Consider the following 71,873-nt stretch of genomic DNA (forward strand, 5'->3'; position numbering starts at 1 on the left):
AGATTGGGGCTGCTGCTGGGTGCCGGCAGCAGGTGCAAGCAATGGCTTCAGTGCCAGCAGTGTGTATGAGCAGGGATGGCACTGGCAGCAGGTGCACACGCCAGGTGAGACCACAGCATGCGGGAGCAAAGAGTTTTCAGTAATCACCAGAGGCTCACCCTGATGACAGCAACCAGAGCCCTACCTTGGTCTGGTGCCCACACTCAACTGCTCCACCATCACACCACAGCCAATGCCCGACATGTTCCCCACTCTACGGCCTGGTAATGAAGCCTGCCATGATTCATGTGCACCCCTGGTGGTCAGTGCACATCATACTGACCAGTTGTTCGGTTGTTCAGTTGTTCTGCCGTTCATTCTATTTGCATATTAGGGATATATATATATATATATATATATATATATATATATATATCCTATCTAATAATAGACAAACATGGTAATTGACTACACCTCCCATTGGCTAATCAGCATGATATGCAAATTAACTTCCAACAAAGATGGCGGTTAATTTGCATACATAGGCTCCAAGCAGTGGAGTGAAGCCATACGGCCCGGGGCTGGTGGATCAGCGAGGCCTGACATTTACGGGGCTGGCTCTGGCCAGAACTCGGCCAGAGCAAAGGCCTGGGACCTGGGTGCCTGAGGCAAACCGGTGCCAGCAGCCAGGGGAAAGGAAGGCCTATTGCATGAATCTCTTTCTGCAACAGGCCTCTAATATATATATAATATATATATTAATATCCTATCTAATAAAAGAGAAAAATGGTAATTGGCGTACAACGATACCCTTTTCATTGGCTAATCAGGGCTATATGCAAATTAACTGCCAACTATGATTGGCAGTTAACTGCCAACAAGATGGCGGCTAATTTGCATATGTAGGCACAATGCAGGGAGGCGAAAGGGAAAGCAGGAAGAAGCCCCCTGCCACTGACAGTGATCAGAAACCCAGGGGGGAGCTAAGAGCTGGGGGGCAGGGCAAAGGCGGCCCTGAGGCCGCCTTTGCCCTGCCCCCCAGCCATGATCGGAGAATCAGGCGCCTTTGCCGCCCTGGCCAGTGATAGCAGGAAGTAGGGGTGGAGCCAGCGATGGGAGCTGGGCACGGTCGAAGCTGGCAGTCCCAGGAGCTAGGGGTCCCTTGCCTGGGCCTAAAGCGGAGCCCACGATCGCGGGGCCGCTGCAGCTGCGGGTCCCCGCTGCCCGGGCTGGACACCTAGGCCAGAGGCGTTAGGCTTGGGCAGGGGCGGAGCCTGCAACCACGGGGAGCTGGGGGTCCCCTGCCCAGGCCTGACACCTCTGCCGGAGGCCTCAGGCCTGGTCAAGGGGCCGATCCGGTGATTGGTGATCAGAGGGTGATGAGGGTCAACTCTTCTGGCCGAGGCATCAGGCCTGGGTGGGGGGCGGAGCCGGGGATTGGGGGGATATGATGGGTCAGAGGCGTCAGGCTTGGGCGGGGGGTGGAGCAAGCGATCAGAGGGAGATGGGCGTCCCCTGCCCAGGCATGATTCCTGAGCCAGAGGCCTCAGGCCTGGGCAGGGGCCAGAGCCAGTGATCAGGGGGAGATGGGGGTCCCCTGTCCAAGCCTGACACCTCTGTCAGAGGCGTCAGGCCTGGGCAAGGGGCCGATCCTGCGATTGGAGGGTGATGGGTCTCAACGCCTGAGGGCTCCCAGTATGTGAGAGGGGGCAGGCTGGGCTGAGGGACACTCCCCTCCCCACACACACCCAGTGCACGAATTTCGTGCACCGGGCCCCTAGTATATCCTATCTAATAAAAGAGAAACATGGTAATTGGCGTACGACCAATACCCTTTTCATTGGCTAATCAGCGAGATATGCAAATTAACTGTCAGCCAAGATGGCGGCCGGCAGCCAGGCAGCTTGAAACTAACATGAGGCTTGGTTGCCTCAGTGACGGAGGAAACCAACGTTCCCGCCTGCCCCTGCCGCTGCCTCTGAGCTGGCAGTTTAAGAAACATTGTAACAAATACGCCCAACTTCAGCCAGCAGATTGGCAACATTGTAAGCAAAGGCCAGAAACCTACTTTCAGCCAGAGGCCTAAGAGCTGGAGCCAAGCCTCAAGCTAAAGCTGGCCCAGAATAAAAAAAGAAGAAAAAAAAAGGAAAAAAGGAGCGGTTGGGAGCTTCAGTCACCCCCAGCCTGAAAACAGCCCTCAGCCCCTCACCCAGACTGGCCAGGCACCCCAGTGGGGACCCCCACCCTGATCCAGGACACCCTTCAGGGCAAACCAGCCGGCCCCACCCATGCACCAGGCCTCTACCCAATATAGTAAAAGGGTAATATGCCTCCCGGCACTGGAATCAGCATGACAGGGGGCAGCGCCCAAACCCCCTGATTGCCCTGCGGCTCTGTGTGTGACAGGGGGCGGGGCCCCAACCTCCCTATCAGCCCTGCTCTGTGCCTGATAGGGGGGAGCTCCCCTCCCCCCACGGGCCCTGCTCTGTGGGTGACAGGGTGCGGCGCCCCAACCCCCCCGCCCCCGGCCCTGCTCTGTGTGTGATGGGGTAGAGCCATAACCTCCCCATCAGCCCTGCCCTGAGTGAGAGTGGCGGCGCCCCAACCCCCTGATCGGCCCTGCTCTGTGGGTGATAGAGGGCAGCACCCCAACCCCCTGATGGTCCCTGCTCTGTGCGTGACAGGGTACAGAGCCCCAACCCCACTGATGGGCCCTGCTCTCTGTGTGACAGGGGGTTGCTCCACAACCTCCCCATCGACCCTGCCTTGAGTGTGACAGGGGACGGCACCCCAACTCCCCAATCAGCCCTGCTCTGAGCCCGACCAGGGGCTGCACCTAGGGATTGGGCCTGCCCTCTGCCACCCGGGAGCAGGCCTAAGCCAGCAGGTCGTTATCTCCCGAGGGGTCCCAGACTGCGAGAGGGCACAGGCCAGGCTGAGGGACCCCCCCTCCCCCCCGAGTGCACAAATTTTTGTGCACCGGGCCTCTAGTATATAATATAATATAATATATATAGTGCTGAAAAGTCCTAGTCAGAGCAATAAGGAAAGAGAAAGAAAAGCCATCCAAATAGGGAAGGAAGAAGTCAACTGTCACTTTTTGCAGACAATATGATTCTGTATATAGAAAACCCTAAAGACTGCACACACACACACAAAAAAATAGAAACAATAAACAAAACTTCAGAAAAAGAATGAAAAAAAAGTCTTTTGCAATTGAAGCCAAAAGAATAAAATATATAGGAATAAACCTAACAAAGAATGTGAAAGACCTATATACTGAAAATTAAGCGTTATTAAGAGAGATTGAAAAAGACACAACAAAATGAAAAATATTCCATGTTCATGGATTGGAAGAATCAGCATAGCTAAAATGGCCACATTACCCAAAGCGATATAAAGATTTAGTGGAATACTCATCAAACTCCCAATGTCATTTTTTAAAGAAATAGAACAAGAAATCATCAGATGTGGAAGGAAGCACAAAAGACCCTGAATAGCCAAAGCAGTTCTGAGAAAAAATAACAAAGCTGAAAGTATCACTCAACCTGACTTCAAATTATACTACAGAGCTATGATAATCAAAACAGCATGGTATTGGCAGAGAAAGAGGCACACAGATCAATGGAATAGAATAGAGACCCCAGTTATAAAACCACATGTATATGGACAGATAGCTTTCCACAAAGGAGCCAGAAACACACAATGAAATAATTATAGTCTCTTCAATAAATGGTGCTGGGAAAACTGGAAAGCCACATGCAAATGAATGAAACTGGATTACAGTTTTCCCCCATGTATTAAAATTAATTCAACTTGGATAAAAGACCTACATATAAGACATGAAACAATAAGTTATATAGAAGAAAATATAGGCACCAAACATATGGAACTGGGTAGATTTTATTAACTTGATCCCAAAGGCAAGGGAAGTAAAGGCAAAAATAAGTGAATGGGATTATGTCAAACTAAAAAGCTTCTGCACAGCAAAAGAAACTGACAACAAAACAAAGAGGCAGCCAACCAGATATAATATATTTGCAAACAGTAGCTCCAACAAACGTTTAATTTCCAAAATATATAAAGAACTCATAAAACTCAACACCAAACAAAGAACACAATCAAAACATGAGCAGAGGACATGAAAATACACCTCTCCCAAGAAGACATAGGAACAGCCAATAGATATATGCAAAAATGTTCACCCTCGAAATGGAAATTAAAACTACAATGAGATACCACCTCACACCTATTAGAATGGCCATTATCAACAAGACAAGCAAGGACAACTATTGGAGATGTTGTGGAAAAAAAGGAACCCTCATTCACCGTTAGTGGGAATGTAGACTGATAAAACCACTGTAGAAAGCAGTCTGGCGATTCCTCAAAAAATGAAAAGAGCTACCATATGACCCATCAATTCCTCTCCTGTGTACATACCCAAAAACTTGAAATAATGTATTTGCAAAGATATATGCACCCCCACATTCATTGCAGCATTATTTATGGTGGCCAAGACATGGAAACAACCAAAGTGTCCTGTGATAGAGGACTGGATAAAGATGTGGTACCTATATGCTATGGAATACTACTCAGCCATAAGAAAAGATGAAATAGTGCCATTTGCAACAACATGGATGGACCTTGAGAACATTATGCTAAGTGAAATAAGTCAGTCAGAAAAAGCCAAGAACTATGTGATTTCACTCATATGTGGGATATAAAACTGAAATGCATGAACACAGACAGAATGGTGTGGTGATTGCCAGAGGGAAAGAGGGTGGGGGCACAAGGGGGTCCTAATACATGGTGACAGGAGATTTGACTTTGGGTGCTTGGCGTATGGTGCAATATACAGATCTCTTAATATAGAAACCCACACCTGATACCTATATACCTATATGTTCATGTTGACCAATGTAACCCCAATCAATTTAAAAAATTGAATAGTTACATATTCTTTTATATATATATTCAGATGGAGATGATAATGTCACAAAACATTCCAGGCTATCACTACATTAGGGCCTAATCCACCTAAGAATAAGCATTTATCATCAAATTAATTACTGAAAATTTCATGTGGCATTCATATATTCCATGCATTTTTAAATTAAGTAAATATATTAAAAGTCTCTGGAACTGAAATTAATGTATGGTTTTGATTTGTGTTGGGGGAACAATGGGAATCCTAACATAATTGTTCAGGCTCCCCCATGGTTGTCCATTTTTATGCTGCTTTATGCTGTGGTGAGTTGTACTTAAGTATCTTGGCTTCTTTGTATCATTTGAAACTATAGATATCTTCTTGCCTGGCTCCTAGCCATTGAAGTTTCTATCTCCTTCTGTGGTCATTCTGCTGGCTTCTGCTCCTCTTATATCCAAACTAGAGACTCAGTGCACAAAATTTGTGCATAGGTAGGGTCTCTTACAGCTGCCAGCTACTGGCTGGGGCCTCCCTTAGCACCTGCCTTGGCCTGGCGCTACCTGCTCACCTGCTCCACCATCCTGCTGTGGCCCTAGTCTTGCTTCCATTGGGGCCAGTAGCACTTCCATTGCTATCTGCTTCCAGTGCTGCATCGCCGACACACTTCCTATGTTCTGTGCTGCCCTCTGGTGGTCAGCACACGTCTAACTCCCTGTCTGTCAAAATCCCGCCTGTGGGGACAATTTGCTTATTAGGATTTTATTATATAGGACTAGAGGCCTGGTGCATGAAATTCGTCCACTGGTGGGGTGTCCCTCAGCCCAGACTGCACCCTCTCCAGTCTGGGACCCCTCGGGGGATGTCCGACTGCGGGTTTAGGCCTGATCCCGGTCGCCCCCAACTGCCTTCCCCTGCCAGGCCACAGGGATTGGGCCTAAACTGGCAATTGGATATCCATTTCACAATCCAGGACTGCTGGCTCCCAACCGCTTGCCTGCCTGCCTGCCTGATTGCCCCTAACCACTTCTGCCTGCCAGCCTAATCACCCCCTAACCACTCCCTTGCCAGCCCAATCGCCCCCAACTACCCTCCCCTGATGACCCAGTCAACCCCAACTGCCCTCCCCTGCACTCCTGGTTGCCCCTAAGTTCCCTCCCCTGTTGGCCTGATCACCCACAACTGGCCTCCCCTGCTGGCCATCTTGTGGCTGTGGGTGCCACCATCTTTGGGGGCGTGGAAGTAAATTAGCATATTCTCTCCTTATTTACTGTGGGCACCACCATCTTTGAGGGTGGGGCAGTCAATTAGCATATTCCCTCCTTATTGGCTGTGGGCGCCACCATCTTTGCAACAGCATGAGGGTCAATTAATTCCTCTTTATTAGATAGGATTTTGGTTCTTTTCCCATGGCAGGGCAAGTCATCACTCTTTTATCTTTATGTCTTTCTCAGCAATTATATTTTCTTATGTCACAGCTTCAACTACCCCTACTATTAACGGTATATCCTTCCTGCCCCCCTCCACAGATTATACATCTGTACTAGATCTTCTGTCTAATGTGGTCATTACTACATTGTCAAATCAACATATCATTGTTCAATGTCTCACTTGGGAAATCTCAGAAAAGGAAAATAGAATGCTGGTCCACTGAGTCACCAATCAACTAGACGGACAACCTTATCATATTGCTTCTAAGAGATGATGTGACACTAAGAAAATGCTGGGATGGTTATGTTTTGCTTAGGTTTTGATCATGAACTAGAACAAGACCTGTTATTATTCTTTTATCTGTATAGCCTAGGGGAAATTTTCCTCCATAAGTGTATATTGACATAGAGACCTCATGCACCTGAATTCATCAAATAGTCCATTTGATATCTTTTTCATGTTGCTAACGCAAGTGTTTCTCATGGATCCCAAGCCATAGTAAATATTCCTTGTTCTGTAGATAATTTTGAAGCTAATCCCACTTCCCACTAATTCATAATATGCACGTACTCCATTGTTTTGCCAGCATCTAAAAGAGAAAAGCAGAAGATTGGCTCTCTTTTATTGAGTGCTTTCTCTTGCACTAGGCACAATAACCCTGTGAGTGAATATTATTATTATCATCAAAATACAGATAGGAAAACCAATCTCCAGAGCTATCATGTAATTTCTCCAAAATTACACAGAAAGTGACAGAGTCAGTATTCAATCCCAGTTATAAATTCAAAATCTAATTTCCTCCCATAAGACTGTAAAATGCAATGAGTCTTTGTTGCTGTTTTGATAATCTGTTCATTAGAAATCTCTGTCTGTAGCATTGCTGCTTTTATTTCCTCATGTAGAAATTTTAAAATATACAACACTGGGTTTGATTCTCAGGTCTTATTACCTAGTCCCACAACTTTTTTCACAGTACTATAACTCTATAAGCCATTATTTTCTCCCTTGTAAATTGACATAATAATACCTAATTCACAGCATTGGAGTGAGAATTAAGTCAGAAAATTATGATAAAGAACTAAGCATAGTGCCTATACTATACTCCATGAAAGGCAATACTTGTAATTATTCTTGCCCACACTTGTCCCCCAGTATCATCAGCCCTGCCCCATTGTAGCAATATACTTGCATCTTTACTTACTCTCCTAAATCTCTCTAAAGGCAGGGGCTATATTATTAACCATTTTTCTCAAGCATCCAACCTACCTACTAACACTCAGTACATTTTGATACAATTTGCCTTTCAGATGTCATAAAACATTTTGAATGGATATGAATATTCTACCTCTATTTGTTCAGAATTTGAGGCTATATCTACACCTCCACTAATTTGTTGGTTTCTCAGTATTTTAGCTAATAGAACTTTTAGTGTTGTTAAATACATGCCTTCAACCAGTCTCTCATGACAGGGCTTTCCTGAACAGTTACAGCCCCTGAAACCCAGTACCGAATGATATGCCTCCCTATGGTACAAGACAATTGCTATATAACAAAATCCCCAATCAGAGAAGCTATAGAATGTGAGAAGTATGCAAAGATTGCAAATATTGGACACTATTGGGTACAGCTTCTAGAGCTGAATTTGGAAAGCTTAAATGGCATCAGGTTAAAATCTAATCTTGGAAGATTAAGGTCAAAACATATGGCTTGTCAAGCAAAATAAGCCACCTTCCTCTTTCAGGAACAGCACAAACATTTTCTGAAGCATCTACATTAATAAAAGAGAAACATGCAAATTGGTGGCATTCCGCTACGCCCACCAGCCAATCAGGATGAGTATGCAAATTAACCAAAAAAAAAGATGGCAGTAAATTTGCATATGCAGGCACGGAGTGAAGACTGAAGGCTCCGGCCCAAGCAAAGACTGAAGACGACTGAAGACTGAAGAGTCTTGGCTTCTCCACTGCGGCTGGAATGGAGAAGCCTCAAGGTTTGCCTTCTCCACTGCAGCCAGACCGGAGAAGCCTCCAGTCTTGGCTTCTCTGCTGCGGCCAGAGCAAAGGCCTGGGTCCCAGGTGCCGGAGGAAAACTGATGCTGGCAGCCAGGGGAATGAAGGCCTATTGCACGAATCTGTTCGTGCAATGTGCCTCTAGTATAAGATAATGTTTAAGGTCACTTCCAGGGAATATGAATGCTAATAAATGTATATGTGGCCCAGAGGAATTCATATGACTTGTGATAAGTAAAAATTACTCACAAAGCTATTTTTAAATGGCATCAGTAAATTAAACTATCATTTTTATTGTAAAAGTGAAGATTTTAATCAATCATGTGCTAACAATGAATTTAATGGTATTAGTATGTACTGATTTAAAGAACATTGAATCACAATGTTTAATTTTTCAAAGACCATCACCTGTAATATGACTCTTTGAGACCTGATTTGAGAAACATTTTTACTTTGTACAAATTTATCTACACCAATAAAAGAGAAACATGCAAATTGGTGTTACTCCGCTACACTCACCAGCCAATCGGATGAGTATGCAAATTAACCCAACAAAAATGGCGTTTAATTTGCATACATAGGCGCCCAGTGGCCTGGGTCCCAGGAACATCATTGGCACCCAGGTCACTCCGAGGTAGGCCCTGTGTGGGCCCTGAGCAGTGTAGGAAGGGCCTGAGCTAGGGGGATCCTGGGCAGGGGCAGAGCTGGCCATCGGAGCTACGGGGGGGGGGGGCCCTGACCAAGCCTAAAGCCCCAGGCAGAGGCATTAGGCCTGAGCAGGGAGTGGAGTCAGTGATTGCAGGTAGATGGGGGTCCCCTGCCCAGGCCTGATGCTTGGACCAGAGGCATCAGGCCTCAGCAGGGGGCAGAGCCAGCAATTGGAGAGAGATGGGGATCCCCTGCCCAGGCCTGATGCCTTGGCCAGAGGTGTCAGGCCTGGGAGAGGGGCCGATCCAGCAATTGAGGGTGATGGGGGTCAATGCCTCTAGCCGAGGCATCAGGCCTGGGCAGGGGGCCAAGCCAGGATCGGTGTGAACTATCTAGGAAACACCTTTTCTGCCCGTTCATTGGCTAAGCTCCCTGAATGCCACTGGTAATATTCTTAGTAACTTGGGTAATAATAATCCAAAAAGGTGATCTAGAGTTTTTCACCATACTCCTGGTGAAAAAAAACAAGATCCACTGCTGGAGGGCTAAGAAATGTCATATCCTGCCCTAGCCGTTTTGGCTCAGTGGATAATGCCTCAGCCTGCCGACCACAGGGTCTGGGTTCACTTCTGACCAAGGGCATGTACCTAGGTTTCAGGCTCCTCCCTGGATGGGGCCCAGGTCAGGGCTCATGCAGGAGGCAACCAACGTGTTTCTCTCACTTTGATGTTTCTCTCTGTCTTTCCCTTTGTCTTCCACATTCTCTAAAAATCAATGGACACATATCCTCAGGTGAGGATAAAAAAATAATAAAGAAATGTCATATCCTATGAAAGACACATCTGGAAAATGCCTAAAGAAAGTTGTCATTTTTTCATGGTGAAGGGACTGGAGTCCATGTTGATGAAAACACCTTGGTGGCTGCGGTGACTGGCAGTGGCTATAGCCGCGAAGTGATGGGACTGGTGCCTCCCCCTAATCAGCCCAGTAGCCTCCCACAAAGGGAGGCCAGACTGTGGCTTAGGCCTGCTCCCCAAGGGGAGCCGGGAGCAGGCCTAAGCTGTCAGTAGGACATGCCCTGAGGGCTCCCAGTATGTGAGAGGGGGCAGGCTTGGCTAGAGACCCCCCCCCTCAGCGCACAAATTTCATGCACCGGGCCCTTAGTATTTTATAAAGCGTGTGTCATCCATAGGTATTTTATAAGAAAACTAGAGCCTGGTGCATGAAATTCGTGCATGGGGAGGTGTCCCCTCAGCCCAGCCTGAACCCTCTCCAATCTGGGACCCATCGGGTGATGTCCCACTGCTGGTTTAGTCCCGATCCCTAAACCGGCACTTGAGGATCGGGCCTAAACCAGCAGTTGGACATCCCTCTCACAATCCAGGACCACTGGTTCCTAACTGGTCAACTGCCTGGCTGCCTGATTGTCCCTAACTGGCCTCCCTACCAGCCAGCCTGATCACCCCTAACCGCCTCTACCTGCTGACCTGATCACCCCTAACTTCCCTCCCTGTCGGCCTGTTTGCCCCCAACCGCCCCCCCCCACCAACCTGGTCTTCCGCAATGTCCCCTCACCAGCATGGTCACCCATTATGTCCCCCCTGCCAGCCTGGTTGCCCCCAACTGCCCCCCTCTGCCAGCCTGGTAACCCCCAACTGCCCCCCCAGCCAGCCTGGTCACCCCTCACTGGCCCCCCCAGCCAGCCTAGTTGCCCCTAACTGCCCCCTGCTAGCCTGGTCACCCCTTTCTTCCCCCCTGCCAGCCTGGTTGCTCCCAACTGTCCCCCTCTGCCAGCCTAGTTGCCCCCAACTGCCCCTCCACCAGCCTGGTCGCCCCTAACTGCCCCCCCCATAAGCCTGGTCACCACTCACTGTCCCCCCTGCCAGCCTGGTTGCCCCACACAGCGTGCTGTTCAGTTGTTTGGTCATCCTTCACTAACCCCCTGCCAGCCTGGTTGCCCGACGCTGCCTGCTGCTCAGACATTTCGTCTTCCCTCACTAACCCCCCTGCCAGCCTTGTTGCCCCACTCAGCCTGTTCGGTTGTCCATTCGGTTGTTTCGGATGTGACAGCCCCTGGATATATATATATATATATATATATATATATATATATATATATATACAATTTTATTCATCCAGTGATGATAAAAAATGATCTAATGAATTATGATTAAAAGAAGTAATACTAAAAAGTAGTTATCTGAAAATAATTATTTCTGAGTTTCTGAAAGATAGTGATGGTTGTGGTAGACAGACTCTAGGATGACCCCCAGTTATCTTATCACTTATCCTGATATTCATGTCCTTAATAAAATCGTCTTCCTTTGAGTTTAGGTGGAGTGTGTGAATTGTTTTTAACCAACAGAATATGGCAAAGATAATAGACCAGTGATGACAATCCTTTTGAGCTCGGCGTGTCAGCATTTTGTAAAAAATTAACTTAACTCTGGTGCTATGTCACATATAGAAATTTTTTGATATTTGCAACCATAGTAAAACAAAGACTTATATTTTTGATATTTATTTTATATATTTGAATGCCATTTAACAAAGAAAAATCAACCAAAAAGATGAGTTCGTGTGTCACCTCTGACACACGTGTCATAGGTTCACCATCACTGTAATAGACTATCACTTCCATGGTTATGTTACATAAGAGAATAGTTTTCATCTTGCAACCAAACTCTTTCCCTTACTAGCTTTAATGAAGACAGTTGCCATGTTGTGACTTGCCCCATAGAGATGTCTACATGGCAAGGAACTGAGTTCTATATCCAGCCAATATCTTAGAAGCAACTGAAGCTCAAGTCCAAAGCCCAAAAGCAACTGACTGAATCTTGCCTATGATTCCATAAGTGAGAACAAAAGTGAATCCTTCCCCAATTGAGCTTTAGATGAGACCCTGGCCCTGGGCAGTGTCTTAAATGCAGCCTCATGAGAAATTTTGAAGCAGAGGAACCACCTAAACTGTGCCAGGGTTTATGACCCACAGAAACTATGAGAGAGACAATAAATGAGTGTCTGTCATTTTGAGTTTCTAAGTTTGTGGTAATATTACATACACGGCATTAGATTAATAATAGTAAATAATTGCAATTCGATAAGTGACCATTAAACATCAAGCACTTGTCTATGTAATAATACAGCTAACTAGCAAGTTATTTATATGATTGGTAGGTAGATGATAGATAGATAGATAGATAGATAGATAGATAGATAGATAGATAATAGATAGATAATAGGTAGATAGATAGATAGATAGATAGATAGATGATAGATAGATAGATAGATAGATAGATAGATAGATAGATAATAGATAGATTCATTATTGCTAAATCCTGAAAATGACTCCATGAGCTAGAGACTATTTTTCCCATACAAATGAAAGACCTAGGGTACAGAAAATTTAATTTCTTATCTGAGATTACATAAGTGCTTTTGTTCAAAGTCCATACAGATGGTCTCTACTCTATGCTATATTAGTCAATATTTAGCATTAAAATAATAAATTGAATCAGTGTAAAAGCAATATAGAAGAGAATGAGCTAATTACTAAGTTGGAACAAATCCAACAATTCTGTAAATTAGAAAAAATTATATCAATTAATTTTCCTGTGCAGAATCTAATATTTCTTCATGTAGGTATTAGTCTTCATTACCTAATTTTAGTTTAATTTTCTTCACATTTCAAAAATAGTATTTATGAAAGTAACAGAAATAAAATCAATGAAGTTTAATACTATTTCTTTGGTGTAATATCATCTTCGAATATTTCCTAGTTGTATTTTTATTCCAACATCTCCATCACCCATTTTAAGTCTATACACCTGTAGTCTGAATTATTACAACATAATTTATTTTTTCAAAATTTCCTCTGACCAAACATGGTCAGAGAACACACAGATTGAAACATGGAGTGAAGAGATAAATTACAGAAATATTCATAAGAGACATAAGAAAAATGAAAACAAAATGAGAAAAAATGGGGAAAAAACAATATTTACAGGAATATTAGCAGATCATTTTGGAAGCCTAATGGACTACCTCAAACTATAACTAAGTATATTTCAATAACTCTACTGAAGAGCAAAGATAACAAGAAGAAAAAACTTAAAACAGATAAAGAATAAAGATACATGACCATCAAAGGAGGAACAATAAGATTGACAGCTAATGCCTCAACAAGAATGAAAACACCAGGGCAAATGGAATTATATTTTTATATTAGTGACCTGGTGCATGGATTCATGCACATTGAAAGGAAATTAATTAGAAGGTGGCTGGTGGGGAGGGACTGGGTGAGATGGGACAGACACACCCTGGAGCCAACCTCCTATGGTCCCACCCTGGCGTCTGTGGAATGAGTGGGGTCCCTCTGGCAGGTGGGGTACCTTTGCCTGGCCTGTGGGGATCGGGCTGAAACTGACTCTTCAACAGCTCCCCAGGGATCATGGAGTGCGAGAGGGCACTCTGCAAAGTTGCTGTCGTACAGGGAGTGGAACGCAAATGCAAGTGTGCAGTAAACCAGATTTGGGGCTGACAGTGCTCCAGCAACAACATAACCTAGGGCCAAAGGTAGAATTGTGTGGCCCCATGAGGAATCAGGCTCCCTCCTCTCTGGTTTCAGGGTGCATCACTTGAGAACCACCGCTGCCAAGTCAGTGCAGCACTGCAGCTCCTGCGTTGAGTGTCTTCCCCCTGGTGGTCATTGTGTGTCATAGCAACTGGTTGGACAGTCAGACACTTAGCATATTAGCCTTTTATATATATAGACTAGAGGCTTAGTGCATGAAATTCGTGCATGGGGAGGGGTCCCTCAGCCCAGCCTGCGCCCTCTCCAATCTGGGACCCCTCGGGGGATGTCTGACTGACAGTTTAGGCCCGATCCCTGTGTGGGAAACTGTTTATTGCCTTCACTATCTGATAAGCATAGACAGAGAACCCCCTGAAATCCCCCGAAGGCTGGGTGCCTTTGAAGCCCTAGCAAAGGTTGGAGCTAGGCGCCACCTTTCTTTGTCCAGACAGTGATAGGTGAAACTACTCCCCCATTTATTATTATGTAAATCCTTGCTGATGGGCTAGTCTGCTTGTTACTAGGTGGTCACCTGCCTAAGGACTATGCTATGGGTGCACCCCAGAATCAATAAAAGCTTGGTGAGGCCTGAGCATGGGAGGAAGTCCTTCTCCTTGAGTTGGACTTGCCCCCTGGTCCCCCAATATTTCAAATTATCTCTTGTCTTTTCATATTCATTTGTGTGCGGCTCTGCTTCCAGTTCCTGAACCCTGACCCACGCGGGACGTGGGAAGGAAACACACAACATCCCTGCTCGCCTGCCTGATCGCCCCTAACCCCTCTGTCTGCTGGCCTGATCACCCCTAACTGCTCCCCAGCTGGCCTGATCACTCCTAACTGTTCCTTTGCCTGCCTGATTGCCCCTAACTGCCTCTGCCTCAGCCCTGCACCCAGGATCTGGGCTTCCCTCCCTCTGGCCAGTCGCAGCCCCCTGGGACCTGGGCCAGCTTGGCCTGGGCAGGCCACAGGCACCCGGGACCCCCAACGGCTCAGCCTGGGCCAGCCACAGGAACCCAGGACCATGGGCGGCTTCGTCCGGGACCGCAGGCAGCTTCTCCCAGGCAGCTACAGCTGCAGGTGCCTGGGACTGTGGGTGGCTTCGCCAGGGGCTGGCTTTGTCAGGAAGGACATCCAGAAGACATCCGGTCTAATTAGCATATTGCCCTTTTAGTAGTATAGATTGCAAATGAAAATAACCACCAAATTAGAAATCTGTATTTAGTTAACATGTCCTTAAAAAGTAAAGATCAATTAAGAGCATATGCACACTAAAAAACTGAGAGGATTCAGATAAAAGAAAAAAGGGAGCTTTTCAAGAAAATAAAAATCATCTCAGTCAGAAATAAAAACATTGATTAAAATCTTACAAGCAATGGAAAATGCATGTAAATCTAAGTAAATATTGACAATATAAAACAATAAATTCCTGCGGATTTATAAAAGAGAAAGAATAAAAACTCATGAAAATAAAAGCACAAATGATGGAAAGGGATAAATTGTATGAAATGTTCACAGCAACATTATAATAACAAAAAAAGAGAGAAAAACCAAATCTCTAAAAACAAGAGAATGGATAACTAAATTATATTGAGGTCATCTAATAACCCAACATGTGAGAAAATACACATGTACAACTTTACATATCAGCATAACTAAATCATCCTATCTAATAAAAGAGTAATATGCAAATTAACCATCATTCCATGACAAAGATGGTGGCACCCATAGCGGGTGGGCAGGACCCTGGCAGCATCAACCTGGCAAGGTGAGCCCAGCAGGTAAGGAGGGCCACAGGCAGCACCCAGCAGGGCCTACTGGGTGGTCACTGTGGCGACCGGGGAGCAGGCATTCGGGGCCTGCTGGCAGCACCCAGCAGGGCCTGCTGGGCGGTGGCTGGCGGCAGCAACCCGCAGGCAGCACCCAGCAGGGCCTGCTGGGCGGCCGCCAAGGTGACCCACGAGCAGGCAAGGGCGGCCCACAGGCAGCACCCAGCAGGGACTGTTTGCCCATCCCTGTGGTGTGGAGCAGGCAGGCCCCACAGAGAGCAGAGAACCACAGGGAGTGGGCCCAAGCCAGAAGTAGCACATTCGCTGAGGGCTTCCGAATTGGAGAGGGTGCAGGTCAGGCTGAGGGACCTCCCCGCCCACCCTCCCTCCCCCATGCATGAATTTTGTGCACCGGGCCTCTAGTAGAAGCATAAGGTTGACAGGAAAAAGCAAAATGATGACCTCACTATAACTTCATTTTTATAAAGACTAAAAATGGAACTGTTTAATGATGTATATATAGTGACTAAAAGTATTTTTAAAAAGCAAGGGACACGTGGGTTATTTCCATATCTTGGCTATTGTATGTAATGCTGCAATAAACATAGAGATACATGTACCCTTTCAAATTATTGTTTTGGGCTTCTTCAGATAGATGAGTAAATTTTAAAAGTTTTGGTACAAATATACAATGGAATATTACTCAGCCATATAAAATATTGAAATCCTACCATTTACAACAACATGGATGGATCTAGAGGGTATTGTGCTAAATGAGATAAATCATACAGAGAAAGACAAATACTATAGGATTTCACTTATATGTGGCATCTAAAGAAGAAAATGAAGGAATGAACAAAATTGAAAGTTATAGACACAGGGAACAGTTTGATGGTTGCCAGAGGGGAGGGATGTTAGGGAACTAGGTGGAAAACGTGTAGAGATTTAGAAATACAAATTGATAATTACAAAATAATCATGGGGATATAAAGTACACCATAGGGAATAAAATGAATAATATTGTAATAACTGTTATTTTTTAAAATATATATTTTTATTGACTTCAGAGAGGAAGGGAAAGGGAGAGAAAGAAACATCAATGAGGAGAGAGAATCATTGATTGGCTGCCTCCTGCATCCCCCCCACTGGGGATTGAGCCCACAACCTGGGCATATGTCCTTGACCAGAATTGAACACAGGACCCTTCAGTCCACAGATCTACCTTCTATCCACTGAGGCAAACAGCTAGGGATATAATAACTTTGTATGGTGCCAGATGGGTTCTTGAAATATTGGTGAGACTAGTTTGTGAAGTATATGATTGTGTAACCACTATGTATACACCTGAAACTTCTACAAAATAATATTGAATGTCAACTGTAATTGAAAGGTAAAATTTTAAAAATAAATAAAATGATTGATTCAAAAAAAGCAAGGGAAGGATACAAATAAATTTGGGGGCCTGTTTAACACTTTGGGTGAGGCAATGGCATAGCATAGATGAGAGGAAAACAAAGGTAGTTGCAATGTTACTGGGAATCTTTTAATTACTAAATTAGTCGGTAAGTTCATAAGTGTTCATATTATTATTAGGCTTCCTATGTACATAAGTGTTATTCTTTGGTATGTACCACTTTTCTTTTAGATGGTGGAAACAAATATTTACTAAAAACAGTACTCAAATTTTGGGAAACATTTAAAAACTTAGATTTGTAAAATAATGCTTCTGTTTCAAACACCAGCCCTTAAGAAGACAACACAATTTGAATGCTACCACACACTTTTGTATGTTTGACCACATAACTTGTGTTCCCCATAATAAAAACAAATAACAATTTTATTCAAGTTTAACAAACTTGATGAAATGAAAATGTGTACTATTTGAAGAATCATAGCATTTTTCTAAGTACCTAAGTTTTGAAGATCTTGCATTAAAGGTAAAAAGAAAGAGGTTATGTATTTCATAATAATCATTATAGGTTTCTGTTTTTTTTCAATAAGCACAATTTTGATTCAAAGACATGGGAGCTGCAATATTTTTTTAAAAGGAAGTGAAAAACAAATTTCAGGGGATGAGGGGTAAAAGGCATCAGATAAAACAGCTTCAAAAGTAAAGAAAAGCACCCTGGCATGGTGGCTCAGTTGACTGGAACTACTTCTTGTACACCAAAAGATTGCATGTTCAATTCCCTGTTAGGGCACATATCTAGTTTGCAGGTTCATTCCCTGCTTAGGGGTGTACAGGAGGCAACCAATGGATTTTTCTCTCTCACATAGATGTTTTTCTCTCTCGCTCTCCTGCTCTCTCTAAAATAAATTTAAGAAATACATACCTTTAGGTGAGGATTTTTTCTTTAAGTTCAGGAAAGTTAAAATTAAATACAAAGTAAATAATAGAAATAAATATAAATCAACATAAAATAACCATAAATAAAAATTAAACTATACATAAGAAAAGAAAAAAAATAAATAAAATAGAAATTTTTAGTGTTTCAGCAAATAAGTTTCATTCCTTTAGAATCTTACAGCAAGTAATTCAGAAATTTCAATCAATACATTTATTTATTTTTGTCTCATTATACTGTTCTTGGGCTATTACTGTACTTGTTTCTTGTCATAATCCTTTATTAATCTTTTAATATGAGCCAGCTTTTTATAAAGATACTGATATCTATATCTTTCTGCAAAATAATTGGGATGAATCTGTCTCATTTTATGATATTCTAGTGACATTTTTTTAGTAATTTTATCATATTCTTTTGAGTCTGGAGGAAGGTGCTTCCTTTTTGAATCTAGGTTAGTAAATATGCTAGATACAGCCTGCATCTTGTCATACAAGGCCCGATACTCATCATATTCTGCTTTAAATTCCTGTTTATAATGCTGACGTTGCTCAGAGGAAACTATAGTGACGTAGTTAGTCAAATAGTCCTGTAGCCCAGATGCTGAACAAGTGTTCCCAGAGTCAGTGCTAACCTGTTCAACTTCTTCACAGGATTCTGGATTTGCACCTTCACTTTGTCTTTCAGAATCTGTCTTCTGTTTCTCCATCACCTCAATATGATACTCTTGGCTATTTACTTTGCGCTCCCTAATTTTATATTGAAACTTATTGGACATCAAATGTTTATTTTCCATGAGGTTCCGAAACTCTATTTGCATTGGAATAGGGGCTAATGTTTTCAAAGAAGTATGTTTATCACACCGATTTTTGCAGATCCTATTTTTACTAAAGCTGACAACATATGGATCTTGACTCTTCTGATCTTCTGCAGTATTGCAGGAATTGCTGTTGGAATGCACAGGCTGAGAAGAATTTGAAATAGGAAACTGGATTGCAGATAGTGCTGAAAGAATGGGATTGGCAGTAGCTTCAGAGGGTGTTGGGAGATCCACAGCAGATCCTTTACTGCTGTTATTCAAATAACCATTAGATGATGACTGTATTGCAGTTTTCATGTGAGCTATTCTAACTTTTTTTTTCCTAAGAGGATCAATAACAGCTGAATTGTAAAATTGTTCCTGAGAAGATGATGTTTCATCTGTACTAGAACTTATAGAAGAATCTGGGTAATTGGTGCCTGTGACATTCTGAAATAGACCTACTTTTTTGGAAAGCACCAACTCTAATGACTTCCTTTCTATTTCAGTGTACCCAGGCCAGTCTCTTTGGAGCTCTTTAAAAATATTATCCTTTAAGGTGTATGAAAAATCCTGTGTATTCAGATTGGCTACTTGGTGCAGAATTTTTCCAAGGGAGTTACTGTCTCTTTTTTGGATGCCATCTTTCTGAAGTCGAAGAAGGAGTTCAGGTTTCTTGTAGTCTTTCAATGCCAATAAGTGAATAACCCTGTCCCTAAATGGCTGCAGATAGACACTGTTGGTAACCCGTGATTTTCTAATTGTATATGCAGGGTTAAGGGGAGTTGTTCTTTTTCTCTCAGTCATTGAATCTGAAATCATTTGTGGTATTTTTTGAACTGGTTTTCTTTTCCCTACATGTGGTCTAATTTTTATCAATTTCTTGCAAAATTCTTCCTCTTTCTGGGCCCTTCTTACTTGTGTCATTGGATAGGAGTTGGCTGTTCCACACAGTATTTCATCTGGTATCAATTGTATGCAACTGAGCTCTGAAGGACTATAGCTTGAGTCAGTTTGTTGGTTATGGTCTTCCTGGTTTTTGTTATTCATATTTGAAAACTGAAAATTAAACTTGTATACATCAGTGGGTGAATTATTTGGGGGGATATTGGTAAGTCCCTGGACTCCTTGGGACTGAAGAGAAACTTGAAGGGGTACTGTGTTGTCATGGTTCTGATAATAGTCAATTGTCTGTATTGCAGACCTGGTAAGATCCATGTGCTGCACAGTGACATTATCTAGCCTTGGCTCTAAACTATCTACCTTCTCCACTGACACCTCTCCTTCCCAATATACTGCTTCTTGCATTGCTCTGATTCCAGAGGCTTCCATATAGTCAGATCTGTAAAGATAAAAGTTAAACAGTAAAAAAAAATTTAGAAAACAATGACTCTCCTTGGCAAAAATTGTATCTCATATTTCTACTTGTAACACTATAATCCTTAAAATTTTTTTTCCAATGGAGCAAAGGAAAAAATATATGCTTGATACAGAAACTGGGTGCTAAAGTATGTTGTAAGATCTAATCACTTTTCATTGTTTTTACTTTCACATTTTTAGTTTCTCTTCAGGAAGAACTGTTAACTCTAAGTGGAAAGTGCTAAACTATTCCCTGAGTTCAGTGCATAAATATCATCTCTTTGTAGATCCCACATCAAGTAAAGGTATTTGTTGAAAGGATTAACAGGTGTCACATGCTTATGGAAACTAGAGGAGAAGGCTTCCAGGTAACATGATTAGCACTAAGTCCTCATATTTATGCTAATATGCAAGTAAGCTGTTGAGTCCTTCTTAGGATTAGAGTCTGGCTTATCAACATGGGCTTTCATTTGGTAGCTGAACATATACTTTTGTAGTAATAGCGGGTAAAAGCCAACATCTTAGAGATGCTCATTTTTCTTTCTCAACGTTTGAACCATCACCAATGAGTGGAAGGAATTTTCATCTTCTTAGCTAGCCACTTACATCTATTATTCTGCTGCTTTGCACTCCTCCTTCAGTAGAAACTCAGAAAATCACAGATTTTTTTAGGTAAAATTGCCCATGCTGAAAGAAATCTTGCAGCTAGGCATGCTAGTGGTGTCTTTAAGGGCTGCATTGATTTATTTACTATTCTCTGAATATGCTCCCAGTCTTGCTCCTGTGTCAGCCTTTCCTTCATATTCCTTTTGCCCACAAATGTACTTCCCCTAGATCTTTGCTTGTATTGTTCCTTTGCTTTATTTAGAGAGCCCTTGCATGACTATTCTGTATAAAAAGTGACCTATTCATACAGCTACTCCAGTGCTCTCCTTCCACTATATTATTTTACTTTTCTTTATAGAATATTTACTAGCTGAATTTATATTACATATATTCATTTGTTTAATGTAAGTCACCCTCACCAGAATATTAGCTTAATTTGGGCTTGGGTTTTGCCACAGTTTTTGGCACTACTATACTTCTAGTGCTTAGAACAGTGCCTGGCAGACATAGTAAGCACTCAATACATATTTACTGAACAAATGAATACGTCAATGCTCTCTACTTTTAAATCTCACTTGTGTTGGGTTCAGCCAGTTACATTTCAACTCAACCTTAGAAACCCAGGTCAAATGTCAAATCATCTACACTAATAAAAGAGAAACATGCAAATTGGTGTCACTCTGCTACACCACAAGCCATGCCTACCAGCCAATCAGGAGTGAGTATGCAAATTAACACAACCAAGATGGTGGCAGCCACAGAGCTGGAGTGAGCAGAAGGCTTGGGTTGCCCCCAGCGATGGAGGAAGCCAAGCTCCCCGCTCACCCTGGCCAGCCCTGGCCTCCGCTCAAGGCTACAAAGTTTCAATAATGGAAGATAAATAAATCCCAGATACCTGCTTCCCTCCACTCAAGGAGGTGCTGAAAAAAAAAGAAAAAAGATTAAAAGGAGGGCCTGGGAGCTTGGGTCACTGGGGACCGTGGCCAGCCTGAAAACAGCCATCAGCCCCTCACCCAGGCTGGCCAGGCACCCCAGCGGGGACCCCCACCCTGAAAGGGGTGTGGCCAGCCTGAAAACAGCCCTTAGCCCAGCCGTGGGCAAACTATGGCCTGCGGGCCAGATCCGGCCCGTTTGAAATGAATAAAACTATTGAAAAAAAAGACTGTACCCTTTTATGTAATGATGTTTACTTTGAATTTATATTAGTTCACACAAACACTCCATCCATGCTTTTGTTCCGGCCCTCCGGTCCAGTTTAAGAACCCATTGTGGCCCTCAAGTCAAAAAGTTTGCCCACCCCTGCCTTAGCCCCTCACCCAGGCTGGCTAAACCCTCATGGGGTGAGGGTCCCCATTGGGGGGCTTGGCCAGCCTGAAAACAGACATCAGCTCCTCACCCAGGCTGGCCAGGCACCCCAATGGGACCCCCCACCCTGAAGGGGTTGTGGCCAGCCTTCAAAGGGCCATCAGCCTCTCACCCAAACTGGCAAGGCACCCCAGCCGGAACTCCCACCCTGAAGGGGATGTGGCCAGCTTGAAAACAGCCATAGCCCCTCACCCAGGCTGGCCACACACCCCCAGTAGGGACCCTTACCCCATGGGGGCATGGCCAACCTGCAAACCACCACTGGCCCTTTGCCCAGGCCGCCCCACGCCCCAAGGGAACCCCCATCCTGATTCAGTACACCCTTCATGGCAAATCAGCTTGCCCCCTCCCATGCACCAGGCCTCTATCTATACTAATTAAAGGGTAATATGCTAATTAGACTGGGAGACCTTCCAGGAGACCATCCGGACATTCTTCTCAACAAAGCCATGGTGGCAGGACTGAGGTAGAGGCAGTTAGAGGCCAAGAAGGGAGGGCAGTCATGGGTGATCAGGCTGGTGGGGGGTGGGGCCGTTGGGGTAAGCAGACCAGCAGGGGGGCCAGTTGGGGGCAAACACGCCATCAGTGGGGGTCAGTTGGAGGTAATCAGGACAGCGGGGGGCATTTTGGAGTGAGCAGGCCAGCAGGGGGGCAGTTGGGGGTGAGCAGGCTGGAAGGCAGAGTGGTTAAAGGCAATCAGGCAGGTGAGGGGTTATGAACCAGCAGTCTTGGATTGCAAGAGGGATGTCCAACTGCCAGTTTATTCCCAATCTCTGTAAACTGGCAGTAGGACATCATTCCAGGGGTCCCAGATTGTAGAGGGTGCAGGCTGGGCTGAGGAACACCCCTCCCGCATGCACGAATTTCATGCACCAGGCCACTAGTATGTAAGATATATCTCTAGCAAAAAATAATACTTCCCTTTATAATTCCAGAGCACTTTGTATTACCGCTATGAAAAACACTGCACACTGTCATATATTACTTATCTATTTGTTTACGCCACTGGACTCTGGTCTCTACATTTATGGCAACTACATTCTACTCAATTTGTATGACCCTTCTTTTTGTTCCCAGTACCTTACTCTAGATCAGCAGTGCAAGTTATATTACTATCACATCAAGAAATTATATTCAGTTGTTAGTGTCAGAGACATGTTCTGTTCCTCTTTCAGAATTTTTTTCATCTTCCTATTAACTTTAGAGTACATTTGTATTTTAAAAAATGAAATCACTGCCTCAGAGAGAATGTAAAATACTTCCTCAGAAAATCAATGAAACACTGAAGTATAATCAGCAATATAATATTCTAATGTATGCACAAATGCTTTGTTTGATTCTTCCTGAGACCTCTAGTAGACACAGGAATAAATAATATATACTTCCTATCTTTAACTCTGCAATCTTTAGGAGAGTAAACAGAATGTTTCTAGGATAGTCCTATTCCAGGTACAAATAACAACAAAGTATTCCTTAGCAAAAGCCTGGGAAAGTGGTACATTATGACAAAAAGTACAAAATAGTATTGATAGACTTAAAAACATAAAGAAAGAAGTCATGATTTCTGAAACAAAAACTAATTGCAAAGATACCAAACATTTCCAAATTGCCACATATATTTCGTAAAATTACAATAAAAATTTGAGCAAAATTTTTTTCTTTAAATCTGTCAAAACTATTCTAAAATTCAACTGTAAGAAGAACTAAAAGAATTTCACAATGAGATTAACAGCAGGGAATTATTCCTATTATATAACATAAAACTACAATAATTAACAGAGTGAGGAACTAGCATAAGAAGAGATCAAAAATTAAAGTGAACATATATGTAAGATACAGAGCCCAGGAATTTAATAAATGATTAAAAAGTCCATCAATAATCAACATAAAAGGATAGATCATTACATGAACACTGATTAAGACACATTGTCAACATTTTAGCAAAAATATAAAAATGAAATCTCTCTTCATAGGATATTATAGAATGAACTAGTGGCCCAGTGCACGAAATTTGTGCGGGGGGAGGGGGGTTGGTACCTCAGCTCGGCCTGCACCCCCTCCAATCTGGGACCCCTGGAAGGATGTCCTACTGCCGGTTTACAGGGATCAGGAATAAATCGGCAGTTGGACATCCCTCTTGCAATCCAGGACTGCTGGCTCCTAACCACTCACCTGCCTGCCTGCCTGATTGCCCCTAACCACTCTGCCTGCCAGCCTGCTCACCCCCAAATCCCCCCCCACCAGCCTGATCACCCCCAACTGCCCCCCGTGCCAGTGTGCTGACTCCAAACTGCCACCTTGCTGGCCTGCTTACTCCTAACTGCCCCCCCACATTCCTGATGACCCCAGCTGACCCCCACTGACAGCCTGCTTGCTGCCAACTGGCTCTCCTGATGGTCTGCTCACCCCCAACAGCCTTCCCCCACTGGCCTGATCATCCACAACTGCCATCCCATCCTGGCCTGATCACCCACAACTGCTCTCTTGGCCTCTAACCACCTCTACCTCAGCCCTGCCACCATGGCTTTGTCCAGAAGAACGTCCAGATCTCTTGGGAGGTCTCCCAGTCTAATTAGCACATTACCCTTTTATTAGTTTGGAGGCTTGGTGCATGGGTGGGGGCTGGCTGGTTTGCCCTGAAGGGTGTCCTGGATCAGTGTGGGGGTTCTCTTGAGGCATGGGCGGCATGGGTAAGGGGTCTGTGATGGTTTTCAGGCTGGCCATGCCCCCATGGGGTGAGGGTCCCTAGTGGGGGGGTGTGGGCAGCCTGGGTGAGGGTCTGAGGGCTGTTTTCAGGCTGGCCATGCCCCCGGGAGACCCAGGACCCCAGCCACTCCTTGAGCAGTGGCCAGGGTGAGCAGGAAGCTTGGATTCCTCTGTTGCCACGGTCAACACAAGCCTTCAGCTCTGTGGCCACCGCCATCTTTGTTGGGTTATTTTGCATACTCACCCTGATTGGCTGGTTGGCGTAGCAGAGGGACAGTCAATTTGCATGTTTCCCTTTTATTAGTGTAGATTGCAAAGGTGTCAAAGAGGTAAAAATAACAAGAGACAACAAGAGACTTAAAACTTAAGTGTAATGGCAATAATTACATGCAAAAATAATTTGTTGGATAAAAATAATCTATCCTATATAATAAAGGAGAAACATATAAATTGAGCAGCCTTTCACTACGCTCACCAGCCAATCAGGGTGAATATGCAAAGTAACCCGACAAAGATGGTGGGTTGATTTGCATACATAGGCGCTGGGCGGAGAGCAGAAGCGGAAGAGCTGGCAGCTAGGGGGGACATGGCTTCCTCAGTTGCTCCCTCAGTCATTCCCTTGGGGGGATGTGGCTCCCTTGGTTGCCGGGCGGAGTGCAGAGCAGGAGAGCTGGAGGCTTGGGGGGCTGTGGCTAGCCTCAGTTGCTCCAAGTGTGGGGAGCACCAGGAATTCTGGGAATAGTAGTTCTGATGGCAGCCCAAGGACCGGAAGTGGAAGCCCAGAGCACAGGGAGCTCCAGCAATGCTGGGAATCATAGTTCTGGTGGCAGACGGACCTTCTAGACACTAGAGCAAAGTGAGCCTGAAGCAAGTTACTGTTGCAGTGGGGGATGGAAGGAAAGCAAAGATGAGAGACATAAGTAAAATCAGAGTGTCTAGGAAAAATTAAAGGGAAGATATCCTAAAACTTCTAGGAAATCTCCGCCAATGAAGCAAAGAAAAACAATGCCTCTATTATTCTGTGAGCAACAAACCAAACTGGGTAGGGGATCTCTGACAATTCATTCATATGATTGCAAAGACATACAGAAACTCCTGGATATGAGAGGGCTCCCCTGAGGGCTCCCAGATTGGAGAGGGTGCAGGTTGGGCTGAGGGCCCCCCCACCCCCACCCCCCGTGCATGAATCTTCGTGCACCAGGCCCCTAGTCTACACTAATAAAAGAGAAACATACAAATTGTTGTCACTCCGCTACACCCACCAACCAATCAGAGCAACTATGCAAATTAACCCAACAAAGATGGCAGTTAATTTGCATATGCAGGCACAGAGCGAAGACTGAAGTCTCTGGCCGGAGTGAAGACTGAAGACTGAAGACTGAAGACTGAAGAGGCTTGGCTTCTCCACTGCAGCCGGGACAAAGGCCTGGATCCCAGGTGCTGGAGGAAAACCAGTGCCGGCAGCCAAGGAAAGGAAGGCCTATTGCGCGAATCTTTGTGCAACGGGCTTCTAATATATATATGGCTAATATGCAAAGTGTCCCCTTGGGAGTTCGACCAGGAGACTGGGAGTTCGATCACTCGTTATGATATGCGCTGAGCACCAGGGGGCAGCTCAGAATGGAGGAAGGCCCCAGCTGGCAGCTGGCAGCTGGGAAAGGGAGGCCCCAGCCAGCAACTGGAAGGCCCCAATCGGCCCTGATCACCAGCCAGGCCTAGGGACCCTACCCATGCATTAATGCCATGCACCAAGACCTCCAGTTATCACATAACATGCATTCAAGTTTTATTTCATCAAGTCCCCAAATTGGTATCAAAATAAAGAAAGTTTGAAGAATAATACTAAATTCCTCTGTTTGGAGAAACATAAGACAGTACCACAATTGCAGCTTAACTAGCACTGGTAAAAAGTTATTTGCATAGTATTTAAGAAAAAGTTAATTGATCAAATTATTGAATACTATCTTAACTTTCTGATTAATTAAGTGGGTGGCAATAATAAACTAAATTAAATTCTTAAAAAATTGAATTTCTCCTTTAAATCATGTAGCATGCTATGTTGTTATTACCATGGAATAGATGTTTAGCTCACAGGGCACTATATGATTGGATGAGAATAACAAATAAAATGACTACATAACTAATATTTTTTAAATTTTAATTGGACAAATGTCTTATTTTCACAAGCCATTCATAATTCTACCCAGCTCTCCTATAAATGCCGAAGCAGTTAAAATGACTAAATATAATTAATCAACTTTAAAGTGATACTTATTTTTTATTATACTTTTGTAATGCTTTGATATCTGCTTTTCACCACTGTGGTTACTACACTCAGGTAATGAGGCTACCAAACTCCAAACTCTGGCAATTCTCTGTGATAAAGTAGGAGTCATGGGGAACTGTTCCTGCTCATTTACTCCAGGTATCCTAGACCTCACTGATATCTATATTCTATAGCCTGTTTTCTGGTTTTGCAGTATAACAAGTCCAATTCAAATCATTTTTTGCCAGTTCTCAAACTTTCTGAGGTCTGACCTAGTTTAGGATTTTTTTCTATCATTTCTCACCTATCCGGTGTTCTTGATCATGATCCAAACTCAATGAAAGATCTTCTCTCTTCATGTATCTTCACACTGCTCTGAACTTCCTTTGCTGTGTAACCATCCGCATGTCTACCCTTCTATAACTGACATCACAATTAACAATCCCCTCTAACATTCTATACCTCCAACCTTAAAGTGAAACTTTCCCAAAGAATTCTACTTTATCTATAGGCCTCTCGAAATGTGTGTACTCATTTTCTCTGACTCCAAGTGGGAAAGTTAGAACATTTTCTTTCTTTCTAGTGACATTGTAAGACCAACCAATTATTCATTCATTCATAAAGTTACATTTTTCCTCTGAGGCAAAAATCTATGTAGTTATAAACCTTATATCATCAAACTTCTAACCCTATCTACTATATATAGTTCATCTCAGATCACTCTTCTCCCAGTTTCACAGGCTTCAGTGATATCGACATTTATTTGACCGATAAAATGCACCAGGCTCATTCTTGCCTTGAAGCCTTTATGTACACTGGTGCCACACTGGCAATGTTCTTCCTTACGAATAAGTTAATAGTTATCATCACTACTGGCCCAGAATTACTGCTTAAGAAATATTTATTAAAATAATAAATGTTATGTATGTTCCTGCTCCCCAAATCTAAGATCCCTACTACCATCCTTCAATACCTTATTCTTTCTTCCTTTCAGCCCTTATAAAGAAAAGGGCTGAAGAAATAAATGTCAAAATCACTGTTGTAATCCAGAAACTAATATGATATCATATGACAACTATCTACACTAATAAAAGAGAAAAATGGTAATTGGCGTACGGCGATAGCCTTTTCATTGGCTAATCAGGGATATATGCAAATTAACTGCCAACTAAGATTGGCAGCTAACTGCCAACTAAGATTGGCAGTTAACTGCCAACTAAGATTGACAGTTAACTGCCAACAAGATGGCGGTTAATTTGCATATGTAGGCACAATGCAGGGAGGCAAAAGGGAAAGCAGGAAGAAGCCCCCTGCCACTGACAGTGATCCGAAACCCAGGGGGGAGCTAAGAGCTGGGGGCAGGGCAAAGGCGTCCCTGGGGCCGCCTTTGCCCTGCCCCCCAGCCATGATCGGAGAATCAGGTGCCTTTTCCGCCCTGGCCAGTGATAGCAGGAAGTAGGGGTGGAACCAGCAATGGGAGCTGGGCACGGTCGAAGCTGGCAGTCCCAGGAGCTAGGGGTCCCTTGCCTGGGCCTAAAGCGAAGCCCACGATCGCGGGGCCGCTGCAGCTGCGGGTCCCCGCTGCCCGGGCCGGATGCCTAGTCCAGAGGCGTTAGGCCTGGGCAGGGGCGGAGCCTGCAACCGCAGGGAGCTGGGGGTCCCCTGCCCAGGCCTGACACCTCTGCTGGAGGCCTCAGGCCTGGTCAAGGGGCCGATCGGGTGATTGGTGATTGGAGGGTGATGAGGGTCAACTCCTCTGGCCGAGGCATCAGGCCTGGGCGGGGGCCAGAGCCAGTGATCGGGGGGAGATGGGGGTTCCCTGTTCAAGCCTGACACCTCTGGCAGAGGCGCCAGGCCTGGGCAAGGGGCAGAGCCAGCAATCGGTGGGGTCTGGGGGTCCCCTGCCCAGGCCTGATGCCTGGGCCAGAGGCATCAGGCCTGGGCTGGGGGCAGAACCAGTGATGGGGGGAAATGAGGGTCCCTTGCCCAGGCCTGACACCTCTGGCCCAGGCGTCAGGCTGGGCAAGGGGCTGATCCTGCGATTGGAAGGTGATGGGGGTCAACGCCTGAGGGCTCCCAGTATGTGAGAGGGGGCAGGCTGGGCTGAGGGACACTCCCCCACACACACCCAGTGCACAAATTTCGTGCACTGGGCCCCTAGTACTTTATTAAAATAATAATTTTAAATATAATTTAGTTCTCTAGTTTTAAATCAGGCAATTTATTTTTCTTATTTATTTTCATGCAGTTTCACTTGCTATTCAGTGAAACCTCTTTAAAAAAATAGGAGCATAAGTTAAAATTATTTAACATTTTTAATTTTAAGTAGGGGAAATTAATATAAAATCATACTCACGTAAGTACTCACATAACTTAAATGAGGTGTACAAGTTTATATATTTTTCTGAATAATATGAATCCCTACTTGTAGATATTTTTATTTATTTTGATAAAATCAAGGGCAAAGTTTACAAAATACAAAGTGACCTTCATTCAGCCAATTACAAAAATACTGTGTTCTTTGGAATTTTGTTTCACTGGTTAAAGGAATACTAGAACTGCTACTTTTTTCTTTTTTTTTAATCCTCACCTGAGTATATGTTTTTATTGATTTTAGAGAAAGTGATAAAGGTGGGGGGAGAGATAGAGACAGAGAACAAGAAAAACATTGATCAGTTGCCTCCTGTATGTGCCCCTGGCCTGCGACCTGACCTGGAATCAACCTGCAGTCTTTTGATGTACAGGATGACATTCCAAACAACCAAGCCACCTGGCCAGGGAAAGACAGTGACATCTTAAGTGGCAAGGATTCCCCTCCCCCCCCCCAAAAAAAATAAAAAGTGGAGTAATATAAGGCTTTATGTTGAACTTAAGCAATGGATTGAATGTTAGGATTTCTGGGTTTTGGTCCTAACTCAATCTCTAAAGGTATGAACTCAGGTAATTTTTTAAACCTCTTTTGGACTCAGTTTCAAATTATAAAATATTGAAAAGTTAGACTTTATAGTATATATAGAAACTTTTAGTTCTACAATACAATGGATGATTTATAAATATTTCATTTCAGTTTCTGATTCATCAAAAATAGTTTCAAAAACAAGCTCTGCAGCAGGAAACCTTTCTCAACCATAGCAACTACCAGGATCATGTTATTTTGTGACACAGCATCTCTGGAAATTTGTAGCACAGATGAAGATCCTTATTATCTTAACACTGTCTACCATCACAAATACAGGCAAGATGGCATTCTGAATCAGAAGTAGCAAAACAAAATGCTTGTAGCTCTAGCCATTTTGGTGCAGTGGATAGAGCGTCGGCCTATGGATTAAAAGGTCCTGGGTTTGATTCCGGTAAAGGTCACATGCCCAGGTTGTGGGCTCGATCCCCAGTGGGGGTCGAGCAGGAAGCAGCCAATCAATGATTCTCTCTCATCATTGATGTTTCTATCTCTCTCTCCCTCTCCATTCCCCTCTGAAATATATATATATATATATTTTTTTTTTTTTAAAAAAGCTTCTGCACCGCAAAAGAAACCATCAACAAAACAACAAGAAAGCCCATTGAATGGGAGAACATATTTACAATTGTATCTCTGACGAGGGTTTAATCTCCAACATTTATAGGGAACTCATACAACTTAACAAAAGGAGGGTAAACAATCCAATCAAAAAATGGGCACAGGACCTAAATAGATATTTTTTGAAGGAGGACATAAGGAAGGCCAGAGACATATGAAAACATGCTCAAAGTCACTAATCATCTGAGATACGCAAATCAAAACAGCAATGAGGTACCATCTCACACCTGTCAGGATGGCTATCATCAACAAATCTACAAAGGACAAGTGCTGGCATGGATGTGGAGAAAAAGGAACTCTAGTGCATTGCTGGTGGAATGCAGACTGGTGCAACCACTGTGGAACAGTGTGGAGAGTCCTCAAAAAATTAAAAATGGAACTCCTATTTGAACAACTCATTCCACATCTAGGAATATATCCCAAGAAATTAGAAATGCCAACCAAAAGAATATATGCACCCCTATGTTCATAATAGCAAAAGTTATAATAGCTGAAGGTTTTTAAACAGCCTAAGTGCCCACCAGCAGATGAGTGGATAGAAAACTGTGGTACATCTACACAATGAAATACTATGCTGCTATAAAAAAGAAGGGATTCTTACCATTTGCAAGAGCATGGACAGACCTGGAGAGCATTATGCTAAGCAAAATAAGCCAGTAAAGGAAATATAAATATCACATGATTTCACTTATTTGTGGAGTATAATGAACAACATAAACTGACGAACAAAAATAGAGCCAGAGTCTTAGAAGCATGGAATAGACCATCCAATCTAAGAGGGAAGGTAGGGTGTGTGTGTGTGTGTATGTGTGTGTGTGTGTGTGTGTGTGTGTAAGAGATCAACCAAATGACTTGTATGCATGCAAGTGAGCATAACAAATGGACACAGATAGTAGGGGGGTGAAGGCATATGCTGGGGGAGGTGGGAGTGGCTGAGGAGAGATCAGTGGGGGAAAAGGAGACTCGTAATACTTTAAACAATAAAGAATTTAAATAAAAATCACACACTGTTTATATGTATATCAGTTAAATGGAGAATGAAAAACTCCTTATTTTGTATACAATAAGGTAACAGTCAGGGGTAAACCTCTTTCTAGTTTTAACTCCACCCATACTACTCACTTTACTACAATTATGCTATACTGATATCTGTCCTATTCCTCTTTAACTGTGACATAATGCATGTCAATCCCTCTGCTTTTAAAGTCTCTACACTTCCCCTGCCTTTTGAAAACTACAATTCAAACATCTATGACCAGAAACACATCCTGATATTTTTAGGTACTAACTCACTCCTTCCAGCTTTTTTCTGCATATATAACATTATTAGAACATTTACCAAATTGCATTATAAATTACTTGTGGCCCGGTGCACAAAATTTGTGCATGAGGGGTGTCCCTCAGCCCGGCCTACACCCTTTCAAATCTGGGACCTCTCAGGGGATGTATCACTGCTCGATATCCTGCGGGATCAGGCCTAAACCAGCAGTCGGATATCCCTCTCACAATCCGGGACTGCTGGCTCCTAACTGCTCACTTGCCTGCCTGCCTGATTGCCCCTAACCATTCTGCACGCTGGCCTGCTTGCCCCCAACTCTCCCCCTCCCACCAGCCTGCTCACCCCCAACTTGCCCCCCCCCACTGGTCGGCTTGCCCCAACTTCCCTCCCCTCCTGGCCTGATCACCCCTAATTGCCTCTGCCTCATCCCTGTCACCATGGCTTTGTTCGAAAGGACATCCGGAAGGTCTCCCAGTCAAATTAGCATATTACCCTTTTGTTAGTATAGATAGAGGCCTGGTGCACGGGTGGGGGCAGGCTGGTCTGCCCTGAATGGGGTCCCGGATCAGGGTGGGGGTCCCTTTGGGGGGCAGGGCCAGCCTGGGCATGGGCCTGGGGCAGTTTGCAGGCTGACCACACCTCCATTGGAGTAATGTTTTCCACTGGGGGTGGTACTGGTTTGGGCAAGGGACTGGGGTGGTTTGCAGGCCAGCCAAGCCCCTGGCTTTGTCCAGAAAGACGTCCAGAAGGTCTCCCAGTCTAATTAGCATATTAAACTTTTATTAGTATAGATGTTAACATGTCTGTCTCAAGTACCTCCAGACAATATGATAGTAAAATACATCAAATTTTTAAACCTCCTTTCATTATCAGAGTTCTAAAGTCAATGTACTTTATATATTAATTTCACTTCTATGATCACTATTCTAACCAAATAGTTCCTTTGCTCCAACTACATTATTTTTATTTTTTGCAATAAATATATTTAGATATATGCTTAAATCTCTTTTGTGAAAGGGGAGAATGTGTAAATAAATGTTTTAATATAAAATATGAGTTACATTTGGAGTCAGGGAACATGTATGTTTATTATTTCTAAAAGTTACCACAGTGACTAGCATATACTTATGTTCCTATATTGTGAGATACCTTAAATGGCATACTGAGAAACTGGACACAATTCTGTAGGCAATGAGGAATCTCGAAAGGTTTAAGAGGCAACATAATATGATGGTGGATATATTTTTGAAATACTACTTCCTCAGAATGAGCACTGGCTTGGAGAGAGCCTCAATGAATGTCGAGAGTTCAGTTAGAAAGGTACAGTAATAATTGAGGAAATATATTATGATAGTCTGTACTGAGGTGGTAGTGGTGAGGATGGATACAAATATGTAAATAATGACATGTATAACACTTGATAACTAGACACCAGTAGTAGAAAGGGCTATGGAGAAGTCAGTAGTGATTATGAAGACTATTTTTTTCAAATTTTTATTTTGAAATAATTGTAGATTCACAGGAAGTTGCAAAGATAGTACAGTAGTACTGGAATTCTGTGCAACCACAACCTTCTCACAGTTTCACCAAAAGGTAAGATCTTATGTAATTATAGTATACAATTAAAACAGGAAATTATTTGTGTGAAATGTGAGTATGGTACTTGGAAATCTTCTCAAACATGTAAATTTGTGTCAAGTCCACCATGAAAATAAAAATATAGAACTATTCAATCATTTCCCTCATGTTACTTCTTTCTAATCACAATCATCCCCTTGACCCTCACTATATCTAAACCTTAGAAACTACTAAAGGGAGCAAATGGAGTGAGCAGCTGAAACTAATAACACCCACCCCAAATTGGCGAAACTACTCAGCTGGTGAGACGGTTTGCAGCCGGGAAGGGCAGAGCTCCCCTGGAAAGGTAAAAAACCCGGGATCTGGGCAGGAAAGTTTGCCATACCTCTGAGCCCAGAGGGATAGAGAGAGACTGCGTGGCAGACAGCCGTGTCCCTTGGGACAGGCACAGCCCCTGACTGGGGAAAGGAGATCCGCAGGATTCCTGGCACCAGGGGATTTGAGATCTGGATTCTGTGATCATGGAGGACTGAGCCTAAAGGGGGCAGCCTGAAGAGCTGACCAGACCATGCAGTGCCGGTAAGAGAAGAGCTTATAGAAACTAAGCCTTCCCCATTTCCCAGACCAGCGTTTGTTTGTTTGTTTTCACTGAATCCTGTTCATAAGACATTTCGGATACAGACATTCACCTGTCCTGAAGAGAGGGAGAAGGTGTGGATGAGTGGAATCTGGGGAGACACTGAGGAGAGGGGGGGCCGGGAATGGTGGCAGCGAATTGAGTGCTGAGACACCCCTGGGCCCAGGATCCGGGCAGCCATTCTCTCCGGAGGGTGGGACTCCTCCACCTAGCCCCCAGGCAAGGAGCACAGCCACACCCAGATTCCACCCTGAATGAGATCAAGGATTACAATAATCTGATCAGTCCCTGGTAGTTAACAGGGACTGGCCTATAGAGGGATTTTCAATCCCAGCAACAACACAGAGCTGGTAACTATTAAGGAACCAGCTCTGGGCAGTGGACTTCCCCACACCAGTTTTAAGTGCAATAGAGATGATAAACCCAAGCTACTGGACAGAGAGGACCTATAGCCTCAGAGGCCAACCCAAAAACACTGCCACCCAGAGGCTGAGCCACAATCTGACTCTTAGCTAAATACAAATTAAGGCAGTCTGGGAAACAAATACGGCCTGCTTTAAAATCAGGACTGTGGTTTACAACACAGAGGAACAATGTATCGCAGGAAAATTCAACACTCTCCTGAATACCTGACAGGACTAAGGCGAGCCAGACTGACGAGTAGAAGAACCGAAGTACCTTCACTACTGCAATTTTTTTTTTCTTCTTTTTTCTTTTTTCACCTTTTAACCAAGAAACCAATTTTTTTTCTTCTTTTTCCATCACCTGATTTTACCCTTTTAATTACTACATTTTTATTTTTAACCAGTATTATTACTGCTACCATTTTACCATTTTTTAAAGTGCCATTTTATTTTCTCTTTATTTTATTTTGGGATTAGTGTTCTCTATTCTATTTTCATCATTCCTTTAGCATCAATTTTCCCTAACTCAATTTTACCTCTATGCTAAAACCCTCTCACTAACTTTTCCCCTTTTGTTGTCCTGTTTCTCTTACCCTATTCCTGCTTTAGATTTTCCCTATTCCTTCTGTTTACCTCCTGTCAAAATTTCACCCTACTTATATATCCTATTTCCAATCCACTGCTCTAAATGTTTATATACATACCCCTTATCTTTCTTCACTATCCAAATTTTTTTTCTTCTTTTATCTTTCTATTGTTTTGTTGCTGTTTGCTTGATTGTTGAGTATATTGGCTTTGTTGTTGTTGTTGTTTGTTTTTTTTGTGTCTCTCTGTGTGTGTGTGTGTTTTAGGACTGGTTGTGAGGCTGTTTTGGTTTTTCTTTTTCTTTTTTTCAGCTGGTTTTTCCCCTCCCTCCACTCTCCCGCCCGAGGTTATTTTTGTGCTTCTGTTTTCCCTTGCCTCTCTTTATAGTATTGGTTGTTTCTAGTTTGAATTCATCTCCAGGAATCTGTTGCTGGAATTTGTTGGGATTAGTGGAGGTTCTATAAGAGTTTTCTCATATACATAGCCTCTTCCCTTCTTCTACTTCATTCTCTCTTTTTGCTCTTTTTTTTTCTCTCTTTTCTTTCCCCCTCCTTTTTCCCAATTTCATTTTTGCACTCCTTTTTTTTCTTCCCTACTTTTCTTTTCTTTTTTCTCTTTTCTCTTTTTCTCTTCTTCCTTCCTTATCCCCTAATTCTCTTAATTCAGATGGTCACCTTTATTTGGGGTTATTAATATCATGAATATATTTGTGTTTAGTGCCTGGAATGTGGTGCCTTGTTGTGTTGTATTTTGTGCCTTTAAATCAATGCAGCAGATCTAAGTAACAGCAGCCTCCTGAGCACCACACCCTCTGTCTGAGGAACAGCAGCTGTACGTGAAGCCTCCCCCCACCAGCCAGAAGAGCCACCACAGCTGTGAACAGCACCCACCAGAGGAGCTGCTGCCAACTGAGGAGCAGCTGCTATCACAACCGCCCGAGGAGCAACCACAGCCCAAGGAGCCACTGCCACCCAGGGAGCAGCCACTGGACGACTCAATGTCTAGATATGTCAGTGAGATCAAACATGGGTAGACAAAGAAACCCCCAAAGGAAAGAGAAGGAGGACTCTCCAGAAAAGCAGCTAAGTAATACAGAGGCATGCACCATGACAGAAAAAGAATTCAGAATAAGGGTCCTAGAATGCATAAACCGGATGGAGGAAAAAATCAACAACTTCTGCAAGAAGCTAGAAGAAACAGATGAAAAAGTCAACTACCTATGCAAGAAGCAAGCAGAAACAGATGAAAAAATCAATAACATATGGAAGAAGCTAGTAGAAACAGATGAAAAAATCAACAACTTAAGTAAGACCCAAGAAGAAATGAAGAATGATATAGCTGCAATAAAAAACACCATTGAAAGTATCAACAGTAGACTAGGAGAAGTGGAGGAGCGAATTAGTGAATTAGAAGACAAGGAAGCAAAACACACCCAAAATGTACTGCAATTGGAGAAAAAAATTAAAAGACAGGAGGAGAGCCTCAGGGAGCTTTGGGACAACATGAAACGAAACAACATACGATTAATAGGGGTGCCAGAACAACAGAAAGATGAACAAGGATTAGAAAACCTATTCAAAGAAATAATATCAGAAAACTTCCCTGAGGTGGGGAAGACAAAAGTCACACAAGCCCAGAGAGTCCCAAACAAGGTGAACCCGAAAAGACCCACACCAAGACACATCATAATTACCATGGCAAATGTTCAGGACAAAGAGAGAATCTTACAGGCTGCAAGAGAGAGACGGAAAGTTACATACAAGGGATCTCCCATTATATTATCAAATTATTTCTCAACAGAAACACATCAGGCCAGAAAAGAATGGACAGAAATTTACAAAGTGATGCAAAGCAAAGGACTGAATCCAAGAATACTCTATCCAGCAAGGCTATCATTCAAACTTGAAGGGGAAATAAGAAACTTCACAGACAAAAAAAGGCTAAGGGAGTTTATCACCACCACCAAGCCAGCAATGCAAGGAATGCTAAAGGGACTGGTGTAAAAAGAAGAAATAAAAAGCTCAGAAAGAAAACAGCCACACACAAAAAGAAATGGCAACAAATAAGTACCTTTCAATAATAACTTTAAACGTAAATGGACTAAATGCTCCAACCAAAAGACATCGAGTGGCTGAATGGATAAAAAAACATGACCCATACATCTGCTGTCTACAAGAGACCCACCTCATTAGAAGGGACTCACACTGAAAGTGAAAGGATGGAAAAATATCTTTCAGGCAAATGGAAAGGAAAAGAAAGCTGGGGTAGCAATACTTATATCGGACGAAATAGACCTCAAAGTGAAGGCCATAACAAGAGATAAGGAAGGCCACTAAAGGGATCAATACAACAAGAAGATATAACCCTGGTAAACATATATGCACCCAATACAGGAGCACACAAATTCATAGAAAAAAACTCCTGGAAGATATCAAAGGAGAGATCAACAACAATACAATCATAGTAGGGGACTTTAATACACCACTGACAGCACTGGATAAGTCCTCTAGACAAACAATCAGCCAAGATACAGCAATCCTAAATGACTCACTAGATCAGATGGACTTAATAGACATCTTCAGAACACTTCACCCCAAAGCCACAGAATATACATTCTACTCAAGTGTTCATATGACATATTTAAAAATAGACCATTTATTGGGTCACAAGCAAAGTATCCCCAAATTCAAGAAGATTGAAATCATTAAAAGCATCTTTTCAGACCACAATGGCATAATATTAGAAATAAACTACAATAAAAACAACCCAAAATACTCAAACACCTGGAAGCTGAATAGCATGCTATTAAATATTGATTGGGTTACCAATGAGATCAAAGAAGAAATTAAAAACAGCCTGGAAACTAATGACAATGAAAACACAACAATCCAAAACCTATGGGACACAATGAAAGCAGTCCTGAGAGGGAAGTTTATAGCACTACAGGCCTATCTCAACAAACAAGAAAAAATGGTAGTAAATAATCTAACTCTACAACTCAAAGAATTAGAAAGAGAGCAACAAGAAAACCCCAGAGTGAGCAGAAGGAAGGAGATAATAAAGATTAGAGCAGAAATAAATGACATAGAAACCAAAAAAACAATACAGAAAATGAATGAAACCAAGAGCTGGGTCTTTGAAAGGATAAACAAGATTGACAAACCTCTAGCCAGACTCACCAAGAAGCAAAGAGAGAGGACCCAAATAAACAAAATCAGAAATGATAGAGGCGAAATAACAACAGACCCCACAGAAATACAAATGATTGTTAAAAAATACTATGGACAGCTCTACTCCGACAAACTAGACAACCTGGAGGAAATGGACAAATTCCTAGAAAAATACAACATTCCAAAACTCAATCAGGAAGAATCTAAAAATCTCAACAGGCCAATAACTATGGAAGAAATTGAAGCAGTCATCAAAAAGCTTCCAGCAAACAAAAGCCCAGGACCAGACGGCTTCACAGGGGAGTTTTACCAAACATTCAAGGAAGAACTAAAACCTATCCTCCACAGACTACTACAAAAAATTCAAGAGGAAAGAACACTTCCAAGCTCATTCTATGAAGCCAGCATCACCCTAATACCAAAACCAGGTAAAGACAACACAATGAAAGAGAATTACAGGCCAATATCCCTCATGAACATAGATGCCAAAATCCTCAACAAAATATTAGCAAATCGGATCCAGCAGTACATCAGAAAGATCATACACCATGACCAAGTAGGATTTATCCCAGGGATGCAAGGATGGTACAATATCTGCAAATCAATAAACGTGATACATCACATAAACAAATTGAAAGAAAAAAACCACATAGTCATATCAATTGATGCAGAAAAAGCATTTGACAAAATTCAACACCCATTTTTGATAAAAACTCTCAGTAAGGTGGGAGTAGAAGGAGCATACCTCAACATAATAAAAGCCATATATGACAGGCCCACAGCCAACATCATACTCAATGGACAAAAACTAACACCATTTCCCCTAAGAAAAGGAACAAGACAGGGATGGCCCCTCTCACCACTCCTGTTCAACATAGTACTGGAAGTCTTAGCAATTGCAATTCGGCAAGAAGAAGAAATAAAAGGCATCCAAATTGGAAAAGAGGAAGTAAATCTGTCCTTATTTGCAGACGACATGATATTATACATACAAAACCCTAGAGACTCCATCAAAAAGCTACTAGACTTAATACATGAATTTGGCAATGTAGCAGGATACAAAATTAACCCCAAGAAATCTGAGGCATTTCTATACACCAATAGTGAACTTTCAGAAAGAGAGATTATAAAAACAATCCCACTTACCATTGCACCAAAAAAATTAAGCTACCTAGGAATAAACTTAACTAAAGAGGTAAAAGACCTCTACTCAGAAAACTACAGGACGTTGAAAAAAGATATAGAGGAAGACATAAACAGATGGAAGAACATACCATGTTCATGGATTGGGAGAATCAACATCATTAAAATGTCCATACTACCCAAAACAATCTATAAATTCAACGCACTTCCCATTAAAATACCAACGGCATACTTCACAGATCTAGAACGAACTCTCCAAAAATTCATCTGGAATAAAAAAAAGACCCCGAATAGCTGCAGCAATCCTGAAAAAGAACAAAGTAGGTGGGATCTCAATACGAGATATTAAGATGTATTACAAAGCCACTGTTCTCAAAACTGCTTAGTACTGGCACAAGAACAGGCATATAGATCAATGGAGTAGAATAGAGAGCCCAGAAATTGGCACAAACCAATATGCTCAATTAATATTTGACAAAGGAGGCAAGAACATACAATGGAGCCAAGATAGTCTCTTCATAAATGGTGTTGGGAAAATTGGATGGATTTATGAAAGAAAATGAAACTAGACCACCAACTTACACCATACACAAAAATAAACTCAAAATGAATAAAGGACTTAAATGTACGACAGGAAACCATAAAAATTCTAGAAGAATCCAAAGGCAAAAAAATCTTAGACATATTCCGAAGCAATTTCTTCACTGATACAGCTCCTAGGGCACTTGAAACTAAAGAGAAAATGAACAAATGGGACTACATCAAAATAAAAACTTCTGCACAGCAAAAGAAACCATCAACAAAACAACGAGAAAACCCACTGTGTGGGAAAACATATTTGCCAATGACATATCTGATAAGGGCCTAATCTCCAAAATTTATAGGGAACTCATACAACTTAACAAAAGGAAGTTAAACAATCCAATCAAAAAATGGGCAAAGGACCTAAATAGACACCTTTCAAAAGAGGACATTCAGAAAGCCAAGAGACATATGAAAACATGCTCAAAGTCACTAATCACCCGAGAGATGCAAATAAAAACAATGAGGTACCATCTCACACCCGTCAGACTGGCTATCATCAACAAATCAACAAAAGACAAGTGCTGGAGAGGATGTGGAGAAAAAGGAACACTTGTGCACTGCTGGTGGGAATGCAGACTGGTGCAGCCACTATGGAAGACAGTATGGAGTTTCCTCAAAAACCTGAAAATGGAACTCCCATTTGACCCAGTGATCCCACTTCCAGGAATATATCCCAAGAAACCAGAAACACCAGTCAGAAAGGATATATGCACCCACATGTTCATAGCAGCACAATTCACCATAGCTAAGATCTGGAAACAGCCTAAGTGCCCATCAGTAGATGAATGGATTAGAAAACCATGGTACATCTACACAATGGAATACTATGCTGCTGTAAAAAGGAAGGAAGTCTTACCATTTGCAATGGCATGGATGGAACTGGAGAGCATTATGCTAAGTGAAATAAGCCAGTCAATGAAGGAAAAATACCACATGATCTCACTCATTCATGGACAATAGAGACCATTATAAACTTTTGAACAATAATAGATACAGAGGCAGAGCTGCCTCAAACAGATTGTCAACCTGCAGCCGGAAGGCCGGGGAGGGTTGGAGGGCAGGAGGGAGGGGGGTAAGAGATCAACCAAAGGACTTGTATGCATGCATATAAGCATAACCAATGGACATAAGACACTGGGGGATAGGGGAGGCTCGGGGACTGTCAAGGGCGGGGGAAAAAAAAGGACACATATGTAATACCCTTTGTAATACTTTAAACAATAAAAAAAAAGAAATGGAGAGGGGAAAAAATAAAAATAAAAATAAAAATAAAAACATAGTCTGGTTTTCAGAACAGTAAAAAAAAACAACACACACACACACAAAAAAACAAAAACAACAACAACACATAGACAACACCACAGGTAAACTTGAACCTGTTCCTGCCTCTCAGATCACCAACAGGAAGTGAGACCTAGTATAGACAGAAGGGTTCACCCAAATTGTAGGAACTCGGCCCACGGAACCCCAGCCTGGGCCCCTTGTTGCCCCTTTGAAGGTGTGCTGCTTACACAAACTACAACCCCATCTCGACAGTTTCAAAAGAAAACAAGCCCCAAACTCCTGAGCAAGGTCCTGGGGGGTATTCTTGGAGGGATGTGGGTTGCTCCCGGGGTGTCACGCCTTGCCAGCGATCACTCCTCTCCCATACTTCTCCCTTTGGGAGCAGAGCCTGAATCTGCATGGGGTTCCACCCCAGCCTCTCCAGCAGCAGCTCCAGCCAGAGGGCTCATCCCAGTCCCTGTGAGCAATGTGGATGGCGATAGCGCAGTTCCTGTGGCGGCTCAGTAGGGTCGCCAATGAGTCTCCAGAGTCATGACCCCATTTAAGACCAAGCCTGCATAAGGCTGACAGGAGAGGCAGGAGAACTCTATCTCCCCAGAGATCCCTGGGCCTCACGTGGCCTGTGGAAACCCAAAAGTGTGAATGTCAATCAGCATCATGCATCAGCCCTCCGTGTTCATGGTCTGTGGGCTGACCTCTTCCCCCACTGTCACCTGGGGCCCTGGAACCCCACTGACAGGGATGGTGGGAGAGCAGAGAGTGTTGTCTCCTTCTTCCTATCCCCATGCACTCAGCTGCTAGGCCCCATCGAAAGGGCTGGTGATGCAGATGCCTCGTCCATCAGATGGAGTCTTTGGGGAGCTCAAGGAAGAAGGTGGTGACAGGTAAGGAGAGGCACTCAGGACAGGGTGTGGTCAGTTCCACAAAGAAGGTCACTGAGACCAGGGGAGCACAGATGAGGGAGAAAGGGAACTTTGGCTTCACACCGGGTGAGTGGGTTCTAGTCCTCTCCCAGCAAAGACCCTCCTGGGTTTTGTTTCTTCCCCCCTCCTCCAACACTGTCAGCTCCCTCCTCTTTTCACCCCAAGGTGCTACAGTCCCCATGCACCCTGGCCCCTCTTCCAAGGCTCCTGATTGTAAATCCTTATAATCAAACCTCAGCTGGGCCCTGGGATACCACCGTGTGAGCTCAGATCATCCTGCCAGGTGTCTACACTCGATCACTTTGGGAGCCACCCTCCTCCATTCCCTGGCTGCACCAATACTATCCGCTCTCTGCAGGAACACCTGGCCCCCAATGCAGCCTAGAGAAAGGAATAACAGGACCAGGAAAAATTGGCACTAGTACCCACACACCATGCCCATATCAGGCCCTGGGATGGGCATGATCCACGGATCCTAGAATTCAATCCTCAAATAACTGGGTGGGCAGTGCCATTGTCACCACATTCTACAGTTGAGAAGCTGGCACCTAGGGATAAAAATGTGGCCCATGATCTTAGGCCCTGACTGCCTCACCCCCTGTTCCTGTATCTTTTCTTTGTACCTGGGGGAGGGGATCATTCCTCCTCAGAGCTGTGCAGTCGCAGGAGCAGAAACACAGCCTGCAGACTCAGCCGGGTCCTAGTACCTGGCGGAGCTCAGTCTCCACAGGGCTGTGAGTACCTGCCCCTTAAGAGGATAGTCAGAACCGGTGGCTACACATCATCATCATAGGGCCTGAGCCTCATTACCACACTCCACGTGAGCACCCCCACTCTGCTTGTCTTTCCGCTCCTGTCTTTAAAGGACATAAACCTGATATCAGCTATTATGTCCTCATGTTTATGAAAACACACCCACTCTCAAAGACCAGGCTCTGAGGACATTAAAGCTGCCACCTGTTCACTCTCTTCGAACCCAGTGTCCTGACAATCCCTGTGCCCAGCTCTTCCGCATTCCCTCCCTTTCTCTCTGGCTGGGTCTCCTACCCCTGGGCAGAGTCCCAGGACCTGCAGGTCTCATGGTGAGGCGGTGGGGAGGACAAGGTGACTCTGGGCCAGATCAGTCAGTCCCGGGAGCCACAAAGCACAGGGTGACCAGGAGTGGTTAGGACTGACTTCCGGGTCGTCGTGGCCTGAGATCCTCGGGCAGCTCCGTGTCATGGCAGCGTCTCAGGTCGGCAGAGGGGGTCCGGACCTGCTCGGAGTCAGTGTGGGGACCCAGAGCGAGACTGGGGGCCTGGACCCCAGAAGGGTGTCCATCAGGCAGGCCTGCTGGGTTGGGGAAGTATGATCTCACACATTGTTCTTTGTGATTTCTGCATTGGGTCTGAGAGGCACTGGGGGGGGGGGTTGTAGAAGGAGCAGGGCTTCAGGCAGCACAGGGGGCCCCCAGGTCTTGCTGCTGTCAAGTTGAGGACACTGAGGGAGATTGGGGGCCCTGGACCTGAGAATCCTCAGTCCTGGGAGGACCAGAGTGGGCAGGGTACTACAGGATGGGGTGACTTCTGCATCAGGTGTGAGAGACTGGGGTTTGGTTTAAGGAGCAGAGCCACAGGTCCGCTGAAGAAGAGAAGATGGGGACCAGGACCCCACAATATAGGGGACCCCATATAGGGCCTCCCCTGCTATGAGCCATGGAGGAGCTCATGTCAGATGACCCTGTGAGGTGTCTCCTGTCTTCTGCATGCAGGTCAGAGGGAGACTGGAAACTTGATAAATCATGTAAGGCCTCCCTCAGGTCCACAGAAGGGATGCAGAAGCACTGGCTAGAGTCAAGGTGCTTTTCCTGACATTTGCATCCCAGTCTGACAGGCTCTGGGGTTGGGTGTAAACCGGGTCTCAGGTGGGCAAACGGAAGAGTCAAGGTGAGGAACCACAGGGAGGACTGGGGGAAGCCAGGAACCCTAACTGGACGGGAGTCCACAGAAATCTGCCCTGCTGAGAGTGTTGGTAGGCCCTATGCTGGATGACCATGCAGAAGGGAAAGGTCCCAGGCACTCTCCCAGTAAACCTGGGTAGCTCGGGGAGGAAGGAGGATACCACACTCCAGACAATGGGACCTGCCAGGGTCATGATTGGAAACCTGTGTCAGGACAGAGGGGACCCAGGACTCCCAGTGTAGAGGGTGTCCAAAGCCCCACCTTGCTCTCGGCCTTGGAAGGGCACAGGGCTGGTGACCGCATGGGTTGTCTCCTGATTACAGCATGCAGGTCTGAGGGAGACTGGAAACTTGATGAAAACTATAGGGCTTCCCTCAGTTCCACAGAAGGGATGCAGAAGCACTGCTCAGAGTCAAGGTGATTTTCCTGACTTTCAAATCCAGGTCTGACAAGCTCTGGGTTTCGGTGTAAGGAGCACGGTCTCAGGTGGGCAGAGGGAAGAGTCAAGGTGAGGAACCCCAGGGAGGACTGAGGGAATCCAGGAACCCTAACCGGAGGGGAGTCCACAGAAGTCTGCCCTGCTCAAAGTGTTGGGAGGTCCTATGGTGGATGACCATGCAGAGAGGAACCGCAGAAGCCCAGACCTGATGTCAGCCCTTGGAATTCAGGGGAATGACATATGTGGCAGAGGGGAGGACCCGGGTCTTGCCCCGAGTCCAGGTGAACATGCAAAGGGAAGACGGAGGGACCCGGGACCCCACAACAGAGATGCCCCACATTACCCCTACTGTGAACCCTGGGAGGCCCCGGGTCAATGACAACATGCTCTCTTCCTGACTTGGTCCTCTCAGGTTGACAGAGAGGAGGTTCCAGCTCCAGCCAGGAGTCACGGTGAGGATCCTGCAGGAAGACAGGTGGACTCCACCCCCTGAGGGCTGAGGGGTCGGCTCCAGGTAGGCAAAGAAGGGGGCTGCAGGGCTCTGCCAGGATACCAGGGAAGGACCCAAGTTAGGACTCAGGAAGCCCCCTAGCACACCTTGAAGTATGTATGCCTTTGGCTTGGCCAGGGCCATAAGTGTCCGCAGTGTGCCTGGTCCTGCCAGCAGCACCTGCAAGCCTCATGGTAGGCCTGTGGATTTGGGTTGCTTCCAAACTTCTACCTTAGGAGTGGCAAAGGGAGGTGAGCGCATTTTCCTGAAAGTGCTGGATTCAGTGCAACATGGGAGGTGTTCCAGGCACTGCTGGTAATTAAAGTGTGGGTCTTGAGGCAGGATGGTGGTACTTCCCACCCCAGTAAAAACAGGGACCAGCTGGCTTAGACACTGCTGGCACAACTGGGTGACTCGGCACGATCGTCAATGTGGTGTGTCTTGAAGTCCACCTTGGAAGTCTCTGAGAGATGGTGGGCATTGCCTGCAGTATTCATTCTCAGTTCAGCAGAAGGGAAAGGTTCCAGTCACTCTCCGAGTAAACCTGGGTACCTCGGGGAGGAAGGAGGATACCACACTCCAGACAATGGGTGGCCTGAACCCAGTCTGTGCTGCTGCCAGCCCTGGGAAAGGCCTGGCATGGGTCTTCAGAGCAGGTTCCTTCACAGGTTTTTCTGAGGGCACTCAGGAAGGACAGGGCCTTGGTCAGAGGAAATGACTTCAGTTCATGCAAAGAGAAGCTGAGGTTGTGGAAGGGTCATAAAGGTGTGAATGCTTTCTTGTGGGAAACTGCAGCTCTGTGCTCCCTGAGAAAAGAAGAGAGCCCTCAGCATCAGGGAGTGTCCTGTCCTCAGCATCCAGATTCCCCAGGCAGGGTGTGACATGCTCTCCCTTTCCACATGCCTGCTCCTCCTGAGCTTTTCTCACTGAGGAAAGTTATTCAGGGTGAAATCGGTTCAGCCGGATTCAGATCCAGGCCAGGCCAGGAAGAAAGGCAAGTATCCTCAGGACAGACTAAGGGAACTCTGTACCCAGAATGGATGGGCCCAGGCCCTGGTGTTAGCTGTGTGGGAACCTGGACAAGGGTGGGGACAGATGGAGCTCCTGTTCACTTTTGTCTCAGAGCTCTCAGGAAGGTGAGGACCTTGGTGTGAGACCACACATCCTATCATCCACCGAACCACATTTTGTCAGCAGAGAGAGGAGTCCCAGTTCCTGCAAGGAATCAAGGTGAGCCTTGAAAGGAAGCAGAGCACATGGGAAGCCAGACCTACCCTGCCTCCTCTGTCAGCAATTGGGAAACTCGGAATAGTGCATGGATTACCTCAGCTCACTTCCTACTCCTGTACCTCAGGGAGGTTAAGCCTAAGTCTAAGGAGATTGGGCTCAGTCAGCAGAGAGAGTGGTCTGAAACCCTGCAGTGCATCATGGTGAGAAATGATCAGAGCCTTAACCCAGGGTAGATGGACCCAAATCTTCAGTCACCCCTTCTTGATCCTCTGGGAGAGGGATCACATGTGGAGCCCCCTCAGTTTCTTCACTGAAGTGTCAGGTGTGTGTGGCCTTGTTCTGAGCATTTGACCTCAGGCCAGCAGAAGGCAGTGAGGGGCCAGGCTCTGGCAGGGGAAAGGTGGGTATCCTATGTGCAAAGAGGAACCTCCCACCCACAACAGAGGGGACCTCAGAGAGTCCTGCCGCCCCTCCTCTCAGCTTTGGGGTCCCAGGAATGTGCTTGCCGTGTGCATGCTGAGGTGCCCTTTTGTTCCCTCCAGAAGAGGCCCCGGATTGGAGGAGGTGAAGGCCTTGGTCTACTCTACATATTCTCAGATCACAGAGCAGCAGGAGGCCAGGAAGTGCTAGGAATTAAGGTGAGGTTCCGACCATGAATATGTCCCCATGGGCTCCCCACCCATGTCAGAGGGTCCTCACATTGCCTGACACCTCCACACCCCACCGTCAGCTACAGAACCCTGTGCTGTGCCTTCTATACCCTGAACAGTCATGTCACTTCCTACTTCAGGTTCTTAGTGGGCACGCTGATCAGGAGTGAGCCCTGTGAGTCCCATGTACACCCCTAAAGGGGAGACCTGGAAGTCACCTTTGTCAGTTCCGCCTAGGGTGTGTTTCTCATCTCATGCCTCTCACATTCCCACTCTTCCCCCGGCCCGTGGTTCCTCATCGCCCATCTTCTGCTCACACTCAGTCACTTTTCGAGCACGAGTCATCATGCCTGGTCATCATATGAGTGAGCCGTGGAAGCCTGAGGAAGACTTTCCATACCCAGTTGAGATCCCCGACTTGGTGGCGGAGGAGCTGTTCTGGGCTATGCAGGAGGAGGAGGAGGAGGAAGATGCCCTGTCTCTCTCCTCCTCCCCCTCAGTCCTGTTTATAGACAAACTAGAGGAGGTGCCTGCTGCTGAGACACCAAGTCCTCCCCAGAGTCCTCAGCGTGCCTGCCCCTCCCCCCATGCCATGGAAGCCTTTCCATGCAGCCAATCTGAAGATGAGAACTCCAGCATCCGAGATGAAGAGGGTCCAAACACTGAGGGCGGCCCTGAAGATGATGCCGATTTCTTGCTCCACAAATCACTGCATTTGAAGATGATGGAAATGGTGGAGTTCCTGCTCCTGAAGTATCGTGCAAAGGAGCCAACCACAAAGGCAGAAAAACTGAGTAGTGTCATCAAAGAGCACCAGGAGCACTTTCCTGAGCTCTTCAGTGCGGCCATTGAGTGCATTGAGTTGGTTTTTGGTGTTGTTGTGAGGGAAGTAGACCCCAGTACCCACACCTATGTCCTGGTCACTGCCTTGGGGCTAACCTATGATGGGATGGTGAGCGATGAGCACAGATTTCCCAACACAGGCCTCCTGGTCACACTTCTGTGTGTGATCGCCTCAGAGGGTGATTGTACCACTGAGGAGAAAATCTGGGCTGTACTGAATGATTTAGGGGTGCATGATGGGAAGGTACATTGGCTCTATGGGGAGCCCAGGGAGCTCATCACCAAAGTTTGGGTGCAGGAACAGTACCTGGTGTACCGCCAGGTGCACAATAGCGACCCTGCCCGCTATGAGTTCCTGTGGAGCCCCAGGGAACACACTGAGACCACCAGGGTGAAAGCCCTCAAGTTTATGCACACAGTTAGTAGGGATTTCCATCTCCTCCCATGCCTGCCTGAAGAGCCTGAGTGCAATGAGAAACACTATGCCTGAGCCAGAGTTGCATCCAGGCACTTTTCAGGTCCATGTGCATTAACTTCTTTTGCTGGGCATAAAGTGCATCCAATTTTCAACTCTGTTTGAGAACAAACCAGTAGTGAGGCCCAGGGAAAGGTTTAGGTTCCTATTGTGATTGAGAAATTTATGATTTATTATTTTGTGAATTTTTAAGGAAATTTTCTAATGTTCCTTTACATAGAAGTTTTCATAAACTTTTAGCATGTAAGTTTGTAAATGACATTGATCACATATGTATTTCTACATGTCCAGCTCCAGAGTAAGAGATTTGCTACTGTGTAATGAAAATTGGGACCTTTCTCATCCTAGTTTGTGATCCCAATCTAGATAACATGACATTATAATAGGATTTCCTTGGAAATGTGTATAAGAACTCAGCAGTAAAATCCATGGAGTTAAGAAATAGAAAAATAAAAGCAAAAGGTTGTTAATTTTTGCTTCTTATATATTCTCATCTGTCTTTCCATGAAACAGCTTATCCAAGGATCCTTGGTTCTGGCAAGAAAGCGGGGGGGTTTCCTCTGAATAAAGACGACCCCTGCTCAGTGGTTCATTTAATCCCCAGACATTCACTGATCCTATGTCCTCTGGAAGGCCCTGTGTTAGTAGTGGGCACACTAACATAAGCAGGGCATATCCACCCACAGGATGAAAGTGTAGGAGCTGAAGTCATATAAGGAAGGGGTTAGGTGTCCCCCTAGTCCTGCAAACAAGTAACAGAAGAGGTGAGGGGGTGGGCCTCCAGCGACCAGCACTCACTTGTGAATGGACTTCATTTTTACCGCAGCGTACTTGCAACAGCATGGATGGAATTGGAGAGCATAATACTAAGCGAAATAACCTAGTCAGAGAACGGTAAACATCACATGATTTCACTCATATATGGAATATAATGAACGACATAAACTGATGAACAAAAACAGATCCAAAGACAAAGAAGCATTGATCAGACCATCAAAATTCAGAGGGAAGGTAGGGCAGAGTGGAGGTAAGGGGGGGAGATCAACCAAAGGACTTGTATGCAAGCATATAGGCCTAACCAATGGACACAGAGGCCAGGGTGTGAGGGCATGAGTGGGGGGTGGAGAGCAATGGGGGGGATAAGGACACATATGTAATACCTTAGTTAAAAAATGATGTGCATGGCCTGAGCCAGGGTACTTGGGAAACTGTGATTCCCTCTGCTGGGGTTGATTGTAAAGAAGCTGGGGGTGGCAGCTTTTTCTAATTTCATGCCATTGTGATCCGAGAAGATGCTTGTTATGATTTTAATCTTCTTGAACTTGTAGAGACTTGTTTTGTGTTTTAACATGTGGTCTATCTTTGAGAATAACACCTGTGAACATCAGAAGAACTTATATTCTGCAGCTATGGAGTGAAATATTCTCTAAATGTCATTTAAATTCACCTGAACCTGTCTGCCATTTAGAGTCACTGTTTTCTTGGTAATTTTTTGTCTGGAATATCTATCCAGTGAAGTCTGTGGGCTATTAAAGTCCCCTACTATGACTTTATTGCTGTTGATCTTTCCCTTAAAATCCTCTAATGTTTTTTTTTAATTTTCTTTATTTAGGTGCTCCTAAATAAATGGCATGAAATTAGAAATCTGTTACAGTAAAAACACTCACAAATATTCAAACACATGGAGGCTAAATAGCATGTTACTAAACAATGAGTGACTTACTAATGAGATCAAAAAAGAAATAAATAACTTCCTGGAAACAAAAGAAAAGTACCACACAACAAATCAAAATCTATGGGACACAGCAAAGTAGTCCTGAGAGGGAAGTTCATAGCACTTACAAACCTACATCCAAAAAAAGAAAAAAATTTAATAAAATATTTAACCATACAACTTAAAAATTGAAAGAGAACAACAAGAAAAGCTCTGAGCAAGTAGGAGGAAGTAAATACATAAAAGTCAGAGCAGAAATAAATGACATACAGATGAAAAATATAATATAAACGATCAATGAAACCAAGAGTTAATTCTTTGAAAATATAAACAAGACTGATGAACCTTTAACCACATTCAAGAAACAAAGAGAGAAGACCCAAATAAGTAAAATCAGAAACAAAAGAAGTGAGGTAACAATTGACCCCACAGAAATACAAAGGATTGTAAGAAAATACTATGAAAATCCTTATGCCAATAAGCTGAACAATGTGGATTAAGTGGACAAATTCACAGAAATATACAATCTTCCAAAACTGAATCAGTGAGAATCCATCTTTCAATCTGGGGCTTCTGGCTCTTAACCACTCACCTGCCCTCTGCCTGCCTGATTGCACCTAACTGCTCACATGATGGCCTGATCTCCCCTAACCACTCGCCTGCCTGCCTAATTGCACCAACCACCTCTGCCTGCCTGCCTCATGATCCTTACCCACTTGCCGTCGTGCCTGATCGCCCCTAATGACTCTGCCTGCCTGCCTCATTGCCCGTAACTGCTCGCCTACCAGCCTGATCACCTGTAACTGCCTCTGCCTCAGCCCCCACCACAGTGGCTTCCTCCAGAAGGACGCCGGGTATGAAGTCCAGAAGTTCATTCAGGGGTCTGGTCTAATTAGCATATTATACTTTTATTATTATAAATAGTACTGGAAGTCTCAGCCACAGCAGTCAGACAAGAGGAAGAAACAAAAGGCATCCAAATTGGAAAAGAGGAAGTAAAATTGTCATTATTTGCAGATGACATGATATTCTACATAGAAAACCCTAGGACTCCAGCAACCAACTACTTGGCTTAATAAATGACTTTAGCAATGTAGCAGGATACAAAATTAATACCCAGAACTAGATGGCAGTTTTACACACCAACAATGAACTCTCAGAAAGAGAAACTAAACTAAAAAAAAAAAAATCCCACTTACCATTGCAACAACAACAAAAAAATAAGATACTGAGGAATAAAGTTAACCAAGGAGATAAAAGACTTGTACTCAGAAAACTACAGGACATTGAAAAAAGAGATAGGGGGTGATATACAGAAGTGGAAGAATATACCGTGTTCATGGATTGCTAGAATTAATATCATTAAAATGTCCATACCACCCAAAGCAATCTATAGATTAGATGCAAACCCTATTAAAATACCAATGGCATATTTACAGATCTAGAACAAATACTCTAAAAGTTTACATGGAAGCAAAAAAGACCCTGAATAGCCAGAGCCATCTTGAGAAAGCAGAACAAAGTTGGAGTGACCACACTATCAGATATCAAGTTATACTGCAAAACTGCTGTGATCAAAACAGCTTGGTACTGGCAGAAGAACAGGCATATAGATCAATGCAACAAAACAGAGATGCCAAAAATCAACCCAAGACATTACATTCAATTAATATTTGACAAAGGATACAAGAGGATACAATGGAATCAAGGCATGCTCTTCAATAAACAATGTTGGGAAAGTTGGACAGGCACATGCAAAACAATGAAACTAGACGACCAACTTGCATCATACACAAGAATAAACTCAAATGGATTAAAGGCTTAAGCATCAGTTGTGAAACCATAAAAATCCTAGAAGAAACCAAAGGCAGCAAAATCTCAGACTTCTCTCTTAGCAATATGTTCGCCAATGCATCTCCTAAGACCTAGGTTAAGGGAAACAAAAGAGAAAATAAACAAATGGGACTATATCAAAATACAAAGCTTCTGCACAGCAAAAGACAACATCAACAACAAAAGAGAAACTAAACAAATGGAACTATATCAAAATACAAAGCTTCCGCACAGCAAAAGACAACATCAACAAAATGAAAAGGGAGCTCACTGTATGGAAGAACATATTTGCCAATGATACATTTGGTAAAGGGTTAATAACCAAAAATATATAAGGAACTCATACAACTTAACAAAAGGAAGACAATCCAATTTTAAAATGGGCAAAGGACTAAATAGACACTTCTCCAAAGTGGACATACAGATGGCTAAGAGACACATGATAAAATACTCAAAGTCCCCGATCATCGGAGAGGTGCAGAGTAAAATGACAATGAGGTATCACCTCACACCTGTTAGGATAGCTACCATCAACCAATCAACAAATGACAAGTGCTGACAAGGATGTGGAGAAATGGGAGCCCTAGTACTCTGCTGGTAGGAATGCAGACTTGTGCAGCCACTGTGGAAAACAGTATGGAGTTTCCTCAAAAAATTAAAAATAGAACTCCCATTTGACCCAGTAATCCCACTTCTGGAAATATATCCCAAGGAACCCGAAACACCAATCAGGAAGAATATACAAACCCCTATAGTGGTAGCAGCACAATTTACAATAGCTAAGATCTGGAAACAGCCTAAGTGCCCATCAGCAGATGAGTGGGTAAAAAAGCTGTAGTACATCTATACCATGGAACACTGTACAGCAGTAAAAAAAAAAAAAAAAAAAAAAAGGCTCTGTTGCCCTTTGAGACATCATGGAGGGACCCAGGGGCTATTATGCTAAGCGAAATAAGCCAGAAAGGCAAGTGTCACAGGATCTCACTCATACGTGGGGTCCAAAGAGCAAATTAACTGATGAAGAAAATAGATCCTGAGAGGTAGAAAGAACTTGGGTGCATAACCCATGGACACAGGCAATAGTGTAGTGAAGGCCTGGGGCAGGGGCTGGTTCCGGCTGGAAGGGGTCCATGAGGAATAGGGGACCTCTGTAACACGGTTGGCAATGAAGACAACAACAAGAAAGGCGGGCTTAGGTAGGAGGAGGACAGTGGTCTTTGGGACAGGAGTCCACCATTGGCCCAGGTCAGGTGACTCGGGAATCAATCCTTTCCTTTCTCGGCAGCACCCGCCCCCTGCTTTTGGCTGTCCTTGAGGCAGGCAGCAGAAGCTCCGATTCTGTTCGGGTCCACCTGCCTTCCAGGACGGGCCTCAGGCGGGGACACCCATCAAGAGCAGGGCTTCTGGTTAGCAGAGGGGGGCAGAAGCTTCCTAGAGTCACAGTGAGCAGCGGGGGAGGAAGAGACCCTGCCCCCACCACAGGCTCAACATGGAAGGGCCTCTGGGACAGGGACCACACACGCCTCATCCGGGTCTCAGAGACCTTGCCCCAGCACGTTCCTCACTTCCGCATCCGGGTCTCTGAGACGCTGGGGATGCCCAGGAGATCCTGAGCTCGCTCACATCCCGAGGGCGGCCCGGGACCCGCCCGAGTCCAGGTGAGGGTGCCCGGGAGGGCGAGGGACCCCGGGCCCTGGGACAACGGTTTCCGTCCCGGGAGGCCCCTGGGGCTGGCCACACGCGGCCGGTCGTGGTTGGCGCAGCCAGGTCTGGGGACTCGGGGTGAGGGGCGAGGCGCGTCGCTCCACAGGGCCCAGGGCCTCCAGGGTCCATGTGGCTGGCGGCTGCGTGGGAGGAGGCCCGAGGCCACCCGGGTCCCTCAGACGGGGCTGGACCCAGGGCCCCTGCCGTCAGGAGCAGAGCCAGCCCCGGGCCCGCAGGGGGTGAAGCCCACAGCCCTAGGCAGCCTCTGTGACCTTCCCATGGGCTCCCATGACGCGGGCCTTGCGGGGCTTGGCCGGGTGGGGCGGACCTCACTGGGGCTGAGGCGGGCTGGGCCCTGCGGGAGTCCCAGTGAGCACCCGGGTCCCACCGCACCGCAGCGGGAAGCCGCACAGGTGCCCCTGCTGTCCTCTGCGAGGGGCCCCATGGCGGGTGGCCATGCGGGGTGCCCCGACTGCACAGCGGGGGCTGGGAAGGGGCGGTGGTAAGGAGCTGGGCCTCTCCTCCGCATGGAGGGCAGAGCAGCTTCTGAGAGTCCTGGTCAGAGGGCAGTCAGGGATGGGAGGACCCCAGACCTCCACAGAGCCAGCCCGCAGGACTCGGGAGGGGCACACGCGGGACATTACCTGACCTCCGCAGGCGGGTCTGAGAGTCTCTGGGGGTGGCTGTGAGGATGAGGACCCCCGACAGCACAGGGCGGGGCCGGCGCCTGCCAGAGCAGATGGGGGCCACCTGTGAGGATGAACACACCCCCTTCCTCCCTTCCCCTTCCAGTCCCGGTCTCAGAGACTCTGGGGGTTCGGTACAGGGAGGAGGACCCCATCTCGGCAGATGGTGGGCCAGGGACCCTGGAAGCTAGACCAGAGTCAGTCCTGCTCTCAGAGACTCTGGGGGTTCTGTACAGGGAGCAGGACCCCATCTCGGCAGATGGTGGGCCAGGGACCTGCCATAGCCAAGGTGAGGACCCTGAGGGAGGACGCAGGGACCCTGGAAACCAAACCAGAGTCAGTGCTGGGATCCCGCTGGAGGATGACCACACACAGCGTGCGCTGACTTGCACAACCGGGTCGGTACCGGGAACAATACTTGAGAACGGCAGAGGGTGGGCCCAGGGCCCTCCATAGTCCATCCGGCAGGCCTCGTGGAGGATGATCCTAGGGGGCATTTCCTCATTGGTGCATCTGGGTCTGACAGTCTGGGGCTTGGGTATAAAGAGCAGGACCTCACATCAGCAGAGGGTGGGGCCAGCACCTGCCAGAGTCAAGGGAGGATCCTAAGGGAGAACTGAGGGAACCTTGGATCCCACCACAGTGGGAACCCCACAGAAGCCCGCACCTGCTCTCAGCCCTGGGATTTCTGGAATCGCTTTCCCATGGCTTCTCCCACTCCCTTTGCTCTCAGGAAGATGAAAGAGGTCTGGCCTTACACAAAGGGTGAGGCGTATGGACAGCAGAGCCAGGACACTCGGGCACTGCAAGTGGCCAAGCTATTGACCATGCGGGAGGAAGGAGCGGGAATTGTCCTCCAGAACAAATGTGGGCCTCACAGACATGCACCCCACTTCCACTTTCAGCTCTGACACACCAGGCAGGGCTGTCCAACCGAGAGCACTCTGATGTGGCTGGGGGGGGGGGAGGGGGCCTCAGGTAGGTGAGAGACCTGGACTGAGGGGAGCACATGCAGGTCAGCAAAGGAGGAGGGGGAGGTGGCCCGGACCCTGACCTCTTTGCAGGTGAGCAATCTGAGGAAAGACAGAAGGAACCCTAATGCTCCTCCCCTGCTCCGAGTCTTGCTGTCTCTTTTCAAGGTTCAGCTGAGGACTGAGGGAACCCCTCACATCACAACAGGGGGAGTCCCAGCCCTACTTTGCCACTTCTGTCAGCCACGAGAGAAAGTGGAACATGGTGGCTAGCCGTGCTGTCCCTCACGTCCTCCACCAGTGACTCAGGAAGGTGAGCATTTCAGTCTGAAGGTAAGTGGCCTCCGGTCAGCACAGGAAGTTATCCAAGACCCTGTCAGATGTCACAGTTAGGACTGAGGGGCTCCCCGTCCCAGGACAGATAGACCCCACAGAGTTTGGCCATGACATACTGTATCCCGTGGGAGGTTCTGGGCAGGTGTGGTCTGCTGCGGGGCCCCCTCACTTTCTTCTGTTCAGTTTCAGGGGTATGTAGCCTTGTTCTGAGAGTTTTGCCTCAGGTCCAGCAAGGGGAGGTTCCAGGCCCTGCCTGGAGAAAGGAGAGGACGCCGAGGGCGGACGCAGGAGACCATCCAGCCCAGAACAGTGGGGACCTCACAGCATCCCGGCCTCCCTGTTGTCAGCACTGGAGGCCCATGGCTGTGCATGCCACCTGCACGCTGAGGTGTTTCCTCGCTTCCTCTTACAGGGACTCCAGGAACCAGGAGATAAAGGCCTAGGTCTGAGGCACAAAACACAGGTCACAGAGCAGAGGAGGTCCAGGCAGTGCCAGCAGTCAAGGTGAGGTGCCTGCCCTGACCTAGAATGTGTCCCTAGGGTCTCCCCCATGCCAGAATCGATGAGAACGTCCTCAGTACCCGACCCCACCCCACTGCCAGCCACAGAACCCTGGCCTATGCCGACTGTACCCCAAAGAGCCATCTGACTTCCTCATTCAGGATCTTAGGGTACAGGCCACCCAGGAGGAGAGACCCCAGTGAGGCCCAAGAGCACCCCTAAAGAGGAGACCTGTAGTCCCCCTTTCTCACAGTTGCCAAGGGTGTACTCAGCTGAGGCCACTTACCCTTCCTCTCTCCCCCAGGCCTGTGAGTCCTCATTGCGCACCTCCTGCCCGCACTCCTGTGGCTGCCTGACAGGAGTCATCATGCCTCGAGTTCCAAAGAGTCAACGCTCCTCGCTTGATATTCCCATGCCTGTGGAAGAGGATTCTTCCTCCTCCTCCTCCACCCCTGTTGCTTCCTCTTCCTCCTCCTCCACCTCTTCCTCTAGCTATCCTCTGCTTTCAAGTAACCCAAGCACCTCAGAGGAGGAGGGGGAGGAGCAGGAGGAGAATGTGGAGGAGGAAGAGAATGAGGAGCAGGAGGAGGTTCCTGCTGCTGCTGGGGCACCGAGTTCTCCCGTGAGCTCTCCAAGTGCCCATGCCTCCCCTACTGCCCTTGCCGCTGCTGCTCCCTTGAGCCAATCCAGCAGCGAAGAATGGGAGGGTCTGAGTACCTCCTGGGCCCTGCCAGGTACAGAGTCCTTGCCCAGATGTGTGATTAATGATAAGGTAGCTGATCTGGTGGGGTTCCTGCTCCTGAAGTATCGCACAAAGGAGCAGACCACAAGGGCAGAAATGCTGAGTAGCATCATCAGAGAGCACCAGGACCACTTTGCTGTAATCTTTAGGGAGGCCTCTGAGTGCATGCAGCTGGTTTATGGCATTGATGTGAAGGAAGTGGACCCCACCAGCCACACCTATGTCCTAGTCACCAACCTGGGCCTCACCTATGATGGGATGGTGAGCGATGAGCACAGTATGCCCAAGACGGGCCTGCTGATACTCATCCTTAGTATAATCGTCTTGGAGGATGATTGTGTCCCCGAAGAGAGGATATGGGAAGCACTGAATGCCATGGGGGTGCATGCGGGGATGGAGCATAGCATCTATGGGGAGCCCAGGGAGCTCCTCACCAGAGTTTGGGTGCAGGAACAGTACCTGGAGTACCGGCAGGTGCCCAACAGCGATCCTGCACGGTACGAGTTCCTGTGGGGTCCCAGGGCCCACGCTGAGACCACCAAGTTGAAAGTCCTGGAGTTTTTGTCCCAGGTCAGTGGGAGTGACCCCAGATCCTTCACACACTTCTATCAGGAGGCTTTGAGAGAGGAGGAACAGAGAGCCCAGGCCAGAGTTAGGACCACAGATGATACTACTGCCATGGCCAGTGCAAGCTCTTCTGCCATGCCCAGTGGCTTCTTCTGCCTTGACTGAAATCCAGGGCAGATTTCTTTACTTTGTGTTTTAGGGGGGCAGTCGTGATCTAAGCACTTAGTGCAGGGCCTGACTGGGGATGAGGGAATCATAGTGAATGACATCTTTGTGTCTCTGTTCCATTGGGGTGACTTAGAAATGTATCTTCTTTTATTTTTGGTATTTTAAAATGTTACTTTAAGTAGAATGTTTATTAGCTTCAGAACCTAACTTTACAAATGACACAGGTCACACAGGTTTATTGTTATTTAACTAAAGAGAAAGCGCTTTGCTATTTTGTAAAACTAATTAGGAATCTGTCATTTTATTGGTACTCTGTAACAAGATAATATGGAATTGGAATCGTATTTTTCAATGTGAAAGAACTTAGCTGTAAAACAGAAATAAAATAGTTAATTTTTGAATTCTTGTATCTCTCTCTCTCTCTCTCTCTCTCTCTCTCTCTCTCTCTCTCTCTCTCTCCACACACACACACACACACACACAGAGCTAGATTTTCGTAGCTTATTCACGAATGTAGAAACATAAACAGTAAAAAAATACCCTTCTCACTGGTTCATGTACACCCTAAACATTCATTGAGCCTCTGTCCTCACAGGGAAAGGCACCCCAGCCAGAGAGAGGGAGGGGATACAAAGGAGAGGAGCTGGGTGGAGGGACTGGCAGGACACCGGATTGGGAAGGGAGTGAACAGAAGGCAGCTTTTGTCCCCGGGTCTTTGTCTTTGAGAGTGGGTATGATTTCTTAAACAGGATGACATAATAGATGAAGTGATGTTTACGTCCTTTTAGACAGGAGGGGAGAGTCAACCAGAGGGGGAGGTTGCTCATGTGTAGTGTGGAACTGAAGCTCAGGCCCAATGATGATGATGTATAGCCACCCGTTGTGACTGTCCTCTTACGGGCCAGGTACTCAGCCCAGTGGAATCTGAGCTCCGCTAGGTACTAGGTCCCTCTTCCCCAGGTAAAAGGCAAGGACAGTGGGTGAAGCAGTCAGGGCCCCCATGATCATGGGCCATCTAGTCATCTTTCTGTGCCACCTTCTCAACTGTAGACTGGGTGACAGTGACACTACCCTATCCCCGTTATTTGAGGATTGAATTCTAGGATTCTTGGATCATGCCCATCCCAGGTCCTCGAAGTGCGTTGGTGTGTGGGGTACTGGTGCCAATTCTTCCTGCTCATCAGTTCTTCTGTAGACTCAGGTGGGGGCCAGGAGTGTCTGCTGATAGCAGATAGCAGTGGTGCAGCCAGGGGATGGAGGAGGGTGGCACCCAAGGGGTCCGAGGGAGACACCTGGCAGGATGATCTGAGCTCACACGGTGGTGTCCCAGGGTCCAGCTGTGGTTGGAGCCCAAGGATTTGCAACCAGAAGCCCTGGAAGAGGGACCGGGGTGCATGGGGACTGAAGCACCTTGGGGTGAAAAGAGGAGGGAGCTGACAGTGTTAGGGTGGGTGGGGGTGGGCAGGAGAAGGAGAGCCCAGGAGGGTCTGCGCTGGGAGAGGACTAGAACCCACTCACCCGGTGTGAAGCCAAAGCACCCTTTCTCCCTCATCTGTGCTCCCCTGGCCTCAGTGACCTCCTTTGTGGAAATGACCACACCCTGTCCTGAGTGCCTCTCCTTACTTGTCTCCACCTTCTTTCCTGAGCTCCCCAAAGACTGCATCTGATGGACAAGGCATCTGCGTCACCAGCCCTTTCCATGGGGCCTGGCAGCTGAGTGAGTGGGGATAGGAAGAAGGAGCCAACACTCTCTGCTCTCCCACCATCCCTGTCAGTGGGGTTCCAGGGCCCCAGGGGACGTTGGGGGGAGAGGTCAGCCCACAGACCATGAACACGGAGGGCTGATGCATGATGCTGATTGACATTCACACTTTTGGGTTCCCACAGGCCACGTGAGTCCCATGGATCTCAGAGGAGATGGAGTTCTCCTGCCTCTCCTGGCAGCCTTATGCAGGCTTGGTCTTAAATGGGGTCATGACTCTGGAGACTCATTGGCGACCCTACTGAGCCGCCACAGGAACGGCACCATCACCATCCACATTGCTCACAGGGACTGGGAAGAGCCCCCTGGCGGGACCTGCTGCTGGAGAGGCTGGGGTGGAACCCCATGCAGATTCAGGCTCTGCTCCCAAAGGGAGAAGTCTGGGAGAGGAGTGATCCCTGGCAAGGCCTGATACCCCGGCAGCAACCCACACCCCTCCAAGAGGACCCCCAGGACCTTGCTCAGGAATTTGGGGCTTGTTTTCTTTTCAACCTGTGGCAGTGGGGCTGTAGTTTGTGTAAGCAGCACACCTTCAAAGGGGCAGTTAGGGGCCCAGGCTGGGGTTCTGAGGGCCGAGTTCCTACGACCTGGGTGAACCCTTCTGTCGACACTGGGCCTCAGTTCCCATTGCTGATCCGAGAGGCAGGGACAGGTCCAAGTCTGCATGTGGTGTTGCCTGTATGCCCACATGTGTGTTTATGTGTGTACATGCATGTGTGTGTGAGTGACAGACCAGAGGACGCTGCACAGCACACAGAGAGGGTCAGGTGGCCTCCAGACTCAGGCTGTCTGCCTGACTTCACACACCTGCCCCACCCCCACAGCCCATAGCATCCTGGGCCTTTTCGTTCACCCCTCAGTGGTTGTGGTCCCACACCAGCTTCTTGCACCTGGTGAAGAGCTTGGGGTCTGATTGCCTGTGGGTTCCCCACAGCAGCTGGGGCCCTTCTGACCTGTAGGTGCTGCCCCCAGCAGCCAGGCTGGGACCTGCCCAGTAGTGACCAGGCTCTGTCCACTTCATTTCCCTCTCTCCTGGGCCTCACCCAGGGTTCCCTGAGCAGAGTTTGACACATCGGAAGTGCTCAGTCAGAGGGACACAGCTGACTCTGTGTCTCTTTGGTGAAATCAACTTAGCCTCTAGTGGGTATAACTCTGAATAACCCTTTTCTCTCAAGAGAAGCCCTTGGTTTATGGAAGGAAAAACATCTCAATGCTTCTCTCGTGGTTCCCAGGGCTCCTTGACTTTGGGGAATCTTTGCGGGCCCAGAAAATGTGCTCCTGAGGAGGTTGTGGAGCTGGAAAAGCAGGCTGTACTGACCAACCTGAAGCAGAAGTACCCAAGGGCACTTTCAAACCCCAGGTGCTTACTGGAGCCCATACCCAGGAAAGGGGGAAAGGATATCTTCCAGGTAGGCATCCCACAGCACCTGTCCCCTAGGGGCAGGAGGACTCCACAGGAAGGTCACCGAGAATCCAGCTGAATCATGACCATCAGTGGGCCATCATGCCGCGGATGTAGAACTGAACTGGCACCACCGTGGACAGCACTACCCACCACCTGCTGTTCAACTAAATAGATTTCTGTGCCCAGATGTAGGGGACTGTCCTTGTGGGATGCCTCCCTGGGCTCATTGACTGTGTCAAGGACTCTGACCTTTAGGGAAAAGGGAAAGCTGTCAGGAAATATCTTGGTGCTATTACTATTTTTGGTTCTGCTCAGTCCTGGGTTTTACAGAGAAAAACGCTTTCATAGAAGTGGTTATTGTTTGGGACGCCCATGTTTTTGTTCTGGTCAAACTCAGAGAACACTTCAGCAGCACCCAGGGTTCCTTGTGGGCGGTCTGGGAGCGGGCACTGAATGATTGCCAGAGGGTGACCAGCCAGGCCTGGCCTCACTCACGGTGAAAGGGACATCAGACTTTGAAATAAAGGAGCTGTCTGTCCTGGCAAGTGACTGGTCTGCTGTAAAAGTGTCCCTGGGCTCACGAGAGCTTGTGTTGCACATGTCACATAGCTACCTTGTGACCCAAGGACGGCTCTGAAATACAACTCTGATGGAAAAGTGATGGGTAGAGGCTTTTTGTGTTTTATTTTTGTTTGTTTGTTCGTTTGTTTTCTGTATGAGCAATCTTTATTTGGGTCCCTTTTAGCGGGGTTACTAATAGCTGTTAGCTGTGAGGATGATGTGTTTTCTTGCAGGCATGGCCTGGAATGGCCAGTCTTCTGAGTCAGACTGGCTCTGTCGTACACTGCTTAGCAGATGGGGTGGTCCGGGTTCTAGGTGGGCCTCTCTGCAAGGCCCCTGGAACTTGGGCTAGAGACACTCTGATGCTGATCAGAAACTTCCTGGCATCATAGGGAGATCTGTGAGTAAAGACCCTCCTGTTTCAAGTTGCATGACTAATATAAGGTGATGCTGGGCATTTCTGTCTCCTGACCAGTAGGCAAGGATCAGGCGACCAGATCTTCCTGAGCTTGCCTCAGGACCCCCTAGCCAGATCCTTGTCGAGGGTGTGAAAATGAACGAGTACAACTGGGACAAAAGCCTGTCTGGAGCCAGGATTTCTAGCCTCCTCAGGCTCATTCTGATGAGGTGTGTGGTGCGGAAACAGAAGAACACAGACTCACAATTCTCATTGGATTGTTTATTCTGTACCATGTAGTTTTTGCCTTTCTTTATTAAAGTGGAAATGGATTCATGGTTACAAAGCCTGTGACATTATGGGCCTGCATTGTGCTTGAACCGCTCACAGACTGAACACTTGTTATCTGAGGAGCCCTCCTGCTCCTCCTCAGCCTAGTCAGGGTCCTTGATGGAGTCATGACTGAAACGCCAGCGATCAGTGTGGAATAGCACATGTTGTACAAAGACATCACTGAACCTTGTAGCGGTTCTTTTGATGAGGGTGGGGGGAGGGGGTAGCAGATCCCCTATGTCATTTGGTTCCGGCAATATCCTAGGGAACAAACATGACACTGCCAAAAGTACCCTCCCCACTTGAACCACTTGCTTCACTTGGGCACTGGACCTCCCTGGCACTCTCCATGGGCTGAGGAACTGTGATCTTGAATGCCCGGGGGGGAGGGGCATTGGGTCCCCAATCATTCTTGCCTGTCTCCTGAGCCTTTTGTTCGGCTTCTTTGCCTCCGCTCTGGTGCTGTGATCTTGGGGAGTGTCTTGTGGGGGCCATCTTCATCTTTCTTTTTTTGGGGGGGGGGTGACACTGGTCCCTGGACAAACGCATGTCACCGGGTTGCCTTGTGTTGTAATGTTCTCGAGGAGGCAAGGCTTGCCTCTCTGGAAATTGCAATTTCTGTAGATCTGAAACAAAATTAATTAATTTAGTCACTTGTGGAGAAAGTATACCTATTTGACATTAACTGGCCGCTCAGAGTCTTTACTCATCCCTGCAGGTTATCTCTAAGGGGGCTATAGTTTCAAATGAAAATCTATACTTTCTCATCTTTTCATAAATACTGTATCATATGAAAAGGGGTTAGGCCCTGAAATCATGCCCTTTCAGTATATTGTTCTGCTGGGCCCACTAGGAAGATGTTTGAGAAACAGGGATCGTGGGAAATGGGAGGACTTTCTACTTTACCACCATCCTGTTCCCTGCAGAGCAAACTGAAGAGTTTCCTGGGCATATTTTGCTAAAGCCATGGTGGTTCAGCAGGCAGATGAAACTCTTCAGGCTTTTCGATTCAAAGATTTGCTCCTCGCCCCTTCGGCAAAGAATCTCGCTCTGGAAAAGATTTTCATCAATGATCACGGTGTCTCCGTCATCATTCCAACACACAGACGGGAAGGCCTCATCCTCCACTATCCTCCAAGGCTTTCTTGGGAAGGACAGCCCAAGAAGAATGTTGTTTCCTTCCACACTGGTGGTGCCTTTGTTTGGGTCCAGTGGTTGCGGTTGTCTTGGGGGCTTGGATCTGGGCTCTCTTCTTGGTCCCCGTGCCCCTCCAAAGCCTTGGACACACATGAGGATCTGGGGATGTATCATATTGGAACATTATTGGTGGTTGTCCATCCTCTGATGGGGCCAGCTTGGCTTCTTACATCTCAGGGGTATTCTGATTAGCCATGTTGATGGTCTACATCAAAAAGCACTTGGTACCCAGGATCCTATCACTTCAAAAGTGGGGTCAGAAATGCCTTTGGTCACAGCAGTGACGCCCTACATACACTGTCCTCAATATTCTAGAGTCTTGGTCGTGGGGCAACCAGCTGCTTAAGTCATGTGATGTCACAAAGGTGACTTATGGCTGCTCTGGAGTGTGGGCCCTGGCCAAGTGTAGGGGAGTGGATATCGGGAGGGCCCCCATCTTCTCTCTCTTCTAAAAGTATAGAGAAATAGTGTTCAGGTTAATATAAAAGGTGTTCATATGCTGCCAGGAAGATTTTTTCTTGTTGCTAGTTCACTGGATGTGTTGAGAGGTCATGATCCTATCTCCACCCCCATCCCTACAGAAGGGGTGCAGGCGGTTCATGGCCTCTTTGTTGCTCAAGGGCAAGGCCCTGGTTAGTCTTAGCCTGGGCAACCACCAAGACTGCCTGAGTCAGATGGGCTCCTGGGGGACTGTGTCTCTCAGAAAATGGTGGTTTGCCTAGTCTCAGTAGGTAGCCCCCATTTTCAATGCACCCCTCACAAGCTTCCTGCTTTGTCTCTTCCAGCTGTGCCTACTGATTGGCAGGTCGTGCTCAGATGAGCCCAAAAGAGAGTCCTATTTTCTTAGCCCTGGGTCCAGTTGTCCCTAGAATAGGGCTGTGTTTCAGCATAGTTGGGAATGTTCCACTCATTCCTCAACCACAGTGCTACCCAAGCACCTGAGAGAAGATGTTAAACACGGTGTTGCAGTGGGAATGGGCAGCCACACCCTCTGATGTCCTCAGAGCCCCCTCTTGAGCTTGGCTTGCCGCCAAATCTCACCACTCTCAGGTCACAATAACATTGGCTTTAGTTTCTATGTCTTCCACATAGGAACTCTTCTCACTACCCAAGATGGGTTCACTTTGGGGCACCTGCATGTGTCTTCTCAAATCACCCTCCCAAGACCCTCAGATTCAGACTCCCTTGAGGCCTCCCCTATGCCCCATTTCCTTTCTTCAGTGAGGTGGGTGGGCTTTGGCTTTCCCAGATTTCAGGCTTCCCACTTCCAAATTGGATCTCCTTTGGTACTTGCCCTTTTCATTGGTGATTTGTGGTTGGGCACATATTCAGCTCTGGGGAAACAAAGCATTTCACTGACTCACTCTGAAGCCAGCCCTGTTCTCCCTGCCAGAAGCCCTCCGCCCCCTACCCCTCCCAACCCCCCCCCCCACACACACACCACTGTGTTCCTGTTCTGCCATAGCCTTGAAGATAGGTACATTGAATCATTTTGTTTGCTCTTGGGTTAGCTTCTTTTCAAGAACCATACACAGACTCACTACTAAGTTAAATTCCATCTTGTTTAGCTAGCTGTGACTGAAGGAAGCTGATATGAAAATAATCATAAATATGTAGTTGAACTTAGATGTGAGCCTGGGTGTGAGATGGCACAAAAGCAAAATTCAAGTCATCTTCACCATAGAGGAGAGGATACGACAGTGGTTTCGGTGATCCATGTTCTCTAGCTGTTTTGGGTAACTTTGGTCTTAATAATCACTCTGTATAGGGAGATGGAAAGGCACCACCTGCACGGGTCCTAGGTCCTGGTCCCAGCCCTGCCAGTAAGTGGTGTTATTTGTCCTCTCTGAGGGTCGTTCCTTTGTTCTGAAAGGAAATCCAGAGGCATTAGGGAAGAAAATACCCCAAGGTGCCTCTCAGCTTAAAGATGAGCACCCAGTCTAGATTCGGGTTCAGTCCATGGTCTTTGTACTTCTAAACAAGTTTACAAAGCATTAATTCAAAAATAAGTTTATTCATGGAAGACATGCCCTAGAGCAGGGGTGGGCAACCCCTGGCACGCGTGCCAAACATGGCATGCCAGTAACTTGTGCTCGCACGCAAAACCCTCTCTTATAATCTTCAATTTACAATTTTTTCTTAATATTGACTTTTTATTTTTCAGATAAGTTCAGTGTAGGTGCATATTAGATAAATAAATAATTTTACGTAACAAGTTATCTTAAAGACCATAGACATGGATTGACGAAAGAGGGAAAGAGTAATTTCAATAGCATTGAAAACAAACTACTGAAGACTTGGAATGCCATTCCAGAGAATTTTTTCTGTTTAAAAATCTTTGCAACATCCCAAGAAACCAGAAACACCAATCAGAAAGGATATATGCACACATATGTTCATCCAGAACAATTCACCATAGCTAAGATCTGGAAACAGCCTAAGTGCCCATCACTAGATGAATGGATTAGAAAACTGTGGTACATCTACACGATGGAATACTATGCTGCTGTAAAAAAGAGAGAACTCTTACCATTTGCAACGGCATGGATGGAACTGGAGAGCATTATGCTAAGTGAAATAAGCCAGTCAATGAAGGAAGAATACCACATGATCTCACACATTCATGGATAATAAAGACCATTATAAACTTATGAACAAAAATAGATACAGAGGCAGAGCTGCCTCAAACAGACTGTCAAACACAGTGGGAAGCCCAGGGAGGTTAAGGGGGCAGAAGGGGGGGGGTAAGAGATCAACAGAAGGACTTATATGCATGCATATAAGCATAACCAATGGACATAAGACACTGGGGGGTAGGGGAGGCCAGGGGATTGTCAAGTGCGGGGGGGGGGGGGAAGGACAAGTATGTAATACCCTTTGTAATACTTTAAGCAATAAAAAAATAATAAAAATAAAAATAAAAAATACTAAAAACAGCAAAAAAAAAAAAATCTTTGCAACAGCATTACTCTCCAAGTTTTCATCCACATACTTTGTTCTTGTGAATCTTTGTCCTCAGTGATGAATTTTGTTAAGTCTCATAGTAGGATTACCTTGATGGATGAAAGTAGTGGATCCTGCATATCTCTGAAGGTCATGAAATATAAACCTTATGTAAAATCTCTGTCATCAGTGATGCAGCAGCAAAAGTCCCACTGATAATATGAAACGGAGTCTTAAAGTTTTCTGTCGGACTATCCGTTTACATGTATACATTAAAAAATAAATGCATTTTTCATCATCATATACTGTGTTTTTGTCGCTGCAATGAATTTTATTATTTCCTCAAGGCTCTTCACATACGTACACCTTAAGAGATATCAAGTAGGCATAACATGTTCTCAACAAATTGGGGTTGGCACGCAGAAGAATTTTGAGTCAGAGATGTTGCTGATTTTGGCACGCACTCACAAAAAGGTTGCCCACCCCTTCCCTAGAGGATAAAAATGGCTGGCTTTTCAAAGGGAAGCTCCACCTAGTGTCTCTGGTTAGACAGCCAGCTCCCTTTGGTTGCCTACCAAAGAATTGTTCCTTAAGCGAGTTTTTTAAAGGCTGAAAAGGAGGTGTCCTTGTGGCCTTTGCTAGCTCATGACTCTGCTAATGGCTTATTTAAAGGGACTTGCCCATTTTATTGGAAGGAAATTGGAGAGAAGCCTCTGGAAACCAGAGTCTGTCATTTTGTGGGGAAAGGGTGTTTATTTGATATGTTTTAGGCACTCTTGAGTCCCGAGGTTTCTAGAGGATCTTCGATTCTAGAACCACCAAATTTCCATTGTCACGAATAATCTAGGACATCAGGCTCATTCTTTCCTTCTGAAGATGAAATTTTCACACTGTTGACTTCAATGGAGTTGAAGAAATGCATTATGGAAATAGCCTCCCTCTGTAAGCCTGCTCAGTCCCAGAAATTCAACCCTGGGTCCCACAATCACCAGTCAGACAGTATTTATTAGGCACCATGCTCAGGACCCTTTGACAGAGGTGATGGGTTTGTTCTTCAGAGTTCCAAAGGCCCCAGAGATGACCCGTGTGTGTTGCCACCTTATGAACAGAGTCCCCAAAGTCATGTGACTCCAGCACAGCACAGCACAGCTGAGTGGGCTACCAATACAGCCTCACCCTAGGGAAAAATGATTTCGGTCCTGACCTGGCTGCTGCATCTGCATAGCCTTGTAGCCATAGAGAAAATACTGAGCTCTGGTCTCTGGGGCCCTTGAGGCTGGCCTGGCTGCTAAGAGTAGATAAAAGAGAGTCTTGTGGTTCTAAGGCCTCAAGCCACTCCCCCAAGCTGCTGAGCAACTTCACTTAGACACGTGAGCCTCCTCTCCAATGCCAGCCTTCCAGCTGTTCCCTTGCACTCCTCCCTAGTCCAGTGGGGCTGCTATAATAATTCTTTATTGTTGAAAGAACTAGAGGCCTGATGCACAAAATTTATGAAAGAGTAGGCCTTCCTTCCCCTGGCTGCTGGCACCAGCTTCCCTCTGGCACCTGAGACCTGGTCTTCCCTTGCATGGTCTCAGAGCCTGTGGGCTTTCGTACACATACCAGCCCCAGGGAGGCAGAGGAAGCACCCAGGACCTGCCAGGGTCATGATGGGGACCCTGAGTCAGGCCTGAGGGGACCCAGGACTCGCAATGTAGAAGCTGCACAAAACCACACCTTGCTCTCAGCCTTGGAAGGCCACAGGGCTGGTGACCACATGGGGTGTCTCCTGACTTCAGCATTCAGGTCTGAGGGAGACTGGAAACTTGATAAGAACTCCATAACAAAATACCACAGACTGAGTAGCTTATCGCCAACAGAGATTTACTTCCCCCTGTTCTGGAGGCTGGAGGTCCAAGAATAAGGTGCCAGTGTGCTGCAGTGAGGGCCCTCCTTGCTGTGTCCTCACATGGTGGAAGTAGCGTGCATCTCTCTGGAGACTCTTTATAAGGTGCTACTCCCATCCCTGAGGGCTCAGCCATCATAACCTAAGCACATTCCAAAGGCCCAACCTCCTAATGTTGTCATCTTTAGGGGTTAGGGTTTAAACATCAGCCTTTTAGGAGGACACAAGCATTCAAACTATAGTACTCCCTTCTGGACAGTGCCCTCCTGACCCCAAAACCCATAAAGGGTCTCCTGCTGTGAGGGACTCTTCTCTTCCTCAGCCCAGTCCAGGCCCTATCCAGTAATGCTCCTTGTGTATTGCTGCCTCTCTTGGTCAGGTCTTCTTTCTTGATCAGCCCCCAGTCATAGGTGAGGCCCACGGTGGTGACCAGGACATAGGAGTGGTCATTGCGTCTACTTCCCTCCCATCAATGCCAAATACCAGCTGCACGCACTGGAGACTTGGATGAAGATCTCAGGGAAGCGGTCCTGGTACTCTTTGATGACACTATTCAGCATTTCTGCCTTTGTGATCCGTTCTTTTGCAAGATACCTTAGGAGCAGGATGGTGAGCAATGAGCACAGATTTCCCAACAATGTCCTCCTGGTCACACTTGTGTGGGTGATCGCCACAAAGGGCAACTGTGTCCCCGAGGATGAAATCTGGGAAGCCCTGCAGGTCATGGGCTTGCATGATGGGAAGGAACATTGGATCTATGGGGATCCCACGGGGGCTCCTCACCAACATTTGGCTGCAGGAACAGTACCTGCTGTACCTGCAGGTGCCCAACAGTGATCAGGAATACCACAAGTTCCTGTGGGGTCTCAGGGCCCATGCTGAGACCACCAAGTCCAAAGTCCTTAAATTTTTGTTCAGGGATTATAGAAAAGGGATCCTAGTTCCATCCCATCCCTGCCTGAAGAGGCTATGAGTGGCGAGGAAGAGGGGGCCTGAGCCAAGTTGCACCCGGGCACGTTTCAGGCCCATGTCTGGCCCCTTCTCCAGCTGGGCAAGATGTGAGGCTAATTCTTCACTCTGCATTTGAGAAGAGGGAAGTCCACGTTCTAGGTTGTGAGGCCCAGGGCAAGTTGCGGGGAAAATGGTTGTAGCATCTTTTGGTACCTGTGATGATTTAGAAAATTTATCCTTGTTTTCTATGGGAATTTTTCAAATGTTGTTTCTTTTCATAGAAGGTTTCACGAGCTCTTTATCTGACCTTCAATTCTGAATGATAGCTTTGCTGGATAAAGTAATCTTGGTTGTAGGTTCTTGGTATTCATCACTTTGGATATTTCTTGCCACTCCCTTCTGGCCTGCATCGTTTCTGTTGAGAAATCAGCTGACAGTCAGATAAAGAGCTTCACAGATAAGAAAAAGCTAAAGGAGTTCATCACCACCAAACCAGTATTATATGAAATGCTGAAAGGTATCCTTTAAGAAGAGGAAGAAGAAAAAGGTGAAGATACAAATTGTGAACAACAAATACACATCTATCAACAAGTGAATCTAAAAATCAAGTGAATAAATAATCTGATGAACAGAATAAACTGGTGAATATAATAGAACCAGAGGCATAGAAAGGGAGTGGACTGACTATTCTCAGGGGAGAAGGGGTGTGGGGGTGCAGGAAGACACTGGACAAAAACCGTACACCTATGGATAAAGACAGTGGGGGGAGGAGGGTAAGGGCAGAGGGTGGGGTGGGAACCGTGTGGAGTGGAGCTATGGGGGGAAAGAGAGGAACAACTGTAATAATATGAACAATAAAGATTTAATTAAAAATAATAATATTAAAACAATAAAAATTAAAAATAAAAAAGATGGTTTTGCAAGCTTCAGCATCTAAGTTTGTGAATGACATTGACCAAACCTGTATTTGTACTACCCAGTTCAAAAGTGATCCTGCACCATACGAGGTCCTGTGGGGTCCCTGGGGCCCATGCTGAAAGCAGCAAGTTGAAAGTCCTGAAATATTAGCTCAGGGCCAATAGCAAGGATCCCAGTTTCTTCCTATCCCTGTTGGAAGGGTTGGAGAGCAAAGAAGAACAAAGGGTCTTATGGGGTTTCCTCACCAGCTTAGTTGACACTGTGGAAACTGTGGGTTCTAAAGGTTAGCTGCTACTGAATATGCTGAGCAGCAGCAGGGATTTGGGGAGGTGTGGGATTGTGGTTGTCTGTCGACATTTCCCTTGTCCACTGCAGGTGTTTTCACTTTTTAATCCACACTCATAATAATCCTTCTTCTCAGCCCCCGACACATCCTGGGAGCTATAGCGCCCTCCGCAGCATCGGTCCTGGTACTGCAGCATCTCTGCAAGGGGTGTGAGGCCCTCCTGGGTGAGGACTTTGGTGTCCACTGGCTTCAGAACAGAGGGCACGACAGCATCCATCTCCTGGTGCTCCTGTCAGCTCTAGGGATGCTGGGTGGGGCTCTCGGCTGAGCATATGCCTCCACCTGCCTGGGCAATCCAGGGAGTTAGAGCCTAGGTCTGAGGGACACAGACTGAAGTCCACAGAGGGAGGGAGTCCTGGTGTGGTCAGATGGAGGAGGGAACAGAGACAGGACTTCCAGGCCCCTAGATCTGCTCTCTGCCCCTGCTCTCAGGAGCAGGGGAACCCAGAGAGCCAGTCCGGAAGTTCCACACACTGGCTTGCTCCCCGGAAGTCTGAGAGAGGAGAGCACCATCTTTGGGAGGCTGGCTTCAGGTCCATGGAGGGCAGGAGCCCAGGGCTGCAGAGTCCAGGTATGACCCTGATGGACGATGGAGGCCCCGGGACCAGGGAGGCCCTCCTGTCAGCACTGAGAGTCCTCGGTGGGTCGTCTTACTGGAAACTACTCCCTGCCCCCTTCCCCGACCTCCTCAGAGAACGGGGGAGGGGCGGGAGGACAGGCGCTGAGGGGGTGCAATCTCAGGTCTGCACCGGCGGGCCCAGGCTCTGCCTGGAATCAGGGTGAGGACCAGATGGAGGTCCCCGGGAGCTAGTTCAGCCCCTGCCGGGAGCCCTGGGGAGTGAGGCCCACAGGCCTGCCCTGGGGTCTCGGGGTGAGGGCCTCCGTGTGGTGGTCCGGCCTCCCGGTTCACAGAGGGAGGGTCCCAGGACCTGCAGGCCTCACGGTGAGGCCGTGCGGGGGACAAGATGACTCTGGTCCAGAGCAGTCAGTCCCGGGAGCCCCAAGGCTCGGGATGACCCCAAGCAGCGAGGCCTGACTTCCGGGTCCTCCAGGTCTGAGACCCTCGGGCGGCTCCATGTCAAGGCAGCGTCTCAGGGTGTCCGAGACCTGCCTGGCGTCAGTGTGGGGACCCTGAGGGAGACTGGGGGCCTGGCCCCAGAACAGTGTCCACCTGGCAGGCCTCCTGGGGTGGGGGAGGGGTGCTCTCACGCATTGTGCTTTGTGATTTCTGCATTGGGTTTGATAGAAACGGGGGTGGTGGGGGGGTTCGTAGAAGGAGCAGGGCTTCAGGTGGAGTTGGTGGGGGGCAGGCCGTGCTGCTGTGAAGTTGAGGACACTGTGGGAGATTGGGGGCCCGCTCCAAATCCCTGCTGTAGCTCTGTGACTTTACTGAAAGGAAACATGTAGAACACAATGTTTCCATAGTGCCTGGTGGTCTGGGGAAGAGGCACCATGGGAAGTGGGGGCAGGGGAGGCAGTTAGGGTCTGATACTCCCCCAGGAACCACGGCTCTGCAGCGCCCCCTCTGAGAACCGTGATGTGACCACAGTGTCCAAGCCAGGGCTGTGAGGACCCTCCAATAGGGACTGAGGGCTCCAGCCACCCACACAGAGGGCCCACCCCGGGACCCAGGCTGGTGCTCCTGTCAGATCCCGGTACCTCAGGCAGGTCTGTCTGGCTGCGCAATCCCTCCCACCTCCCGGACTCTAGGACCCAGAGGGACTTGGGGAGGCCTGCCTCCTGGGGTGGGGGAGGGGTGCTCTCATGCATTGTGCTTTGTGATTTCTGCATTGGGTCTGAGAGACACTGGGGGGTTTGGTAGAAGGAGCAGGGCTGCAGGCAGCACAGGGGGGACCCCAGATCCTGCTGCTGTCAAGTTGAGGACCCTGAGGGAGATTGGGGGGCCTGGACCCCAGAATCCTCAGTCCTGGGAGGACCTGTGGGCGGG

At 46.5% G+C, this 71,873-nt stretch overlaps 3 protein-coding genes and 2 pseudogenes across 3 annotated transcripts; 3 read left to right on the forward strand and 2 right to left on the reverse strand.

Moving 5' to 3' along the window:
* Positions 1 to 17,925: 17,925 nt before the first annotated feature.
* LOC132223406 (RNA polymerase II elongation factor ELL2-like) lies at positions 17,926 to 47,032 on the reverse strand. Its single transcript, XM_059678624.1, has 2 exons — positions 46,953 to 47,032; positions 17,926 to 19,813 (listed from the first exon to the last, which is right to left on the reverse strand). The coding sequence occupies exons 1-2, from the start codon at positions 47,030 to 47,032 to the stop codon at positions 17,926 to 17,928; spliced, it is 1,968 nt and encodes a 655-aa protein (XP_059534607.1).
* A 1-nt stretch (position 47,033) lies between these two features.
* Positions 47,034 to 48,020, forward strand: LOC132223407 (melanoma-associated antigen 4-like). Its single transcript, XM_059678625.1, has one exon. The coding sequence runs from the start codon at positions 47,034 to 47,036 to the stop codon at positions 48,018 to 48,020; it is 987 nt and encodes a 328-aa protein (XP_059534608.1).
* An 8,097-nt stretch (positions 48,021 to 56,117) lies between these two features.
* On the forward strand, positions 56,118 to 57,224 carry LOC132223409 (melanoma-associated antigen 10-like). The gene has a single exon (XM_059678626.1). The coding sequence runs from the start codon at positions 56,118 to 56,120 to the stop codon at positions 57,222 to 57,224; it is 1,107 nt and encodes a 368-aa protein (XP_059534609.1).
* Positions 57,225 to 59,144: 1,920 nt separating this feature from the next.
* Positions 59,145 to 60,470, forward strand: LOC132223410 (protein EOLA1-like; annotated as a pseudogene).
* A 1,238-nt stretch (positions 60,471 to 61,708) lies between these two features.
* On the reverse strand, positions 61,709 to 63,054 carry LOC132223411 (heat shock transcription factor, X-linked member 3-like; annotated as a pseudogene).
* Positions 63,055 to 71,873: the final 8,819 nt, after the last annotated feature.

The sequence above is a fragment of the Myotis daubentonii genome, chromosome X (assembly GCF_963259705.1).
Source record: "Myotis daubentonii chromosome X, mMyoDau2.1, whole genome shotgun sequence".
NCBI classification, from domain to species: domain Eukaryota; kingdom Metazoa; phylum Chordata; class Mammalia; order Chiroptera; family Vespertilionidae; genus Myotis; species Myotis daubentonii.

What these genes read in the sequence shown, in the direction of transcription:
- LOC132223407 (XM_059678625.1), top strand. Translation starts at nt 47,034, where the DNA reads ATGCCTGGTCATCATATGAGTGAGCCGTGGAAGCCTGAGGAAGACTTT.
- LOC132223409 (XM_059678626.1), top strand. Translation starts at nt 56,118, where the DNA reads ATGCCTCGAGTTCCAAAGAGTCAACGCTCCTCGCTTGATATTCCCATG.
- LOC132223406 (XM_059678624.1), bottom strand. Translation starts at nt 47,032, where the DNA reads ATGACTCGTGCTCGAAAAGTGACTGAGTGTGAGCAGAAGATGGGCGAT. An exon ending in GCCGGGGGAAGAGTGGGAAT is followed by an intron (nt 19,814 to 46,952) that starts GTGAGAGGCATG and finishes TTATCTTTACAG; the next exon opens with ATCTGACTATATGGAAGCCT.